We start from the raw sequence: 71,603 nt of genomic DNA on the forward strand, positions 1-71,603 counted from the left end.
AAAGTGGCTACAAAATAAGTTATTTTGTAGCCAGCTACAGAGTAATAGTTATATATATATATATATATATATATATATATATATATATATATATATATATATATATACTTCAAAAATATTGATTACATAACATTTTGCTGGATTGCTGGTCAAAAAGTAGATTTGTATGCATGGTAGATTTCTAGTAATATTTATGACTAAGAAATATTAAAAAGAGAAACATATTTTGAGTTTTATAAGGAGATGGAGTGACCTTACTCTTTGTGCTTCATTCACAAGGTACTTTAGTCACTGCAGTTCACACATTGGTACTGTTTCATTGTCTGGTTGGATTGCTTGGGCTGTATCTTCTTTGTGATCTTCAATGTCTTAAGGCTGAACTGCGTATTTTGTTGTAGGGGAAACCAAGCATATGCAGAAGGACTGTTAACTAAGGCTGAAGAATGCTATACTCATGGGATTGATTCTTTTTCTCCAAATGAAGTTTCAAGAAAAGCATTAATGCTGTGTTACAGCAATCGAGCAGCTACTCGGATGTCTCTGGGTAAGATGAGAGAGGCCCTATCTGATTGTCGAGCAGCTATTGATATTGATTCCAGCTTTCTCAAGGCACAAGCCAGAGCTGCCAAGTAAGACCAGTGCGCTAACTTCAACACAAAACTATCGGAATTTGTATTATATTCATGTTAAATCTGTTTAGACAAATTTGCAGTACTGATATTTTGTCTTATTGGAATCCAAGGAAACATCCTACTATTTTGGCGAGTTTTCTTGGGATTAGATTTTTAACTCAACCTAACTGATATAGAGTGTTGCATCCACAAATAAATAAATATTTCATGCAATTGAGTTTAAGATCTGATAATACCTTAACATGTCGAACTCCTGCTCATAATTTGTGTTTCCATGTCGCTGACTTTGGGAAGGGTGTTACTGGCCTTGAGATTTTGATATCCATAATCTAGAGAACAATTATCATGAACTATTTACAAAGGCAGAAGTGATTTATAAACTTATCTTATTTTAAGGTCCATTTAATAACTAATGTTTAATGATACATTTAGCCAGTCGCAATTGTGTAGCACCCTTACTATTACATTCTAAATTATTAATATATTAACTTTTTGTATGCTTATCTAATGAGTCTAGCTGCCTGCTTGCCCTGGGGGATGTTGAAGAAGCACAAAAGGCTTTTGAGATGTGTTTGAAGTCAAATCATCTGTCAAGCTTGGACCATAAAATTGCAGAAGAGGCTTCTGACGGTCTTCTAAAAGCTAAGGTAGCATACGGACTAAATTTCTGCTACCGTGCCAGATTTTTCACGTTAAATGTTACCCAAATTAACTATTACTTATGTTCCAAATTATTGGTTGTTTTGCCTTTTGGATACATAGCTTTTACTATGTATCTATAAACAATGTATATCTAGGTGCATAGCAAAAGCTCTGTACCTAGAAAAGCCAAAATGACCTATAATTTGGGATGGAGAGAGTACCTTTTGAACAGTTATTTCCATTGCGTACATGATAACTACCCAAAAACATTGTCAGCAAACCGTTGGCAACATTTTGCTAATGAACCATCAGCTGTTATAATGATAAGTGGGGCTTGATCCTGCACTGACACATTCAGTTTTATATTTGTCAAACTGTGTCTTTCGAGAAGTATGAAAGAAAATCTATTTATGAGGGATGTACATGGGAATTTCTTGTCTGGATTCTGTGTCCAACTTTACTGTTCTTGGAAAACATGTTATCAAAATAATTTGCTGTATGGAACTTGATAACCCAATCATCATGTTCCCGTATTTTTTGGCAGAAAATATCTGGTTTAATTATTGAATCCAAGGAGTATCTTATAAATAAGGCATTTGACAAGATACCCAGTGCCTTACAAATGATCTCTGATGCTTTGTCCATAAGTATTTATTCAGATAAGTTCATGGCGATGAAAGCAGAAGCGCTGTTACTGGTCTGTATTTACGGTAAACTTATTTTGCCTTGTGCACATCATTACTAAGTTTCATCGTTCCTCTGGTATTTTTTGGCCTAACTGTTAGTTTTGTTGGACTTCAATAGTTGCAGCGATATGAAGAAGTAATTCGGTTTTGCGAAGAAACTTTTTATGTAGCAGAAAGGAATAGTGTGTGTTTGTGTCTTGATAAGCATTCAGAAAGCAATAACTTGGACAACAATACTTGCTCTGTGAAGTTGTGGCGTTATCATCTTATTGCTAAGTCATATTTCTTCCTTGGAAAGCTTGAAGAGGCTAACCAGTTCTTAAAGAAGAATGATCAAATAAAAGTCATGGGATGCAGGTAATATTTTGTTACCAATGCAATACTAGTTTGGGTTGTTTCCAATTTCCATGTATATGATTTGCTAATTTTGAGAGAACACTAACTAGGTGTGGGAAGCAATCTCAGGACTCAATTTTATCATTCTCCATGGTTATCTCTGAACTACTGCGGCTTAAAGTACGTCATATGTTGGCCTTGGGCTACTAATCTCTCTATCCATGCATTTCAGCATTCTCTTTGCTCTGTGATGTTGTTATATATGATGTGCGTACATTATTGCAAGAATTTTACACTAATGGCATCAAATTCTTGTTTGCTACATTTCAGGCTGCTGGCAATGAAGCATTCCAATCTGGTAAATATCTGGAGGCTGTGGAACATTATACTGCTGCTTTGATGAGCAATAGTGAGTCACTACGCTATTTAGCAGTCTGCTTTTGTAACCGTGCAGCAGCATATCAAGCAATGGGTCAAATTTTAGATGCAATTGCAGATTGCTCACTGGCTATAGCCCTTGATGCAGATTATGCTAAGGTTGGTGTATTATCCTCCTGTTGTATCAAATAAAAATGCTTGTATGGCTATGTTCTCCAACTCTTTCTAGACAAAACCACCTGTTTTTGCAGTTGGAGGAAAAAAAACCCCACCTGTTTGATATTGTGCTATGATGCCCATTTGTTTTATCATGTGCTTGAGCTGGCCATGCTTTCCGTTTTGTTAGCTCATATACTGAAAATTTTCCTATATTTCCTTGCTTGTTCTGATGCATGAGAAATGAAGCCCTTTGAACTGTTGGTTGCTATTTTCAGCTTAGTTTTACCCCAGACTAGGTAGATAGTGATATATGGATAATGGTTATGACTTGTGGCTTTCTATCTCATCCATAGGCATGCTCCATATAGATTTTGTGCTCAATTCCACAGTGTAGTTTCAAAAACTTGGCCGGTAAGGGAAAGACCACCCCCACAGTATTTTACTAAGAAGAGCTCAACCGGAACCCAGCCAAGAAGAGCTCATACATGGGGATGCTGCCCCCTATGGTTTGGGCCTTAACCCATGCTCTGAGGTCCAACCCACTACCAGCCCCTTACAAGAGGGCCCACCCACTATAGGGGAACCAATTAGTCACTTTTTCTACCCAACCTGAAATTTGCTCCCACGGGGATTCTTCGCACAGTGTAGTTTCATATTTATTCTTCTATTTAATTAGTGGGTTGCATGATTTACTGGTTATTCTTCTTGAATAATCAATGGTAACAAGCAATGTAATTGAAGGTGAATATAATTGGTGGAATATTGGACATATTGCATTGGGCCTCATGGGCTGATTATATAGGGTACATAGGACTAACACCTTATGTGGGTACACAATGTGGTACTATTCCTATTTACTCTAACATCCCCCCACAGTCACAACGGGAGTGCTACAGACAGTAAGACTGGAGAAGAAGCCGATAAGTAACATCCTTCCGCAGTCATAACAGTCGATGAGCCGTGTATGTTGTGGCTGGAGAAGAAGCGGATGAGTCCTCATTCAAGGTGGTAGCTCTTTATGCCGATGTCGAGGTAGCCGAGCGTGAGGGCGCAGTAGCCATGGTCGAAGAAACCGTGCTGAAGATGGCCGAGGTCAACGTAGTTGTGGCTGGGTTGTCGTGTAGATGGAGCTGTAGGCGCACAAGGGGCGCCATGGTAATGACGGAGACGCGTTGAGGCAGTCGTTGTGGGAGGGGGCGATGCTGAAGTCGACGCAATCGGGGCCGTCGTAGATGTAGAAGAAAGGCGACGACGCAATCGAGGCAGACAGGGTAGGAATGGGAGTGTCGATGCCGAAGTCGATGTAGTCAAGCCGCCTGAGCACCGAGGCGTAGCTGGATTTGCCATATCCAGCAATGCGTCGGGGACAAAAGCACGCGTCGATGTTGCCAATACCGAGCGTACAAGGAGAGGGCCCCAACCGTGTGGTTGTGCTGGACAAAGAAGCAATGCGGGAGAAGACACGTCGGCGAGCAGGTCTCAGCGACGACGCAGGTAGTGGCAGCTCGATGACGAAGACCCAATCAGCAGGACGAAGACTTTGTGCAGAAGGATAGCGCATCAGGGATTGCGCAGCACAGTCGTCAATGCACAAGTGACGGCGATGTAGATGCAACGGCGAAGCGGACACACGGACAACGGTGCTGCGGCCCGATGAGGTGACACAGCAGCAGCCCTGTTGCTCGGAGAAGATGTGCGTAGTACTCGGAGACGGTGTCGATAAAGTCAATGCCGATGCTGAAGTAGAACACGTGAGGTCGACAGGCGGTGGGCGACTCAATCTCGATTAGTTATCGGGCAAACCAAAAAGATACAACAACAGGAGATCGGGTGTACCCAGCAAGACGACATGACGGCGGCGGTGCGTCCCGATCGGGCGACGCAAGGCGCACGACGGGTCACGAACACGCGGGGTTGAAGGCGCCAACGCGGATCAACGAGGTGGAGATAGGCATATCCGCCTGACAAAAACGACACACCAGATCTGGCTGCCTCCATGGCAGCGCAAGGTCGAGGCGTGTGGTTGCCCTGGCCGCCACCACGGCGGCACGAGACGAGGCGAGATCTATCTGCCTCCATGCGATGAAGATCAGGTGTTGATGGACGAGGCGGCGGCGGCAGCCTGACGATGACGTAGGGGAGATCCCGATCTGCTGTGCGACGACGACGATGGCAGCCGGATCAATAGGATCGGTCGCCTAAACAGGGGCGCTGCCCCCAGCGGAGATCGACCTCTCCCCGGGGGCGCGCAGTGCGGAAGCGGCGGCAACCTGGGTTAGGATCTAAACCTAGGCGAATGATACCATGAAGGAGAATATAATTGGAGTATTATTGGATATATTGCATTGGGCCTCATGTGTTGATTATATAGGGTACATAGGACTAACATCTTATGTGGGTACACAATGTGGTACTATTCCTATTTACTCTAACAGTAATGAAATGATACTACTTTTCCATCTTTTGGATTTACATTTACGCTTTATGGTTGGGGGGACTCTTTTAGTCCTTTTAATCATTTGAACTGCAGGTTTCATTATTGTGTGGCGGTCATCTTTCTTCATGTAAATTTGGTGATTGGCTAAACTAATGTTTGATATGAACCTTGAGCATTGACTTAATATTTTTCAATATGCACAGTCGTATCATTTCTGAAATTAGTTAGCTAAGGACCATGGAAAATGTGTACAGATCGGATAATTTCATCCAGTGTGAGGTTTGACACATGGTTCCTCCAACCACATGGTTGTAAATATTAGATGGTATTTTCAGTGTGTTCCCCTAGAACGGCATGACAGTAAAACATTAATCCATGAATTCAAGTTCTTCCTGTAAAAATGTAACCAATTGTGCTTGCTATGTTTTATGTTTTTAGGCTATTTCCAGAAGATCTAGTTTGTATGAACTTATAAGGGACTATGGTCAGGCAGCAAATGATCTCTGTAGGTTAATTGCTCTTCTTGAGAAACAACTGCAAGAAAATATGACCATGCCACTAGAGAAGACTGAGAGTATTCGTAACAATCTGAATCGAGCCAATCTTCGGTTTTCTTCTCTGGAGCAGGATGCCAGAAAAGGGGCTTCATTAAATATGTATTTGATATTGTAAGTATTTGTCCTTTGCAATTTGTCTATAACATACAGAATTATATTTTTAACTATTTTTTTTTCACAATTTAGTCTTGCATGTTAACTCTGAAACAACATGTTGATTTAGTATTCTTTCTTTAGATGGGTGCTTTTGATTTTTTTTTCCTTGATTGCACAGGAGAGTTGTGTATCTTTGTATGAGAGAGAAAGAATGGACCCTTACAACACAATCCCCATAATCTCAGTTAAGAGGGGATTGCAGAAAGTGAATAAAAAAACGATCACCTGATACAAAAAGATCAACCACAACCTAAACTGGACTAATCAAGTTAATCCTAAACCATGACCTATGCTCAACTCCTGAAGCTTTTTAGCTCCCGTCAGGCACCACTGCTTCAACTTCTTCCTGAAAAACTGATGGGCCTCCATGAGAGAAGGGGATGCACCCTCAAAAACACATTTGTTTCTATAGAGGCACGAATTCCAAGCACCTAAATTTACAGCACCATTAAAGCCTTAACTGGAAGGTTTCTCGACCCTTGGACTCGCTTTTCTCCACCACTTGGCAAAGTTCTGATCACTGCACCTTGGAGTAGCACGACCAAGAGGAGCGAACAAATTATGCGAGAACTGCCTTGCAAACACATAATGTTGAGTATATGTAGAGCAGATTCTTCTTCCTGATCTCAAAAGATTGCACTTCTCGCGTTCCAAGAAATTAACCAAGTTCAGGTTTGACTAAGTTTATAAAAAGTAGTATCAACATTTATGTCTCCAGATAGGTTAACTATGAACATAATATTCCATGATTAATCTAATGATACTTATTCGGTATCATAAATGTTAGTACTTTTTTTGGATAGATTTAGTTAAACTTGAAATTGGTTGACTTTTTGGAAAACGAGTGCACTCTTTTTGGGACAGCGGGAGTAGATTGATAGCACAAGATTGGCATTCATAGATTCATTATGAAAGAAGCTCAATAATATCTACCTCTTTCCATTTAAGATAACGTCTTTTTTTGATAGACATAACTAGTCAGTCTCATAATGGAGACAGTGTCAATGTTCTAATGGACTTAGATGTGATCAGAGGAAGTTAGTTTATATAAATCTTGTTTGCAGTATTGTCAACTCCAACCCCCACATTGCCACCCAGAGTTGGATAATTTCCTGCCAAAATTGACACCCATTTGTGTCCCCTATGGAAGGGAGCTGTTTTTTATGCCTGATCTTACCTCCAAGGTTGGTTATTTTACTTGGTTCATTCAGCTGATGAGTGGTGGAAATTAGTTTAGGGCATGCTAACCTGAGGAAATTCATGTGCTTTTGGTGGAAAGAAAGTTCACATGTTCATACAATCATGTGACCAATACACTTCCTTCTTTCAGAGGAATCGAGCCTTCTTCCTCTGCTGTGGATATAAAGAAGGCATACCGCAAAGCAGCACTAAGACATCATCCAGACAAAGTATTGTATTATTTTTTCTCTCTATTGTGGCTATCATTGTTCTCTTGTCTAACAGTAGTTATGCCACAGGCCAGTACATTTCTTGTCAGGAGTGAAAATATCAGCGATGCTGTATGGAGAGATATAACAAATGAAATCCGCAGGGATGCTGATTATTTATTCAAAATAATCGGAAAGGCATATGCTATGCTTTCAGACCCTACAACGGTATGCATTACTGAGATATCTTTCATATTATTTCTTTGCTCTTGTTACTGGTGTTGTATTTTTGTACTTTGTTTTTACCAGAACTTTCATGTCAAATGAGTGGGCATTATTTTGGATAAGATCTATCCTGCCTGATGTTAATTACAATAGGCCAAGTATTGCGATTATAAGTCAAATGTAGGAAATTATATAAAAAACAGTGAAAGGAACAGTAACTAAGAACATGCTTCCCCCCTAGCCTGCCTGCAGCTGTGGCACTGATTTGTGCCATGTGATCTGGTTTTGTGCCATATCACTCAAGTTGGACCCACCTGTAAGCTCTGCATAATCTGTCTGTAAGCTATCTGTCTGTCTCTATTATTTTGATCTGCACCCCAAGCAAACTGTTGCATGTGGCCACTGAGCTGTACAGCTGCTGGCTCAATGAGGCATAGGCTCAGCGCAGGAGAGGGCAGCGGCAACTGCAGGCAACAAGAGGATAGCTTCAGCATCCTTGGTAATGCAGGAAGCAACGGGCACCCATCCTCCACCACCTGAGGCACCGGTGAATGGTGGCATCAGTATTGTTGGAATATAAGTGAATTGTCCACCTCTCCCCATCAGCCTAAGTTTTTGGGTTGAATTAGTTGGTGCATGCAACTCAATATGGTATCAGAGCCAGAGGTCTCTAGTTTGAATCCTGGTTAACACAATTAAATAAAATAATTGCTGCTCGCTCCTATTCCACGTCTGAGGCCTGAGGGAGCCTCCACGTGAGGGGGAGTGTTGGAATATAAGTGAATTGCCCACCTCTCCCCATCAACTTAAGCTTTTGGGTTGAATTAGTTGGTGCATGCAACTCAATAAGTATTACCATGCGGCACGTCTTTGTGCAGGTTCGTGTGGCCATGGACGATTGAGACATGTCCATGGACCTAGATGCTGCTCACCTTGCATGACCATGCCTTCGTGGTCTTGCAGTTGCCTATGGTGGCGGCCTTGTCACCTCATTGGCTAATTGACAGCGCTGCTAGATAGGATCTGGCCTTCATCTGCGACGACACCACTGTAGTTTGTAGAAGATGACGGCATGGATGGCTTCGTGTGAGGGTGGCACTAGGAAGCAGTATGCAACAATGGGGCATACTGCTATTGCTCGTACTCATGACTTCGCTCCATTTGTTCGCTTTCCTTCTCAATGACCTTGCTGGTGCTAGCGAAAACTGAAGAGGGCAAAGAAGGGAAGAGAGCACAGAAAGCAAACACGAGAACCAAAGAATGGAAGAACAGAGTATGGACACTGGTTTCGGCACAGCTGTAGGCAGCAGGAAGCCTGGTGTGGTAATGTGGTGGTGTAGGCATGGCCAAACAGCAGTTAAAAGGATATGGAAGGGGTGGAATGGGGAGGAAGAGAACAAGAGAAGAATGTGCTAACGTGTGGTCCCATGATGTAGAAGGGATGATGTGGATCATGATGTGGATGCTAACACACCAAAACCAGTGCCACGTAGGACAGAAATCAGCTAACGTGCTTGGGGTGTGGGTGAGACGGAGGGGGCGAGGTAATTTGTCTGCTATTAAGAGTGGAGGCGTTTGTGAATTTCTATCTAATACTGCATTGGTGGGTACTGCATGACATTGAACAGCAACACACCTTAACCTGGAGTGTGGTGTGTGTTCGTTCCTTGTACGCGGGATTGGGTCCTTCTGGACTCGTGTCCTAATTTTTTTCTACCTTAATGAAATGACATGCAGCTCTCCTGCATAGTTCGAGAAAAAGAAAACACCTTAACAAAATATTATGCATGTTATTTTTTTATTTCATAGTTCAATATTTCAATAATAACATTGTATTTGTGAGAATCAACATTTCTGATATGGATGGTGGTTTTCTGTGTACATTTTTCCATCAAGGTTTGCTTTTATTTGTATTCATTTTGAAACCAGAACATCATCAGCTGTATCCTACCTGTGTCATTTGCAATGTGCTGCAGAGAAGGGAATGATAAACCTGGGAAGTGGAGTGATAGAAAAGCAGTGCACATGTAACATGAGCAGCGGGAGCAATGAAAATGATGACAGGACCTCTTAGTGAGAGCATTTAATCATGAAGTGGTCAGCACACAGCTACCATACTGGAGAGGTCCTACGTGAATATTTTTTGTGTTCTCACCAAGGATAAGATGCCACCGGTGTCGTCCTTAGGTGAATGCCAGTCGGAACATGTCTCAGAAATTCCACTCTACTGACTGAATGCTAATACCATTACCCCGAGGAGCAGTTGATCTTTGTGTTCATGCTTGATCACTGTTTGGTGTTCTCTGATGTTCCATTTTGATATGCAGACTGCAGATTACATGAGCATCAGCACCCGTGCAAAAGGCTAGGTGTTGTTTGTAAAGCTGATGTCAATATATCTGATGTTGTGCATAGTATATTGGAGTAGTCCGAGTGGAAACAACACGAGTGAATAGTGTGTAAATAGAGGTATACGTTTCTTGTACACCCCTTCACCCCACATTTGCAGAGCATGGTAGAAAGAAGCATGCTTTGTCCTTTTTGAAATACTTATATCACCTCATAAGTGGTGGAAGCAAATGTTTTGTGGTATGTTGTTTGTACATTATAGTTTGTATAGGAAGCAACAGGAATTGTTTTTTACCTCCCTTTTCTTCTTCCTGCTGACTTCAAAATTGTGTATGTATCTTTGGAATTTGTGTAATTCTGAAGCAAAGAGAAGGTTGATTGATTCGTTCGTTGTAAGTAATAACAAATGAAATTGCATGAATGAACGGTGTATTTTGCTGATTTGTCTGTGCATATCTTTTGAGTTTTCACTGTTTCACTTCGTGTCCGTGTCCGAGTTAGGCTTGCAGGCGCCCACAATACCTTCGCGGCTCATCAGAAACAGCTACAATTGGTTCGTGGGTCAGCCTGTCGAGGACTCGAGGTACACGACAAACAATAAACTGCCGACGGTATATTTCATAATCAACAAGTAATGCTAATCTTTGTTAAATTAATCAGTATATGAACTTTTTTTATCTTATCCTAATATTAAACCATCAAACAATTTCTAGATTTTGTTTTTTTTCATTTTTCTTTTATCTGTTTCTTTTGTTCGTTCAATTTTGTTTTTGTTTTTTTCTCCCTTGCGGACTCACGAGACGTTTTGTTTCCTCCTGTTGTGCACGTGCGGACTTAGCGGGTGTTTGAGACTGCTAAAAAAATAAGCTCTATAAATTCCACCTTGGAGCAGTTCTACAAATAACTGGAGTTTGTGGAGACTTTACTTTTTTTCTCGAACTGAGTGTGTGGAGCTGAAACTGTTTGTCTAAAAAAACGTGAAGCGGAGCTGGAAATTGGAGTAGAGCAGTTCTAAACACCCCTAGAGGACGTTTTCTTTTTTTCTTTTTTTTATCCCCTCACTTTTGTTTTTATTTATCTTTTTTTACACCTCTTGTTTTTATTTTTCTATTCTCGTTCACCTTTATTTCTGTTTTTTGTTTGCCCGTGCAAACTCACGGGCCGTTTTTTTGGCCGTCCGGACTAAGAGAGCGTTTTTTGTTTTCTTTTTTTTTGGCTGTCAGTTTTATTTCGCCATTAGTTTACACGTCGATTTTTTCATTTTATTTTTTTTCCTTCTACACGTGCCTAGAGTTCTTATTTCTTTTTTTTGTTGCTAAAAATATAGAGCATAAAAACGAAAATCATAGGTCTTTAAACCCTTATCCTTCCCTACAAAAAATAATAATTCCACAACCAAGTTGTTATGCAATTTTGATTAGGAACAAAAACTTATCTTATTTAGAACCTAGTTTAGCCGATGGTTTGATTAATCAAATCTTGAACTAAAACCTTGAGTGATTTCATGCCCATTACTGTCTACACAAATGCAACTAGGATGTACACATTCACTAGTGCAATCGTTGACCAGGGCTACAACGTGCAGAAAAGAGAGTTGTACCGTCATAATCATCAGCGGACGAACGAGCACTTGACTTATCAATTAACATTTTGTCAACTTGAATAAAAATCAGAATTATGAATTTTGTTGGGTCTTCAATGCAAGTTATGAAACTTGATATTTAACTATAACAATGTATGGATGGTATGGAAATTGAAGTTATGAAATATTTATGAGTAAACAAATATTTTTGGGCTTTACACGGGAGAAAAAAATCTATCAAAGTTGTATTTTAGTTTGATACAGGTTTAGTACATTATCATATGATTGCTAATATTAATTAACTTATATAACAGATGTCATAATCAAAAAAAATAAATTATAGTTCAAAAATTTTATAGAAAGATAAAATATAAATAGTTACTCCCTCCATTTCAAATTATAAGTCATTCTAAGAATCTTAGAGAGTTAAAACACTTCAAGTTTGACCAACTTTATATCATAAGATAATAATATTTATGATACTAAGTAATTAGATTTTTCGTTAATTATATTTTTATATTATATCTATTTAATGTTATAAGTTTTTGTAATTTTTTTATAATTTTAGTCAAACTTAAAATATTTTTAATCTCCAAAATTCTTGGAATGACTTATAACTTGGAATGACTTATAGTTTGGAATGAAGGGACTATATAGCATTCATGTTCTTGTTTACAATAAATACTCGATATATTATTTTGCGAATGCACGGATATGTTATTTGCTAATAAATATTAAAAGTCAAAGGTAAAAGGGTGAGATGACAACTTATGCGAACTTGTTCCTTCGTGTATGTGAGCAAACGATGCAATATTTTCAAATATTCATTGTCGAAAAGGTAAAATAATTTTCACATGACAAACTATTTATAGGTGAACTAGTATTGTACCTTTTTAGATGCACTCAAAAAACTAAAAGTTTACAATATTTTCCGTCAAATTGAATCTTGCAATATATGCAAAGAGCATTAAATATAGATAAAAAAATAACTAATTATACAGTTCATCTGTAAATCACGAGACGAATCTTTTAAGCTTAGTTAGTCTATAATTAAACAATATTTGTCAAATACAAACAAAAATACTATAGTATTAAAATCTAAAAAATTAGATCTAAACAAAACCTAAAAGAGACACTTGGTTATTGTTTTTGTTTTTGCAAAGAGGCTACAGAGCCACTGGAATTCTGGGTACACATGGGGCACCCACCGGAGTTTAGGGTGCCGTACAGAATAGTATGCAGAAGCTTCTTGTGGGCACCGGAATTGTCTGGTCACTGGAGGAAGGGCCCACCAATGGTCGGAAATGGCGCCCTAGCGGGTATCAGAATTCCCTGGTGACTCCACCGGAGCTTTTCCGTAGAAGCTGCAGCAAATGTATTATTTGGATTTCTATATATACTCTCCATCTTATTCTTTTGGATCAGTCTTTAATGGGAGTTTTATCTGAGTTTCATTCATATTAAATAGGCTGCCACATAGACATTTTAGATGATATGGCAGCGTATTTAAGAAGAGAGAGAAGAAATGGGTTTCATCTAGATGAAACTCTCTTGGCACGATTACCAACTCTCTATGAGTCTTGAAATTAAATGTTTATGAAACTATGGAATGAAACTCTCCATTGAGAGTGGATATTTCATTCAAGTTTCATTTTATTTCATATGACATGGCAACCTTGGAAACAACGCTATGAAATTCTCTACTGAGACTGGCCTAAGACTACTTAGGGCACTCCCAATGTAGAAATCACCATAGTTTCTATAGACATTAATTATGGTGCCATCTAAGCATTTTGATGATATGGCAAGGTAGTTATTGAAGAGAGAGAGCAAAAATCATAGAAACTGGGTCTAACTTAGAAACCTACGCGAAATCCAAGACATAAAGTGATATGATTGGTTGAGAATGAAGAAAGAATAAATATGATTGGATAACAAATTATTGTATAGAAACTATCTATTGGAAACATAGTTTCTATACATAGTGTTTATAGAAATTAATAGGTATAGAAACTACATGTAGTTTCTAGCATTGGGAGTGCCCTTACAATGTAGAACCCATGGCGAAACATGTAAAAATGACTTTTGGCATCGGCAGGGGCGAATCTATGTGTCTTCATTGGGGTCAGCTGACCCCGATAATTTGCCAGAAATTCACTTAAAGCTCTTTAATTGACCTGCAAATTATTCTTTTAAATAGAGAATTAACATGTATTTGATCTCGTTGTTTAGTCCTTGACCCCAGTGACATCATATCCTGGATTCGCCGGCATCGGGTAATGCCATTGTGTGAAGTGATCGATACTGAGTTCAAAAACATTAGTATCCAGGAACCTACTTGCGTCGATGCTAATGAAAAAAAGTATTTCTTAGCTGGTGTTTGCTGCTTGCTCATGCGCAGGAAATGAAGATGGTGCTCTAGCGTTGGTCCCTAGCTACACAAGCACATGCATGTAGATGCTGACATGGTGATGTTGGAGTGTTTTTTCAACATCGTGTGATAGCTTTCTCAGCCTGGACTACGATGTGAGGAGTTAAGAGAAATCTTTGGTCTATTAGTTTTTTTGAGTTTGCTAATTCAATATTAAAGACTCTATTAGTGCTTAGAGAGTAGCAAGTAATGTGCATCCACTCTTCTCATTTGTCTTGGTTAGGCCAAGTGAGACTTGTGCTTGTTACTCTTGGTGATAAATTGACATTACCTAGACAACTTGGTGGTGATTGGAAGCTTGGTGATCTCTCGGTGGAGCTTATGAGAGATCCAACTCATGTTGTGAGTGGTAGTGGGTGATTAACTATGCTGGAGTGGCAGCCTATAGAGAGCACTTGATCCTTGCGCGGATCAAGGAGAGCTATACCCTTGCGTGGGTGCAGGGGCGTCCCGAGCAAATATGAGGTCCGGTTCAAAATAAGTGGAGGCTTACCATCTATTGTCAAATATAAAAAAGATAATATCAAATATCAATATATTATAAAGACAATGTATAAAAAATTAACTAAATAAAATAGAGATTGCGCATGGAATTTATACTAGGCAATGATCTTCGTCTGGCGTCCTAATCTAGGTCCGGTCGTCTAGGAGTGCTACTAAGTCTTGACTCTTGAGCGACGAACAACACCAAGAGTGAGGAACAAGTCCAAAAGATGAAGCCACAAACTCACGAAAGGTTACAAACTTATGTGAAGAAGAATTACTAGCCATCGACTTTTTTAACTCACGATCATGGACTCAATGTGCTTTCTTTCGAAGGAACTAGCAAGCCACGTTTATTAAGTCTCTGTGACTATTTTACTAATTAAAATAAACCTAAAATTATTATATAAACTTAGAACACTTAGTAAATGTTGGGGCCCATAATTTTTAGGGGCCCAGTTCGGTCGCACGGCCCGCACGGGCTTTGGGACGCCCCTGGTGGATGCTACAACGAGGACTATTAGAAAGTACCAACTCTTCGATACCTAGAGAAAATAATGTCATGTGTCTTTCTCTTCATATTGAGAATTTACTTTGTCCAATTACTTTCTTGTACTTTACATTGGTAGTGCTATTTTAAGACTTGGCTGAACTGGTTCGTACCATAATAATTTCTGCTATAAACCTATTTAGTGCTATCCTTATGTGGTAAATGTGTTATTTGGAATTTGTAAGCTTACTAATGGATGTGAGAATATTTATTTATCTTTTAGAATGTGATTCTAGATGATTTGATGAATATGTATGGGTTGTGATTGATGCATGTACCAATTATATATGTGAATGAGGCCGTGGATGATTTGATGAATGTTGTATGGGCTGTGATGTACAAATTATATATGTGAGATTTTGGAACTTGTAAGCTTATTGATGGATGTGTCAATTTTACTTATATAAATGAGCTTGGCATATTATAAATTTGGCCCATTAATAGCTTGCTTAATACATGGGCCTAGCTAGACCTTAAAATATTTAGTTATGACTTTTTAATCGGGTTATTATAAAATTTATGATGAAAAAACATGTGGTCGTCATTAAACAAGATTTACTACGCATGATCTACGACGGATGGTTCTTCGATCATGCAATCGTCATAAATACAATTGCTATGACAAAAATACCAAAATTTACAATGATAACATGTCATCATAGATCCTCAGATTTATTTTTTTAGGAGAGATCCTAAGATTTCTTGTAGTACTGCTAGAATTGTCATGCTAGTGTAGGATTAGAACTAGATTGCAAAACTCTTGTGCTTAGGCTAGAAACAAGGCACAAGGAGTGAAATAATGAGCTAAGTGATAGGTTTTAATTTTGAAAGAATTTTAGATTAGCCCAATTCACCCTCTCTCTATTGGGCATCGTGATCCTTTCACAATGCTAGGCTCTATTTCGATCTACACAACTAGTAGTTAGTTACTAAAATTAACTCTAGTGGATCAAAACAACTAGAATATATATAACCCAACTAATAGAAATAAATTGAATATCCAGCTAATAGAAAGTTATTGGTTGGTACGCTCTCCTAAGTAAATGCAGCTAACAATATATTATTAGCTAGAGGATCCAAATTGTCTAATAAAAAAAGCTATTAGAGCACCTCCTAAGACCCCCTCTTAAATCTACTCTCTCAATTAACTTTTGGAGAGCCATTTAAATAAAATTGCAGTATCTTTCCACCCTCCAATAGATTTTCTATCGTATCTTATCGCACGGTGAGCCAACCCTAGTCTTCATGTTTGACTAGCAAGAAATCTGAAATAGAGGACGTCTATATTTAGAGATCCGATTAAAGAGGTTGTTTCACCAAAATTTGTAATCCTATGAAGTAGAAAGGATATAAAGAGGCTCTTAAAGTTACTCTTAGTTAGCTCTTCTCATCTATAACAATCTAGGAGGTAATTATTGGCGAAAGGATCCAAATAGGTCTAGTTAGTAGCCTAGCTAATAAAAAGCTATTAGCTGGCACAATTAAAATACCTCATATTTGTTGAGGATATTTGTAGGTGTCCCTTTTCTTTACTATCTTTGCAATGCGTTTTTCAAACTCTGACAGGCAGTGGACGTTTGAAGGAGGAAGACGACCGAATTGATCTTTGATGTACTCATATTTTTAGAGATTTGTACTGGCCTTTATTCTCGTTGAGATATGTCAAAAGTGAAGCACTCTCTTCCGTGTCGTATTTTATAAAAAGAACACCCCATTATTAGTCATAATAAAAGGATGTTTTGTGCTTAAGGGTATATCATTGGCTGGGAGTGCTGCGTCCCAGCAACACCTGCCTCAGTCCGCCCTTACTATATAGAACGTGCAATTATATTTGATAAAAAACAATAAAAGCAACTTTTCCTCGAGGATATCATTATTCTTTTAACTGGAGGCAGACATTATTATGGGTAATGCTATTTATCACTTTTTTCTAAAAAAAAGATCCATGACAGAAAATATGTTATTACAACAATATATTGAACAAATTGGACATATCACGTGTCACTGATAAAAGGTTGCATATTCTCTTGGGGCCACGAACGGACCGTGATATATTATTACTACCGGCTCCAAAGGAACTAGTAGTGATAGCGCTAACAGTGACTTGTGTTTTTGGAGTAGATTACTAGAACAGAACACTCTCTTATATAGTTAAGGTAGTACTATGGTTCTTGTTGGTTCCATATACTAACGTCTAGTACCTAAAACAGTCTTTGTTTATCCATACAGAAAGACTACCGTGTGAATTAATTTTGGTCTAGCTTCAAAAGTGATGGTCTACTAGTTGGTCAAACCCAAGTAATTTTGACCAATGGGACACTTTAGTATATTTTTAGCTATGTACTCCCTCCGTTCACGAAAGAATCAATTTCTAAAGTTGTCCTATAAACTTTGACCAAATTTCTAGAAAAAAAATACTAAGATTTATAGTATTAAATTAGTATCATTAGATTCATCATAGAATATATTTTCATATGATGCGTATTTTATGTCATAGATGTTGTTACTCTTTTCTATACAATTAGTCAAAATTTGACTGACATGGATTTTAGGAATTGATTCTTCTGTGAACGGAGGGAGTATATTAAACTTTTAGTTGGGGAGCCAAACAACCTACAACTTAATTCCTAGCTAGCTAAACTTTAGTTGACTATTTCTTAGGCCTTGCTTGCTTACACCCAACGAATAGTTAACTGTTAAAAACTAGCTGGGATGGATCCAAATTAACCGAGCTAATTGTTAGTTGGATACATAGCTAACAGCTATCTAACTAGCTATATTAACCCAGCTAATAGCAGTTCATAATTTGCAAACAACTTAGTTACCCAGCTAATATTTAGGTAGCTAAGTACTACTCCATCAGCTCCAAATTATAAACATTTTCAATTTTGTAGATATATTATTTTAATAGGTATGTAGTTACTGTATATATATAAGTGTATACAAGCAAAAATATATGTATCTAAAAAATTAATTAAAAAAATCTTATAATTTAGAATTGAGGCGTACTAAATTATAAGATGGTACTAGTATGTATTAGCTAAACAGGGTCTTAGTTGAGCTAACAGATAGTTATAGATCATCATGTACGAAACTACCAATTTTGGCACCATATTTAGGCCTTGTTTCTTCCACACCAAATATCAAAAATTTTCAAGACTTCCCGTCACATCGAATCTTTAGGCGCATGCATGGAATATTAAATATAAATGAAAATAAAAACTAGTTGCACAGTTTGGTCAAAATTTACGAGACGAATCTTTTGAGCTTAGTTAGACCATGATTGGACGATAATTAGCACAAACAAACGAAAATGCTACAGTGTCGCGAAATTTTTTTCTTCACAAACTAAACGAAAATACTAGTACCATCTTTGCCAATTTACTACCTCTTCATCTTAAATTATAAAACATTCTTAGAATCAGAGTTAAAACATTTTAAATTTGATCAAAATTATAGAAATTTTTTTAAAGATTTGTGACATCCAATAAGTATAATATAAAAATATAATTAATAAAGAATTTAATAACACTTAATTAATATTATAATTATTTTATTTTAACTCTTTAATATTCGTGAAATATATTATAAAATTTTGAACGGAGGGAGCAGTACCAATGCAGATGTAGGCATTCGATACTGCAGCAGGCATGACAGATTGACAAGTATGCCAGAAAATCCAAACTCCAAAGCACCGCCAAAATCCCAGGACCAGCCACCACACGACGCAACACATTTCTTGGGAAGGCCATGCGGGGCCCACCGCCGCGGCACGGAGAGGACCCATCCACAGTTCCACGCCACCCCTCCCCTGACCGGAACCCGCCCGCGGCCGCGGCTCCACCAACCTCCGCGCGTCCTCCCCACCCCACCTCCCTATAAAATCCAATTGAAAATGGCCAGAGGAGGGGCCCTTCGCTTGCCTACTACTCCTACTCCCCTCTCTTCACGTGCACACAACGCCTCCCTTGGCGGCCGCGCGTCGGCAATGGCTGCGGCGGCGGCGGTGACGACGGAGGAGGACGTGATCATCGTCGGCGCGGGGCAGTCGGGGCTGGCGGTGGCGGCGTGCCTGTCCCTGCGCGGCGTGCGCGCCCTGGTCCTGGAGCGCGACGACTGCGTGGGCTCGCTGTGGCGGAAGCGCGCCTACGACCGGCTCCACCTCCACCTGGCCAAGAAGTACAGCGCGCTCCCGCACGCGCCGCACCCGGACTCAGCGCCGACGTACCTCCACCGCGACGAGTACGCGGCGTACCTGGACGGGTACGCGGCGCGCTTCGGCGTCCGCACCCGCCTCCGCCGCGAGGTCCGGTGCGCGCGCTACGACCCCGGCGCCGCGCGGTGGGAGGTGGAGGCCGCCGCCGCCGCCGCCGGCGGCGCGGGCGAGGTCGTCGTCGAGCGGTACGCGGCGAGGTTCCTGGTGGTGGCGTCCGGGGAGAACGCCGAGAAGTTCGTTCCCGAGGTGCCCGGGCTCGAGGCGTTCCCCGGCAAGGTGATGCACGCCGCCGAGTACCGGTCGGCGGAGGGCATGCAAGGGAAGGCCGTGCTCGTCGTCGGCTCGGGCAACTCCGGCATGGAGATCGCGTATGACCTCGCGGCCGCCGGCGCCATCACCTCCATCGTCGTCCGCAGCGAGGTCAGTACAGTATACTGCATGCCCTGGCCCGTCTCTAGCTTGTTGCATGCGTGGCTCCGCTGGACAGACAGTCGTCGTCGGTTCGTAGATGCCAGGATTGCCAGCAGTGCCAAGTGTATGACCTGGTGCGACCGTGGCGTCATGCATGGCGCTGGCAACTTTTTTTGTGGTACGGTGGGTGGCTAGCTCTAGCTGATCGATGCTGCATCATGCACCCGAATCCTATGTTGCTGTGCTCGTCTACTCCCGTGTACAGTAGTGTTTGTAGCCGTTGGATCCCCCGATGGAGGGTCCTGATCGATCGAGTCCTAATTACTTCTTACTAGTTACTACTGCTAGTAGAATCAGATTGTATCTCGTCGTATCAACAAGGACTATAGCTGGTGCCCTTAACTAGAACAGAATCAGACGCTCGATCTACTTAGATATTAGAAACAGTATATGATATTTTAGGATCGCGTCTTCATGGATCGATTGACTGTTCCTCTGCCAGTACATAATTTAGGTAACATTATTATTGTCACCTCTTACCTGGAACGCTACAGAAACGTGTGACAGTGTCGAATCCGCGAGCAGGCCGGGCCCCGCGGTAGCTAGCAGCCGACAGACACTACGTAACCAAAAACGCAGCTACTGCTAACGGCTCGACGATCAGATTGTTTATAACTAATAATAATCACTCATATATATATATATATACTACTACTACTTGTTTTACTGTGTGTGGATTATTGGATGCATGTGCACGTACCGACGCATGCAGCTTCATCTGGTGACCAAGGAGATCTGGAACGTGGCGATGGCGCTGTCCGCGTACCTGCCGGTGTGGGTCATCGACAAGCTGGTGCTGCTCATGTGCGCCGTCGTGTTCGGCGACACGTCCAGGCACGGCCTCCGCCGCCCCGCCGTGGGGCCCTTCACCATGAAGCTCACCACCCCGGCCTACCCCGTCGTCGACGTCGGCACCTACGCCAAGATCAGGACCGGCGAGATCCGCGTGCTCCCCGCCGCCGTCAAGAGCGTCCGCGGCAACGTCGTCGAGTTCGGGGACGGCAAGCGACACCCCTTCGACGCCATCGTCTTCGCCACCGGCTACCGCAGCACCGTCACGCACTGGCTCAAGGTATCCTTTGCTTTGCTTTCTTCAGTACGTCATATATATATCCACGGCAACTGTGTGCGTTGTACTGCACTGCATCATGATGATCTGTCTATATATATATCTGCACTGCCAAAAGCTAGCATATGCGTTGCACATTTGCGCCGGCCCATGATGTCAGCTGTGTGTTCCGGGCGTGAGTGCATGAACATGTGTCCTGGTGCGTGAGACTTTGCCGCGAAGCAAAGCTCATGAGATCGCAGGCGGTCTCATCTTCGCAATTGCACGCATCATGCTCCATCTCTCTAGCTAGCTATAGCAACTCGCAACAATATACTCATGCCCTCATAATGTAGATAACAAGATTCGCTATAAGATTAGTGCACAGCAAGAGAGAGACAATTTTCTATTGTCTCTCTTCTACTGGGATACGAATATTAGTGCGATATGGTCTACGTGATGAGGACATGTGCCCTTAGAAGTAGATAAACTGCGTTCATACTCAATAATCTAATACAAGCATGCATGTGCATTTTTGTTTTGTTCAGAGCGAGGACGGGCTGATCGGAGACGACGGGATGGCGGCGCGGAGCTACCCGGAGCACTGGAAGGGGGACAACGGGCTGTACTGCGCCGGGATGGTGCGGAGGGGCATCTACGGCAGCTGCGAGGACGCGGAGCTCATCGCCGGCGACATCAGCAAGCTGCTGCTGCTGCGCCCCCAGCAGGAGCAGGAGCAGGAGCAGGGCAACGGCTTCTAGTGGAATGTGATTGTGATTGCTACTGTGCCGCCGACTATCATATATATATTTATATTAAACATATAAATATATGTTTATGATGCTTTGTGGAATGTGATTGCTGAAAGAGATGGGCAGGGCAGGAGAGAGACACCATGCAAGCAAGACGCTTCTTTGTTGGTTGCAATGGAAACAAGCTCAATATTGTTTGATTGGTAACTATAATAATGGTTGCGTGAATAAACTAAACGCGCGTGCTTGAGATAGCCACGCCACCACCGCTCGTTACCCTGTCTGTATCTGATATTGAAGTGCACCTACCGCCGCTAGAAAACCGAATTTCCCTGCATGCAGCTTTCCATCACGGCATGATATAGAATATAGAGCATCTCCAAGAGTTCCTAAACCACATTACTATCCTTCAGTTTTTTGGAAAACATAAAAATTTGGCCTCCAATGGTTTGAGAAAGTGACTTGCCAAATCTCTGAGCTTGGGAAAACTCCCGTCCGCGCGCGGAAAGATACACGCGCGTACTCGCACTCCGCGCGGCCTCCGACTCCGTCTCGCGCGTTGCCGCTGAATCTTCATCACAATCCACGCGCCAATTTCTTTCCCCGGTCTATTCTCCGAGTCGCAGCGCCCCCTCATCCCCCATTCGCGTGCCGCCCCCCATCCCACGAGGCTTCGGTGCTGGTTCTCCTCAAGGACGCCGGGGGCTTCAGGCTGAGAGCATCCGAGGTACGGTACTCTGCTGAATTCATCTTCTCCCCATCCATGTCAATCCAATCTTTAATCTGGGATGCTCGCAGATCAGCAGTAGGAAGTTAGGGTTTATGTTCTTCATTGGCTGATCTTTAGTCATTGTGTCTTATGTTGCGTTTAATTTTGTGTAGACTGAACTAGATGGAAGAAGATTTCTTATCGGACATTCTTTTCAATGGAGATTATGAGCATGTTGCTGGTCTAGATGAGATGAACTATGCGATGACACAAAACTCCTAGGGTAATCATGGTAGTCCTTCTGAACTTGAACCACCTAGTGATGTGGATGTACAGGTTAGTCTGAGTACAAAGGGAACAAAGAGGCAAAAAAATTTTGACTGGAAGGAAGATGAAGTAGTATGCTCAGGTTGGTTAAATGTTAGTAAAGATCCAATTCATGGTGCTAACCAAACCAAATCCACCTTTTGGGGTAGAGTTCATGCCTTTTTTGAGAAGAACAACAAAACTGGATCTGTTAGGACAGAGAGCTCCATCATGCACAGGTGGCTCACAATTCAGCATCAAGTTAACAAGTTTCATGCTTGCTATGAGGCTATTGAGCGTAAGAATCAAAGTGGATGCACTGTCCAAGACATGGTACGTTCTATTTGCTATACGTATATTTTGGTTTCAATATATGTGTATATGCTGAACAATTATATTTGCTATACAGGTTTCAGATGCTTTGAAGATGTATGCGAAAGTGGAGAAGGAAAAAAAGGATTTACGCTTATGCCTTGCTGGAATATACTCAAGGGAGAAGACAAATGGGCATTAAAGAGAACAGAGCTTGCTGAGTTGGAGAAACTTGCAAAGTAGAAAAAGAACAAGAACACCAAGGCGTCCAGGCCGAGGGAAGAAGAAGGTACCACTAATGATGAAGCTATGGTGGCTGCTGATCAACAAACCCAAGCACAGGAACCAAGGAAAAGACCAGACGATGTAAAGAAAGCAAAAGAAGCCCTTAGGCGTGGTTTTGCCAAAAGAAGACCCAACTAGTTTTGCCAACTTGTTGGAGGCTTAATTTTGTGATTTTGACAAAAATCCTAGGATACCAAGTTCTTCTGCCAAGCCCAAATAGCAAAGTGTTGGAGAGGATCTCTTTTTTCACTTGGCATTTGGTTTTGAGACTTGGAAAAACTATAGATTTGCCAAGTGAGTTTTAGCAAACTGCTGGAGTTGCTTAGTGCCTCATGTGCCGCAAGATTCGATGTGACATGGAGTCTGAAAAAATTTGCAAATTTTTTGAACTAAACAAGGCGCAACTTATCCGCCAAATTTGTCAGCAGTGTTTTTCTCTTACAACAAATCAGCAAAACTATGGCTTATCAGCCAAGCAAACATAGCGCGCCTATCTTGTCAGGATTAACAATTTTAACTATCTATTGTGGAAATTGTGCGCTATCCGTAACTTAATTACTTTTGCTTTACTATTACGGTTTTGGAAGTGGGCAAGCCAGCATGGCTTCTTAAGATCACTCTTGCCGGATCTGCTCATTATTGCTTAGCTTAAAATTAAGAGCTTTTTACGTATATGGCCTTGAAAAAAATACTTCTTCCTTCTATGGTCTTTTTTTTAATTTGTCTGTATGGCCTCAAAACAAAATTTTCTTCCTTTTAATACCTTCCATCCGTTTTTGACACTTGACCGTGTTAAGTCAAAGGTAATATGACCATTCTACCCCTGACAGAAAAAATACAAAGTTTTTTTAAAATAACAGTATTTTGTTTTGAAAAAATAATTTATTTTTGAAAACAAAAATAATATATTTTTGAAAATAATATTTTGCTTTCAAAGCAAAAAAAAAATTATTCTGTGTTTTTTTTCTATTAGGAGTAAAATGGTTATTTTACTCTTAACTTAGCATCGTCAAGTGTCAAAAATAGATGGAAGGCCACATAAATAAGGAAATTTTATTTTAAGGCCATACAAGTAAGTTAAAAAAAGAGGCTATAAAAAAGATGTTTTTTTGAAGGCCATATATATGTAAAAGCTCTAAAATTAAAGGATTGGAGAAGTCCAAATAGAGGCTGCGTAAAAGTCAATTCTATCATTTTCTGAAAGTTCAAGAAAGGTCATGCGCAATGCAAAACTAGTAGAAAAATAAGAAATATCAATAGAAAAATTGGAAAAAAAACCATTTTCCTATCGATATACCAACAGAAAAATTCGGGCCAGGTAAATCATTCGGGTGATCAAAGGCCACATATCACCCGAGTTCTATGTAGACGGATCATCCTCCTAAAATGTCCTTTCAGTTTCTATTTTTCTAATATAAAATAAAACGCCTGAGGCCTGCCGGGTCTTTGTTTAGTTGGAGAGGAAAAATTTTTGGATGTCCTATTGAATATTTCGTAAGATGTTAGAAGAGGTATTTAAATATTAATAAAAAAACTAATTACAAGCTAGAAACTGCGAGGCAAATTTATTAAACTAATTAATCTATCTTTAACACATGTAGGCTACTATAGCACTTAAGGCTAATTATGGACATAAGCTTAAAATATTCGTCTCGTGATTTTTAACTAAATTATATAATCAATTTATTTTTTATTTGTATTTAATATTTTATACATGCGTCTAAACATTCAATGTGATGAGTGAATTTTTTTTTTGGCTATAAACTGAACAAGGCCTCAGTTTCAGAGCATCTCCAAGAGTTTGCCAAAACTCACTTGGCAAAACTTGTATTTTGGCAAGTGAATAAAACATTTGGCAAGTGAAAAATTGTTGTCTCTCCAATAGTTTGCCATATGGGCTTGGCAAAAAATTAAAAAGTAGGCCCACCCAAACCACCGTCAACTAACTTGGACGCTTCACCTGCTGGCCGCCTGCGACACCTATTCCATCGCGCCTCCCCCCGCCCTCCCGCAACCGCGACTCTTGGCCTGGCTGCGCCGCACGCCGCAACACACCTTCGCCTCCCTGATCTTGCCGGCGAGATCATCCTACCGGCAGATGAGCCAGCGCCAGGCGGTCCGCGAGGCCCTGCACGAAGCACGACGCGACGCGCTGGAACGCCGTCCCGTGCACTGGCGCGCCGGCCTGGAGCTCCCGCAGCAGCGCCGCGGCCTGAGCGCGGTCGCGGCACGCCACGGCCTCGGCGCACGCCACCAGCAGCTGCACGAGCCGCATCCCATCCGCGCCGCCTCCGCTCCCTCCGCCGGCGCCGGCGCCACCGCCAGCGGCGGCGCCGGCACCGCTACCATCCCCGACGGCAAGCCCGTCCTCACCTTCCTGGAACGCCACAGGGGACTCCATCGCCTCCATGGCCTTGACCTTCTGCTTGCAGCTCTCAAGAACGTCCCGGAACCTCTGCTTCCTGACGCGCGACGATTCGGTGGCCGCGGCGCGAGCCAGCAGCCACGACGGCTGGTAAGGCGAGCTGTAGTCAGGAACTTTCACTTTGTGCGCGGGGGAGGAAAGCCGCGTCGAAAATATCACGATGGCAAGACGATCGGTGCTCGCAAATATGCGCCAAAACACTAGGTGGATGGCAAGTTGTCAAATTTTGCCAAGTGCTTTGCCAAACTGTTGGAGCATGTATTTTTCAAGTTTTGCCAAAATTACAAGGATGGCAAGTGCTTTTGGCAAACTCTTTGAGATGCTCTTAGCCCATGGGCTTGTTAAATGAAAAGCTAAGAGCTTTTTAGCCCAAACGGGTTAAACAAGCTCGCCCGAATAACCAACGGATGTTGCCCGCCGCGGCACCCTTCCAGTTCCAGCCTTCCACTTCCGTAGTGTTACATTCCATGGCTCATGGCTGATGGCTCTCTCTCTCTCTCACTAAAAAAACCCTCCTCTTATCCTTTCAACGCCGGATTTCTCTCCGCCCCCGCCGCCCCCAAGGTCCGTCAGCAGGCGGCCTCGCCACTCGGGAGGATCCGGGTCGCCTCCGCGGGCTGTTCGACGCAAACTCTCGGGGGACGGCCGGGTCTCCCCAGCGTCTTTTTTTTTTTTTGAAACAGTCTCCCCAGCATCACACTCGCCATGGTTGCCTCGTCAGCATGATGGGGGCCAAAATGTGGCTTTATCCTTGCGTTGTGGCTTGTGCGGCGCGGAGATTGGAGATTCTAGCCCAGGCAGAAGGTTCTCATTCGGTAACATGCTGGCAGTTGGAGTTGGGTGCTCGGCTACTCGCCGAACATTGTGACGTGTATAGTATTTTTTTTCCTTCCCCTTTTTTGAGGCAGACATGTACAGCTTCGGGTGAGAGGGTTTCAGACAAAATTCACAGTGCAAGAAGCCTGATGGGAGGCAATGGTCGATCTGGGCCCTCTGGGGGCACTCATGTCTGGTCTCTGCAAGGGTGGTCAGATGAAGCTGTGGACTCCTAGGAGAGATGCTAAGACCAAGGAAATGAGTTCTCTGACAGATTGTTTGCATACACTTCTTATAACTTGGTTCTGCAAAATGGGGGACATGGAGAAAGCTCTCGAAGTACTTTTGTGACCTGAGTGAAAAGGGTTTGGTGCCTGATGTTTTCACATGTAACACATTGATGGATGGTTATACTCTAATAAGTTCGATCAGATTGAAACGGCAAAGGGATTGCTGATTGGCATGGATAGTTGCAGCATGTTAGTTTCTAGTCTAGTGACTATAGGAGATGTCAAAGTTGACGGTTTGACAAAAGAGATCCTTACAAAAGGAATCTTCATCCCTGTATAATTTCAGGGGAAACAGAAATAGAGGTTTAAATTTCCTGCTGGCAGTGCACAGGTTGTCAGTTATTCCTTTCTGGAGCAATAAGTTGAACTTGCATTGAAACAATTGATTTTATGTTATGCTGCAAATGCTTCAAGGGGAGCAAGGAGTCCTCATCCATGTGAGGTTTGTTTACCCATTTCTTATTCAGTATTTCCACTCCTTGAAATTTTATGCTGCCCCTCCATATAATCAACTATGTAATCTGGAAATCAATGAAACAGAGTGGTTTGGTGTTGGTCTGCATGCTGACATATGCCTTTCTCCTTATTTAACTGCCTAACTAAACCATATTATTGAACTCAGGAACATCTGAATGCCGCTGTTGTCTAAAAGGACATCTGCAAGTGCCAACACTGCTGTTTCTCTTTTGAGATTTTAGCAGATGACCAGGTCTCTTAATGGTACTTTCTTATATTTCACACATTCCTTTTAGGTGTCATCTTACCATACAACATATATATATTTACTAGCTAGGTCATACTAAATCCCAAATTATTCCAAAGGCAGAATGAGTTTGGCATTGGGAGAAGGTTCTGAGCAATATCTTGAAGTACAACAGATACAAAGGAACTTTGGGTTCACTGATTGCAGTTAGACGAGTGATTCCTAATAAATGCTTTCTGTCCAAAACTGTCACACAGATGGTGGATGGTGCTTAAGTTAGTTCAGTTCAGTAACATACCTTTTTGTCAGGTGCTTCTTATAAGCAACTATATTGAACATTTTGTTGCATTTTTGTTGCTTTATGCTTTCTATAAAAGCAGGGTTTACCTCCGTAAAAAAAAAGTCAGTTGCAATTTCATCTGTTCAAGTTCTAGCAAAATGAGCAAAGGTTTCAAAAACTGTTGCTAAATCTGTACATCGCTTAAGATAACATTATCTGTTATTCTGCTGTTAGCATTTAGCAAGGTTTCACCTTGCTACGACGTTGTAAAGAATCAATATTCATCACAGGATGTCTCGAATAATGGAAGAAACATGTATTTAGCAACAGCAAGTGCCTGTTACGATAGCACCGTTATTATAAACATGTGCATCAAGCCATCAATTGCTCCTGTTGGTCTGGTTTTATTTTCTTTGAGGAATCGTGATCTGGTTTTATTGGCAGATGCAATTTCGACGATTATGAAATTGGATTATTGGTGTTAATTTGGAGGCATAGTTTGATGACAGTATGATAGTTCAGTTATTGGCTGCAACCATGCAGGAACCCACCAAGTAAACTGAAAATAATCTTTTACTAGATAATTGATAGCAGGTGGAGCTAGTCGAACTATACTGTTCGTAATGTTCAGTATATTGAAATTAGTGACCATAATAAATGTGGATACTAATTACTGAATTTTTTCCCTATATGAATGAAGGGCACGTTTGGTTGTTGAGCAAGCCTTGAACCCTGCCTTGCCAGGCAAGCCAAACCTGGCCCACGGTGGTGAACTGTTTCTGCTCGCACACTTCATGGGGAAATGATGGAAACCACAAGCCCCGAGGCAAGCCGGCAAGAGAACAAACACGATTTTTTGCACCTGTTTCTGGCTTGGCAAGGTGAGGTGTGTGTTACTGACGCAACCAAACTTGGCCGAAGTCTTCAGCCATATTGATAATCCATAAGTTTCTTAATCTAATATATAATAGCTGCTTGCTACTGCAGGGCATGGTAAAATTGTCTAGTAAGTAGTGGCTCATGCTTTGCACTGACGCCTAAGATGAGCTTTATAATCTTTTGAAAGTCATGCCTATAAGTAATTTGCATTTGTACATAATCTACAATATAGAGGATCTTTGTCTATTTCTGGAGAGTCTTTTGCAGATTTACTTAAATTTAAATTGCAATATGTTTATTCTTTTGAGGCTAATTTTGACTAACTAATTTTGGTTTTCTATACTCAAATTGTGTGACTAGTGAAGATCATCAACCAAAATTTATCTGCAAAGCTATAATTTAGAATATTATTTATGAATACATATATGAATACCTTTACCGTAAACTTGTTTACTAGTTTCAATATCAGAAAAATATAAATGTCATGCTACTCAGGGTACATGTATATTATGAAATTTAATTATTCTTTTTTTCGTAAAGGAAACTGAAAATTCTGTTGCTTAAAATCTGGATTATTTAGAGTCTAAATGTTCGTGGTGGCAATATCAAGTCGTTTTAGTGATTCATAAAATAACTCTAAAATACTAGATATTTGTATGAAGCCTTGTTTCAGCAAACAAGCAATAATTGAAAGATATGTCTTTGTCTGAGTATTTATATACACTTAATTTTTCAAGCGAGGCTAATTTTCATAGCTTTCTGATTAAAAAACATACATTTCTGGTCTGATTTTACATGAACCACAAACTTATTATTATACCAAGCATTGAAGGCTTTTATCTGCTAAGTTTTGCTAAAATCTGCATTGTCACACTGGAAGGGCTTTGCACCAATACTGAATGCTGAATTTGCATTATTATATACTCTTGGTATATGGCATATTGAAAATACTTTGCAAATTTTTACATACAGGGTCTCTGGAAATAAAAGCAAGAAGCTTATGAAGTTGCATGTGAGAACAGTGCTGACACTTTAATTTTCGGACCATAGAGTTGGTGCAAATGCTAGTGCCCTGAAGCTTTGGTACATAATCAATATAGGTGGAAATGTGGAATGTAAAACAAAAACCAGCGGAGTTTTTAGTGAAGTCTCAGTGTTCAAGGGACATGATTTGTAACTGGCAGAGTAGATTTATATCAGCAGCAAAAATGTATATGGTTATCAAGACCCTCCAATCATTGAGACTGTTATATCTGGATGGTCTACGGACTACAGTGAACCAGGCCTCTGGAGCTTAGTAGAATCACATAAGTGATGGCTTAAACTTCGTGCAGTTCTGGTGGCAAACTGGTGCAAGTCTGCAGACTCAGCATTTGATGAACAGATCTGCTTTGTACTTAAATATCCAGCACCATTGCTGAGGCTTGTCAGCTTGTAGCTGAGCCGGTATCTTCTAAGGTTTTCACATCTTAATAATGGATGCGTCCAGTGCTTTTGAGTTTCAACTTCCATTAGGGGTCCCAGGTTAGATACTTTTCCTGAATTTCTGTCACCTGTCTACTTACCAATTGCTCATTACTTATTCTTCTGACTACACATTAGTATGATATAAACACTAAACAAGCTTGGTGTTTGGTTTGAAGATATAGTTTATCATGTTTGAATGGTAACTGGCACATACTCTAGGAAAAAAAACTGAGTTTAGCTTGCATAGTTCATACAACTTCTGGGTAGTAGAGTCCTATTTTGATGTCTTCTGTCACTTGGCTTAGCGAGTTGGCCTTTCTTATCTCCTATTGTAAACTGGTAACCCCCAGTTTGGATCGGGGTCTGTTTAAGCTTTCTAATAAAGCTGGGTGGGGTCTTTGATCTAAAAAAAAGATAAGGTATTCTGCATTCATAAGCAGCTAAACAAATCATTAGTAATCTCTAGCTTTCATCTCTATTTGCAGGTGTGGCACATGTAGTCTTGTATCATACCTGATCTTGCTGATCTTGTGATCTGCTCATATTGATTACTTTAGCATGAGAAGAGTAAGATCCGAAAGAGTTCAATAGTCATGCTACTTGTAGCATCAGCTTCAATTGTCAAAATCCACCAGTGCTAAATTAACATCAGTAGGTGAATTTTAGCTGTTAATAGCAAGGGTACTGTACTCTGTGTAATGGTGAATATCTAGTGCAAATATTTATTGAAATGCAGTCATGCAAATTCCATGTTTGAATTATACATATAATGACTAATTAGAAAAACATTTTCAGAGTACACGATCCCAATTTCATTCTACAAGTCTAGATCACAGTTCACATGTGTTCCGTGTTCGCCTCATTGGTTTAATAAGAATTTACCAGACAAATTTAAAGTAAAAAATTTCCAAAATGAGGCCTTTAATTTAGTCTAGAGTCAAATCAGGAGGAACCCGTAGCCATGTGCCAGAGCATCTGATCCGCATCTCGCAGGCTGTGCAGTATTGCTAAACAAGTGTTCTTTTTTGGAACCAGTAAACAAGTGCCTTCTTGAATCTTGAACACTGATTCGGCACCCTAGAATACCAAGCTCCTCCTGTGAGTTTCGTGTACGTTTACGTTCTGGTTATTGTTTTTATGTAGGGTACTTTTTGTTTGTTTAATATTTTTTTTCCCTTTTGGGGATAGGGGACAAATTATTATCAAAGGAACACATTATTACACAGGAAAAAGGGGGTTGAGTTGTGTAGGCTCCTTACTTCCAAACAACTGCTATGCTACCACGAGTTCACTGCAAGAAGCTACTCCATTTTTTTGTGAGGTATCAGGAATCAGGATATTGAATCAAATAGGTGAGAAAAATACCATGTTGCTTCATGTGGATTAAAGGACTGACTTTTCTTAGCTCACATATTTAATTGAGGAGTGTTTTCTTTATCCTTTCAGCGTAGCTAGCTAGTGATCCAACTAATAGCTCTGTTTCTCTGCATTAATTTTGCATCTTTGTTTTGTCTATTTTTCTTCTCTTTAGATCAGGATATGCATATTTATTGTGATCTCTGTCATGTGCTTATAGTTGTAGGCCTCTTAATCGTTGCCATTGACACCAGAACAATATTATACATATCCTTAAACTCTATATAGTATCAGCCCAATAAGACAATGCAAAATATAAGCAATAGGCTTTTCATCCATGTTCCACGGTTTAATGTGAATCTGTTACTAGCTGTTTACCTTGCAGACATGCCGTTCTTAACGGCAGCCGACATATTATATCGTCTAATAATAAAATGGCTAATGGCCTCGTGACAATCAAAATCACCACATGAAACACTGGCTTCAAATCCAAGCGAGTTCAAAGTCAAAGCGAACTTGGAATTTGCACCCATGGGCAAAGTAAAAGGACTTATTTTTTTTTCTAATCATGTTAGGTTCAGTCTGATTGCACATTAACCATCTGATCTCGTCTTCTTGATAGATGTGAAGTCAAGGTCTACTCACAGTTTGTTATGGATGCAGTATAGGTGCCCCCAGACCCCAACTGGGCAATTTGCCCATGTTACCAGTTAAACTCTGATCCCAACTATCTCCCACTGAAAACAGGCGAATCTTTTGTATGTTCAGTGTTAACAGCGACAAGTGGGCCTTCCTCCCACTGCTCTATATATGTATGTCCATAATAAGGAAAAAAAAGAGATTCCTTCATACACGTGGCGCTTGCCTTCAGACGACTTTGCATGCAGTGAGCGCCTATATATGTCCACCCCATCTTCCTCCTACCATCCTGTGTAGTCAAACCACAGCAAGTTGAACTAGCAACAGCAAGCCTAGTGGTGCTCATCTGAGCTGCAAGTACGTGACTGCAAATTCCTAACTAGATCTAGCTATCTTAGTTTGTTTCCTTTACTAACGCTCTTTTTTACTATGCTTTTTAGAAGGATATACTATACATGGGGTCCTTAGGCTTGCTGGTTCTAGCGATCGCTGCCTTTCTGGAGCTCACCAGAGCCGACTCCTGGCATGGTGGCCGCGCCACGTTCTACGGCGGCGGTGACGCCTCTGGTACTATGGGTGAGCATCTTCTATCTATAAATTGAGCAGTTGAAGGTATCGATCGATCGCTCGTTAGCTACTGGCTGCATTACGTGAGTGCATGACATGTTCTTCGCGTCTGACGTGCAGGAGGAGCGTGTGGGTATGGCAACTTGTACAATGCCGGGTACGGGAAGAACACCGCGGCGCTGAGCACCGCGCTGTTCAACAACGGGCAGAGCTGCGGCGCGTGCTTTGAGATCCGGTGCACGGGCAGTGGCAGCTGCCGGTCTGGTTCCGCCACTGTGACGGCCACCAACTTCTGCCCGCCCAACTATGCGCTCGCCAACAACAATGGTGGATGGTGCAACCCACCACAGCCGCACTTCGACCTCTCCGAGCCGGTCTTCACCCAGATCGCCATTGCCGGTGCCGGCGTCGTGCCTGTCCAATACAGGAGGTACGTGACGCCATCCAACCAGCTAGCTGTAGCTGTAGCATGCTCAAAAGCTGGTGGCCCGTGCGTATATATATATGATCACACCACCACGCCTGACTGATGATGCCTATGCGATGGTGATTTGTGCTTTTGTGCAGGGTGGCGTGCGTCAAGCAGGGTGGCATCCGGTTCACCATCAACGGCCACTCCTACTTCGTCCTGGTGCTCATCACAAACGTGGGCGGCGCTGGCGACTTGACGGCGGTGTCGGTGAAGGGATCGGGGACGGGCTGGCAGACGATGAGCCACAACTGGGGCGCCAACTGGCAGAACGGCGCCCTGCTCGACGGCCAGGCGCTGTCGTTCCAGGTCACCGGCAGCGATGGCCGCACCCTCACGTGCGACAACGCCGCACCAGTTGGCTGGAGCTACGGCCAGACCTACACCGGCAAACAGTTTTAACCGGCCGGCCGTCTGTGCTCGGCGGCCGGTCACGATTAGCATCGTGTGTGTGTGTGTGTGTACGTGTGCGTCGCCGGAGGAGGGGCTCTGTTTTGAAGCAACTCGCTCGAGAGCGGCAAGGTCTCTATGGTTAGGGGCTTGTGACTTAACGTTGTTGCGACTGAAGCAAGGCATGTGCGTCGTCGCCAGACACCGAAGATGGGGGCTCTGGGCGCTTTTCACTTTTCAGCAGGCGTATGCTTTGCAGGGACGCTTAATTTGTTATTAGGGTCAGGGTGTTGACTTTCGAGGCATGGAAATTGATCAATGGATGGCTGTGGTGATGAGCAGAAATTAGCAGCTCGTCACCCACGCCGTGTACCACGTAATTGCAGCTTTGCTGGCTTGAATCAATGGAATTTAGCCTAGTTGTTCTCGTCTCGTTTCTTTTCAATTCCACCAGAATTGTTAAGAACAGTTAAAAGAATGAAACCGGTACGGGAAAAATCTCATACGGGCCGGCACCGTATAAACCGACCGAATGCCGTAAATTCGGGAAAAACAGAAACGGGAAATTATACAGAAAAAATTCGTTAGTAACGGAAACGAATTCGGGTGAGGTGTTTCCCCCGTTCGGCCGTTGTTTCGAGGGAAGGTTCCCGTGGTACATTGCCGTATTTGAGTTCCCAGGCTCCTAGCGGCCCAGCAATCCAGCGGCCAGCGCACAGGAGCTCAAGCCCACCCGGCCAGCCCACTGGTGTTCTGAACAGTGTCATACTTTGGCTGTTCATCGTTACAACGTTTCCTCTGTTTCAGTTGAATGTGCTGCTAAGGCCTTGTTTAGTCGGAGAAAAAAATTAGACGTCATACCGGATAAGTCGGCACACATTTAAAATATTAAACATAAACTAATAAGAATAAATTACACAACTTAATTAAAATTGCGAGACGAATTTATTAAGACTAATTAATTCATCATTAGCACATGTGGTGTAGCAGTTATGACTAATCATAGACTAATTAGTCTTAAAAATGCATCTCGCGATTTACAACCAAACAATATAATTAGTTTTTTTGTCAACATTTACTGCTCCATACATGTATCCAAAGATTCGATATAGTGGGTAAAAAGTTTTTGGGAGGGGAACTAAACAAAGCCTAAGAAAGCAAAGCTAGTCATGACGCCCAAAAATTCTTCCTACAATGCTATATTTGAACTTTTGGTTAAGCTATTTGCTTCTAAAATGGCTTCCAAAAATTCAATAAAAACATATAAATTGATGGTTAAAGAATTATTAATTTTTCATAAACTTTCTCAGTTTTATGTACACAAGTGAAATCCAAAGTTTTTTGACAAAGCACATGGTTAAATTTAGATGGCATATACTACCTATATTCTAAATTATAAGGTGTTTTAGCTTGTCAAGATACATAGTTTTTGTACATTACTCCCTCCATACTCACAAGGAAATCGTTTTGACAAGATTTAGGTCAAACATTGAGAATATAAATCATTAATAACTTTTAAGTTGTTGAGTTTAGAAATGTGAAAACCATATGAATAGATTTGTCTTGAAAAATACTTTCACAAAAATATACATATACCACTTTCTGATAAATATTTTTTATAAAAAGGAATCAAAGTTAGGCTTTAGAAACCGTGTCACTGTCCTAAACGACTTCTTTGTGAGTATGCAGAGAGTATGTCGGATACATAGTATAAATAATGTATTTAGAAAAATCGAAATATTTTATAATTTCAAATTGAGGAAGTACTAAATTAAATAACAAAGTTTCATGACAAACCATTTATGCTAAAAAAATTACATGCAAAAATTCTATTGATTTTAGATGAGTTTTTAAGTTTTGGGAGGCCATGTTAGGGCCAAACAGCTTGATAGAAGGACAAAAAAAAGATAATTTTAATTAAAAATACAAAATTTATGATACCAAATCTAAGAAAAAAAATATTATTTGCTTGAAAAATTACATGATTTTTTTTAAGAAGCAAAAGGTCTTGCGTTCTGGATGGATAGCTGACATAGGACCCACTCTTGTCAGTGAATAAAACAACTGATATATGTACCAATCGGTGCATAGCTCACTTGTTGGCTACCCTAAGCCGACAGGCTACTAGATCTATAGTTTTTAAAATTTACTATTTTTCAATTTTATTAAAATAATATTGTTTAAAAAAACGAGTTGTATAGTGCCAAATCCATACTAGGACCTGAAGTGATACTAGTCAGTGTCTTCATGTTTGCCATCAAATCAAAAGGCAGTAACGATTGACGGTACCTTCCTTTTGCATTGCATTTCATATGTTCTGTTGTAGCAGAATTGTACCGCGTATGAAGACACAGTACATTACTATTTTCTTCGCAACAAACAAATAGCAATGAACCATGTAGAAATATATTCTCAAAACTATGAAAATGATCGCTCAAGGACAAGCTTATCTCTAAATCTAATTGTTGCATTCGAGCTCTTAGCCATTGGATCTTGCATGGCAGTTGGAGGATCATCGTGTGCATCCAAAAGAGTGATGCGCTCATCGTCAGTTCCCACAAAAATTTGGTTTCTTAGAAAAGCAGGTACCAATTGGTTCCTTCAAAAAATCAGTGCCGAGGAAATTTGGTTTCACCACTTTTGGTTCGGTTTTTAGTATTAACTGGAAAATGCCGAAGTGATTACAGAGACATGTAATAGCACATTCAAAAGCTAATTTTGACATGATTTTCTAGAGAATAAAAGTGCCAAATACATACATATAAAATTCAACAAGACTATAGGAGTAAAGTACCACAAATACATAATACAATAGTAAAATTAACAATAAAACAACACTCATACTCAACACATTTCACATAGTTCACATAGTTCGGTAAATTCGGTATATTTGGTTTACCGGGGTAAAGAACTGAACGTACTTGGGTAAATTCGCTTCCTAGAAAAATTTGGAATCGAATAGGCCGAAAAATTTGGTTCCAGTATTTTTGGTTAGATTCTCAGTAATTTTGATTCAGTTGTCGATATTTTATGCTTAGGGCTAACAGTGGTGGCAAGGCCAAGGGTAGACCGAAGAGGTATGTGAAGAATTGCTTTGCCATTAAGTTCATGCTCGGTCAAGAAGTGTGGATCCAACTGCTTTGGCATGTGGCATCATGACATAGGGGACTTGATACACACTAAGATAAATCCAGATAGTATTTTAAAAGTTGAGGACCTAGATGATGCACGAAGACAAATTCATAGATCTAAAAACGTATTTTTAAGAGCTTATGGATCTAAGAAATACCCCAAGACAAGTTAAAAACACCCATGTATTTTAGTGTTTATTTATAGGATGCAAGATATAAAACCTATTTGGGTATGTTTGGTTGGCCTCCAAACATGGCATTTTGCTTGAAAGGGCCAGGTTTGGACTGTTTGGTTGCCTGGCCAGTCCCTGGAGCTGAGCTCTATCCGGCTTATTGTATAGTCCAGGCTAAGCCCAAGTAGAAACACCAGGTTGGTGTTTCTTCTAGAGCCAGGCTCCGGCTAGCTCCGTAGAGCGCGTCTTGGAGGGCCCGATTGGCCTTTGCTGGCCATGGGAAAAAGGGGGGAGTGTCATCGCTCGACTAGCGTTTCGGGCACACTATTCATTCCTCATCTCTCCCACTGAGCCGCCACTCTCTCTTGCTCTCTTGCCTTCGCAACGCTCTCGCTTGCTCGACTCCTACCCCGCCCCCCTCCTCCTCGTCGCACCGTCGTCGGTAGTCAAGCTTGTTAGAGATCTTGGTAATGCCTGAAAGTCATTGGTATGAGGCCGCACTCCAAGCCACAACGCACCTCATCGGCGGCGGTGGGGAGATGGTCACTCATCACGGCTTAGGGGGATGAGTCATCGGTGATATGATTGAGAGGGACGGAGAAGGCGAGAGGGCAGTGAGTGGGAGACAAGGGGACTGGGAGGGGGTGAGCGAGTGGGTCAAGGAGGAGGGTTTCGTATTTATGCTCATAGATCAGGGAGGGGGTAACGCTACCACTTAAAGAAATTGGTGAATGCACCCAACAGTGAACAACAAACCAAGCACACCCCACCTTGGCTCCACTAATCCTACTACTAAAAAGCCTGAAAGTAAATCATCGACCCGGCCAATCGCTCGCCCGCATGATGCGTCACTCGCCCAGTAAATTTCCCACACGCCCTCGTTCCAAGACCGCATTTTCTACACGCCCTCGCTCCAAGGCCGCTAGGCTCCTCCAGAGAGAGAAGGAGAGCAATCAAACATGCATCGTGCTCCACACCAAGGAGAGAGAGGAAGAGCACTCAAGCATAAGCTGGCGTTCATGCTCCACGCACAGCAAGCCATGCCTGCAAGCTACTTTGAGAGGCTAGCCTTAGGCAGAGAAATCTGACAGCTTAAGGAGAGAGTGGCTTGTCTATTTCTAATATTTTTTTTTGCAAAATAGACACTATAATACTTTCGTATATATTTAAGAAATATTGTCTAATCCTAGACTAACTAGACTCAAAAGATTCATCTCGTAAATTACAGGTAAATTATACAATTAGTTATTTCTTTTTATTTATATTTAATACTCTATACATGTACCGTAAGATTCGATGTAATAAGGACTTTGAAAAAATTTTACAAATTTTTTGAACTAAAACAAGGTCATAGAGAAATATGAGATAGCTGCGAGGGCATGCTAGCCTATGGAGTGGGCGGCAAAGTCATGTAGGCTATGCATTGCCGGTCAGCATGTGCCTAGGCTAGGCCATCGCTAGGGACTAGGGAGTGAAGTGGATAGTGCATGTAGGGAGTGCATTGAAAATATGACTATAATGTAATCAAGCGTGCTCATTGTCCTGAGGCCTTGTTCAGTTGGTAAAAATTTTAGATTTTGAGTCTTTAGGTACTGATGTATTATATACATTTAAATTTCACATAATAATAGACAAAGTCGGAAAGAAATGAGAGACAAGTAGCTATGACTTACTCACGTGTTATTGATGTTTCAGTTTCGCAATTAAATTTAGAGTTATATTTTTGTTTTTGTCACACCCATATTTTAAGAACAAAATAGAATGCATAAAAGACTCATATGTGCCCCAGAAACAGTCGCACACATAAGTAGACAAATCTCAAATGTATCATTGTAGTGTTTATTACATAGCGGAACATAATAAATCACATAGTCTTATACAAATATGATAGCAAGAAATAAACAACGCTCTCGACGGAAGCTCCACACAGGGACAACATTGACTGGTTGACTTCAAACCTAATACTCATAGCGATAGTTCTCATTCCAATCATCATTATTAGCATAACCTGGGGTGTTGGGAAATTGCAAGAGTGAGCACATATCGTACTCATCAAGTATAACCAGGGGTTCATGAGGCTCAAAAAGCTGACACTGGTTTGACTGCATTTAGCTTTTATTTGTAGTTAGCATGTTTATATTTAGATAGCCAATATCAAGGTAGCATAGTAAATCCCTGGTTATGATCAATGTATACAAGAATTAAGAATAACACATATAAACAACATAATAAACCATCATTTATCATCATTAATCACGTTCATCAGTGTCCATCTATTCCGTCAGTTTTCCGGGCCGCCCGTATCCGTGGGCACGGCTAGTATACCAGATTTAACACTCTGCAGAGGTTGTACATCTTTACCCATGAGTCATGATTTACCCTTTCGTCCGAGGTAGCTAGTCTCTTAACCCCCTTACAAGGGAGGTCAGCAGGGATCACTATGAAGCCTTTCAAAAGTTCGTCTAACATGTTAGGGCCGCAAGGTTTCCTTCGCGAGTAGATACCCCCTTCCGAATGGCACAACGACGCGCAGCCTATACACATAGGGACAGGGGCTCGCACTATACCTGTGTCGCTTCAGCCCCTCTAGCGCCCTTTCGGGTAACCTCTAACAAGTTAGAAAAGGTCTTCATACTGAGCTAAAGCTAGAGCCATATAGCCCTCATGGTTGTACGAGTTGTCCCAGCTTTTGCCAAGGGATAAGTCCTTATGGAGGGTCAAGATCAATCTAGCAAAAGCCAGAGTTCTTTCCACCCTTTATGTCCAAGTTGCTAGAAAGCTTATTTTATTGTTTATTGTGTATCCAAATATTCATGTCACAAGATCATGGATTAAATAATTAAGCACCAGCAAGAACTATCCCAAATGCATATCCAAATAGGTAATAAGGAATTCAAGATAACAATCATCTATGATTTTGCTAAGGTCATCAAGGTGGACACATGCATATGATATATGTATTAAAAGTGTGTAGGTAACAAGGATGATCCCAAGTTATACTTGCCTTCATCAAAGCTCTCCTGAGCTTGCCGGTCTTCAAAAGATTGACCTTGATCACCAACGTACGGCTACCGTCTATTCCCAAACATCAATCAACAACACGCAATCCAATGTAGACAATCCTACACAAAGCAAACAAACTATAATTAGAACATTACACCAAACAGTGGTAAAACAAATATAAAAGTTTATCAAAATATTCTACGCAGCGCTACGATCACACAAACATAAAGTTCACGAAAATCGGAATTAAAACGTAGAAGATATGAATTTTCCAAGATTTCCTATAGATAAATAATTAATTAAATGCTACTGCAAGATTAAAAAGTTTCAAAATAGTGAACTAATATTTCCAACATGTAGAGCTCGTAAAAACGAATCTAAAGAAATTTGAATGGACTAAAACAGAGTTAAAACGATTATTTTATGAGCAAAATACTTTCAGTGGCAAAACTGTAAATAGCTGAAAACGTAAACTGACTCAAACCGACAGGAATACGCCTTCGGAATTGAAAAGCGTAAACCAGTGGGTACGCCTTGGACCGCAGGTTAAACTATGAAAGAATGCATGGACTCTTTAACAAAAAGGGGAACAAAACGGTATCTTGTGTTTTGAACCCTAGATCTCGATCAGACGGTTCTCAGGCCACCAGGGAGGGACCAGGCGGTCGGCCGGCCGGTTTCATGTTCCCGGCGCGGTGGTGCGCCATAGCAGCCGCCGCCAAGCTCGTCGGAGCTCGCGGCTTTGGCGATATAGACCACGGTTCGTCAAATTAAAAACATAGGAGCGAAGAGAAACTCCCCGCGAGCTCACCTAGACGCTCGGTTTGCGTTGGGAAGGAGGAGGGAGCGCTCGGCGCGGAGAAGAGCGAGAACGGCCACAATGAGATCCAAAAGCGCGCGGGCTTGGGCGGCTAGGGCTTGGTTTCGCGATTTAGATGCAAAGGGGAGTTCGCTGCGGTGTTAGGGAGTCTTATAGGACGCGATTGAGCAAGAAATCCCGGGTTCGAATTGGAAGGTGCGGCTCCCCAACCGAGTCCTTGCCGGTTATGGCTGAAGGTAGGGGACGAGTTGCGGATGACGTGTGGGCATTGGCCGTCAGCGGAAGGGAGAAGGAGGGAGGAGCGCCTGCGTGGCAGAGCTGGGCCGCAGGGCTGCTGGGCCTCGGGAGAGTTCTAGGCCGCGCGCAGGGGGAAAAGAGCAGGCCGGGGAGAGGGGCGCTGGGCCTCGGCCTGGTTCCCAGGAAGGAGGTTTCTTCTTTTCTTTTTATTCTTTTTCCAAAAGAGTTTTGAGCAAAATAGATAATATAAAATCAAAACAATCAGCACAAAAACACTATGCTCCAGCATGAATGCATAACCATGTTTCTAATCCTATGATGAATTTTAATCACCATAAAATTATTTATTTGCTAGATTCAAAATGCTCACCAAAAATACTTAAATAAATCAATTTAATTCCTATTAATTGAAATCAAAATTTTGGGTGTTACAGTTTTCTACCTTTCTTGAAGATTTATGTAATATGGTTGGTATCAACATTGTAAATAAAACACTTTGATATACATGTTATTGTGGTATTTAGTATTGCCGTTGCGGGCACTTATCTAGTATATCTAAAAGCTTATGCAACCAACCAAACAAGATGTAAGGAAAACCAGTATAAGTAAAGCCATGCAACCAAACAAACACACAATGTCTGCATAGAACAAGGCCAAGTCCAATCTAGTTCCAATCCTAGCCAGGGTACGATTTAACGAGGCAACCAAACACGCCCTTTGTTTATACTTAGGCTTCATCTAAAAAACCAAAAACTTTTCAAGATTCTCTGTCACATCAAATCTTGCGGCACATGCATGGAGCACTAAATATAGATAAAAATAAAAATCAATTTCACAGTTTACCTGTAAATCGCGAGATGAATCTTTTAAGCCTAGTTACTTTATAATTGGACAATGTTTGTTAAATAAAAACAAAATTGCTACAGTTTTGAAAACCAAAATAGTTTTCTGAACTAAACGAGGCCTTAAAGCCAGGTATTAGGGTCACTGCAAGAAGAAGCAGCGATGAGAAAAGACAGCCGAACACGTGTGGAGCAAAAAAAAAAAATGATGGACTAAAGCCTGCATTTGGTTCGCTATTTGAATGCTAAACACCCCCTTGGTAGTAGTACTAGTACCGATGTCAATCAAGGGCAGCAATTTGAATTTCAAAACCTTGCCGTTGGTGTGGACCAACCAACGGCCTAATGTCCTCCGTGGCGACATAAACAGACCTGGCCTTCTACCCCTCGCCGCTGCTGCCTGCCGGGTCGGGACCCAAACCTCCCGCTCCTCCGCTCCCCCCAAACCGTATCTCTAGCCCGAGGAGGGGGATTCATTCGGCCAGCGGACCTCCTCCACCGCCGACGAGATCCACGATGTCGACCATCGCCGCCTCCCGCCGCTCGTCCTCGTCCTCGTCCGCGGCCGCCAAGCGCCCCGCGATTTCGGAGGGCGCCGGGGGACCCAAGGTGGCCGCCGCGCAGGCCAAGAAGCGCGTGGCGCTCGGCAACATCACCAACGTTGCCGCGCGAGGAGGGAGGGCCGTCGTTGGCGGCGGCCTTGGGAATGCCGCGCCACCCACCACCAGCGCGGTATGTACGATACGACTACTCTACCCGTCAAGGATCGTTGCGGGATTGGGGAATTTCTTGCGGAACTCGTAGTGCTTTCCTCGGACCCAGGACCCCTCGATGGGCATGGACTAATGTTTCTATTTCTGATTTCTGAATGGTTCGCGAATCGGGCGTGCCTTTCTTGCCTTCAGAGATGGATCGATGGCACTTGCAGTCTATTGTTTGGGGATTTCTTGATTTAGAAATGCAGTCTTCGTTTTGCTAAGAGATCTTTGCAATATGCAAGGTTTGAGTTTTTGTGCCACTCTAGGAGATACGCTGCGATTTGGTTTCTTTAGCCATTCGCCACTGTTCGTTGCGTTCCCGTTCTTGAGAGGCTGTCACCTCTACAACATTCCCTGAATACGTTCTTATCCTGTTTGTATTGGGGGTTTAGTTTATGAGCGACGTCGCCTCTTCAACATTCCCTGAATCCTAGTACAAATTTTGTGATTTCCTACTGTTACTCACAGTCAGTATTGCAACTTTACTTGAGCCCTTGCTTTTTTTTTTGTCATCATAAAAAGCAGAGAAACCTGCAACGTTTCTTTCTCTCGCTGCGCTGCCCATGGACGTTCACAGGGGCGAATGCGTGCACTGTATGTACGAGTACAAATAATAGGATTTTTATGAGATGGACAGTAGCTTTCCACCGGGGCGCAGTTCCGGTTCGAATTTCGAAACGATTTGAACCCAAACCATCCGCGGCCGCGAGGCTGAGCTGATGGGCGGCCCCGCAGCTCCGGGATGAGACGGGGACGTGCGGCTTGGATCCCTCCGCGTTTCAAATGGGTGTTTCCCTCCCTTCACTGCCTGCAGACCAGGCGGCTGCACTTGAATTTGGCGTGAACAAAAAAGGCAAGGACACTCAGGCACGAGGATTTGGTCTTTCCAAAGCCGTTGCCGCGCCCTAGATGGCTAGATTGTTGCACTTGCACTGTCACAAACGAGTCCGGAGTCCCCACCACCACGTCCACGTGTGCATACTGTTTATTGGTTTAAATCTTGGATTCTGGTCATGGTCAAAAGCCAAAGGCTAGACCTTCCATGTCATTTTCGAAAGAAAGTTCCTTGGTTTTCGCAGTCGTGGCAATCTTTTGTTTTTGTTTGCTTTGCAGTCTTCTCTTGGAGTATTATATTATACTTCTGCAGTCCTGCTATTATTTTTGAGCTTATCCGTTTTGTTCAAATCTCATGCAGAAATTGAATCCAGCGGTACCCTTGAAGAAGCCATCTTTGGCAAGTGCTCGGAGTGTGAGCTCCATTCGGGGTCAAGCTGTCAAGTCGGCTTCCATCAAGCCAGCTCCACCAGTGTCACGCCATGGCAGTGCAATTCAAAAACATAATGTTCCTCCTCCTAAAGTGCCTACCATTGCCGATGTGCCAAGTCACGCTCCTGCCTTGGTACCCTGCACCGGCTTGGTGTCTCCTGGACGCTCAGGAGATTTTGTTTCGATTGATGATACGATGTCGACTTGCGACTCCATGAAGAGCCCGGACTTTGAGTACATAGACAATCAGGATTCCTCGATGCTGGCTTCATTGCAGCGACGGACAAATGAACATCTGCGAATAACAGAGGATAGAGATGTTGAAGGTCTGCTGAAATGCATATTAAGATTAGCATTTTTAAGTGTAATTTGTTATGCTTTTTTGTTGACCCAGTTGCGTATGGCCTGCTTTCTTTTGCAGAAAATAAGTGGAAGAAAAATGCCATTGCCCCAATGGAAATTGACCGCATTTGTGATGTTGACAACGAATATGAGGACCCACAGTTGTGTGCTACTCTGGCTTCTGACATTTACATGCACCTGCGGGAGGCTGAGGTGACACATTCTTTTCTGAACTCTGGTGCCGAAATGGTTTCACTTAAGCACTAAACATAAGGAATTTTTGGTTGACTGCCAAATAGCTACATTGATGCAGCTAAATAAGCTAGGCTGTAATATGATTACATTAAGTGTGTTAGGTCATATATAATTGCAGTTCACCAGTGTGGGTGCAATTTCTGATAATTTTTATGTGAAGTTTTATAATTAGCACATTAATTAAACTCGATTTGATTGAAGGAATGTCTATGTTTTGTTCCGAAGAAATTTGGGCTACACTTGATCTGTACATACGTTAAAGAGTCCTAGAAAACTTTGCTTCTTCCTTGATTGCCACTAATAGTGCTTTACTTTTTGGCAGACGAAGAAAAGACCATCAACTGATTTCATGGAAACAATTCAAAAAGACATCAACCCAAGCATGAGGGCAATTTTGATCGACTGGCTTGTGGAAGTATGCTTTTTCTGCTATAAATAAGAAAAGCCTAAAGAGCAATCTTGTCAACTTTCTGTTTTATTCATTATTTTTCCCTCATGCAGGTTTCTGAAGAATATCGTCTTGTTCCTGATACTTTGTACCTGACAGTTAACTACATTGACCGTTATCTTTCTGGTAACGAAATTAACCGCCAACGGTTGCAATTACTTGGTGTTGCTTGCATGCTTATAGCTGCGTAAGATTCTGCTTCTCATTCCATTTATTTTTCTTTGAGTTATTATCTTCAGTTATCATTACAACGTTGGCATACTGATTTTGACATGTTGGAAACTTCAAATTCAGAAAATATGAGGAGATATGTGCACCCCAAGTAGAAGAATTCTGCTACATAACAGACAATACATACTTCAGAGATGAGGTTTGTGATTTGTTTACGTCCTATCATTCTTAAAAAAAAAATACAGCAGACCATATCAAATGGTCCCTTGTTTGTCATTGTCACTAACTAACTTGTACGTTAACAGGTTCTAGATATGGAAACTTCTGTACTGAAATACTTGAAGTTTGAAATGACAGCACCTACAGCAAAGTGCTTTTTGAGGTGCTTTCCTGTTCTATTTCACTTTAGTAAAATTTATGATGATTATACTAATCTAACCTACCACTAACTCTTCAATTTTTCCTTACAATAGGAGGTTTGCTCGTGCTGCACAAGCGTGTGACGAGGTACTGCTATATAGTCAGCTTCTGGTTACTGGAAGGAATTCCTATTAAGTTACAAACATGACAACAATTCACTGACAATTTCTCATTGTACAGGATCCTGCTTTGCATCTCGAGTTCCTTGCCAATTACATCGCTGAGCTATCACTACTGGAGTACAATCTACTCTCTTACCCTCCATCACTAATAGCTGCATCGGCTATTTTCTTGGCGAGGTTTATACTACAGCCAACAAAGTATCCTTGGGTAGGTGGAATAATCATGTTGCTGTTCCATCTCTATAGCACTTGCCTAGTGAAATGTCTCGCGAGCTAACTTACACATCTCATTGTCAATTGGAAGCAGAATTCCACACTTGCTCATTATACACAGTACAAGCCGTCCGAGTTGAGTGACTGTGTAAAGGCATTGCATCGCCTGTGCAGTGTTGGTTCTGGGACCAACCTTCCAGCAATCAGAGAAAAGTACAGTCAACATAAGGTAATTGGACCTGGTCACAAATTTCTTCAGTTAACAGCCCTTTTGATAGTACTAATGGGATCCTCTCCCTTTCCTTCCTCAGTACAAATTTGTTGCAAAGAAGCAGTGTCCACCACAGATACCTACTGAATTCTTTCGGGATGCCACATGCTAGACTAGAATCCCAGAAGGCCAGAAGTAATTCCAGTTGCTTACTGGAATTTCCTTGATGTGGCTCAAATGCCCAGTGTAGCACAGCACAACTGTGCAGGTGATTAGTTGATGCAAGTGCTGATGACCCAGGTTATTTTAGGTGATTACAAGTGTGTAGATTCTAGATCAATGTTTGTGGTCATGTTAGGGCATTGGTGTGATTTTCCTTTCCTGCTTCCAATCTTTCTGTATCTAGACCAATGTTTCCAAGCGCTTTATAAATCGGAGTTGTGTATTAGAGCATAATATCTCGTACGTTAACTGAAGAAATTTGGGACCAGGTTGGTAGAGTTTGTATATATGAAGATGAGAGCCCAAATTCATAGTTGGCTGCAATGAGGTCTGAGCTGCCTCTTGACAGTAAGACCTAGAAAACAGATGAATCTTTCATCTTAAGCCTGCTGCTGCTTGTTCCTTTCTAACCTACTACTACTGTCTTTTAGTGTATTTTCTTTAAGCTGTTTAAGCTTGAAGTTTCAAGTTATTGTGATCAATCGTGCTTGTCTTGTTGAGTTATCCTAATCATGTCATCGGTAAACTTGTATCCGAGTTTAATATGATCAAAATTGTACATGAAGTTAAAATTATGTGAAATATCTTCTGTTTTCCTTCCAAGAAAAAAATATATATATGGTTTCAGGTCTTCAAAGATGGTTAAGTAGCACTTTCAGATATTTTGGGCGTACAATTGGGAACACACAAAGATCCTCTAATAGACGGGTAAGAATCCTAGGAATGAATCCTGACGTGTTATAGAAAAACTTGAAAAAAAAAACATGGCTGAGTATTACAGGAGCTGCATCATAACCTGCATCAAGGTTATGCTGTTGTATGAAGCACTTGTTTCTCCTGTAGTTATTCAATCATTTAACGCTCACTCATGTCTGGTTTTCCTTCTGCCTGAATCCCACATTGGTCCTGCTATCTGTAATGCCCCCCTTTGGAAACAGCCTTTCATCAGCTGAAGCTGGTTAATTCTCAACTCAGTTCCATGTCGAACTATTTTGTTTGTATAATTATGCATACTGTAATCATTTAATCCCTATTTTCATATATGTATAGATTGCCAGAATACTGATTTGTTCCTAAGGCCTTGTTTAGTTTGGGAAAAATTTTGGATTTCGCTACTGTAGCACTTTCGTTTGTTTGTGGCAAATATTATCCAATCATAGACTAACTAGGATCAAAAGATTCGTCTCGCGATTTACAAGTAAACTGCGTAATTAGTTTTTATTTTCGTCTATATTTAATGCTTCATGCATGTGCCGCAAGATTCGATGTGACGGGGAATCTTGAAAATTTTTGGGAACTAAACAAGGCCTAAATGATCACAGAGCCTACCTATTCACAGTATGCCTAAACATTTAAACTTTTGGGTTCCGTACAGTATATAGCTAATCAAAGTGCAAACAGTGATTCAAGCAATTGGTTCTTCAACAAAGCCTAAAGCCAATCACGATGGCATGATGGATGTGCAAGAGGAAAATTATCATGTTTTTATTGAAAACTCGGTATATTGAAATAACCTGAATATGAAAATACTTCGTGTTCTAGTGTTCAAACATTCATGTCAATGAGAATATTGTGCTAAGTGGTTGGGCCGTTGAACACAGTTTTTTTTTTCATTTTTTGAGGGGAGTTGAACACAGATAAAGTCGCTGTCCTATTTAACGATGGGCCCATTACGTCTCGTTATCTCGTGGGCTCATTACACGCAAATCCAAAATGCTTCTTACGTATGGGCCAGGAAAGCAGGTTCCTGCTTGGTTGCCCATGTAGTAGTAGATGGGCCGAGTATGTATATAGTATAGTTCTCTTAAAAATGTTCTCGGAAGCTAGATGATGCTCCTCGGAGAGGGACACGCCGCCCGGGCCGCCGGCCGTCATGGTGACACGATCTGCGAGAAACTGCCCTCGCCAACGATTATTTGACACATGTATAAAGCATTAAATATAAATATAAATAAAAATTATTTGTATAATTTATTTATAATTTACGAGATAAATCTTTTAAATTTAGTTAATTTTTGAATGGACAATAATTACGCAATACAAACGAAAGTATTACTGTAACAAAATCCAAAATTTTCCACCAACTAAACAAGGCCTATCACTATTTTTTTTTTGAAGAAAACTACTATATCACTATCAATAAGAGTATCAGTGTATGTGAAACACACCATATATACGCCAGATAGTCCAAGAGAGTGCGTCGATGTGCTCCACTTTTTCCAGCCAGTCACTAGTAAGTTGCTGACAAAATTAAATCACTCATGACCTATCTGATAGAAATTTAGACATTTTAATATTTGATTTAATTTAGAAAAATACACATAAAAAAGTAGTGGCATATATATGCACGTGTGCAATTTTATCGCTACTCAGATTAGAGATAAACATTGCAAATACTGTAGACATACTAAAAATAAAATACAACCGTTTAGAATTGTACCCAGAGGAAGGACCAGTGCTGAAGGCACCGACGGCTCCATTCGCACTAGTCGACATAGTGCGTTGCTTGAAGTAGCGGACCACAGTCAATGAAGGAAGATGTTCGCAGTGCAGTCCCACGAACGTTCACTAGGAAGAAGACGATGTAGTAGGAAGTAGCTGATCTCGCCGATCCGATGTAGCAGGAAGTAGCCGATCTCGCCGATCCGAGGTAGCGAGCAGTCGCGGAAGACGCTCTCCAAAAACTTGATTGCCCGCACACCCAAGCAGGTGTCTGGATGTAAGGCGTCGGGTTCCGGAGGCCTGCTCTCCCGATCTCTGTGCGCGCAGTGGTTCGGGACAGAGATGAACCTAAGCAACTTGACAGGAAAGAGATGAGAGGAGAGGACTGAGCAACTTGACAGGAAAGAGATGAGAGGAGAGGACTAATGTGTTGTGTCTCATAGAGGGAAAGAATGATATGGGAAAGGAATATATAGGCCAGAGAGAAAACGTTTGATTTAATTGTAATCAATCGCAGTTAATTGCCTTTAATCAGACAACGGTCAGATTCCGATTCTCCTCCCTTTCCTTATTCAGCAGGCAAAACGTACTCACGCGCGCGTCTCGTCTTGACACGCACGCATGCTCGCCTCACCTCGCCTCGCCACGGCTCGGCTCGGCTCGACAGTGGCGCGCGCACGCATGTGGCACCCTATTTTCCTACCTCAACTTCTCTATAGGAGCTATCAAAGACCGCCATTTAAGTTGAGTTAACACATGATCAACAATCAATCCGGTATTAAACTGTTTTCATTATAGCATTTATTATGGGCCCTTGAATTAATCATTAAATAGAATATGGGCTAAAAGGCCACATAATATTCAACAATACCCACCTACTTCTAGGGCACATAAGAAAAGCTCTCAAATTTCCATGTCGTTTTATATACCGGTTGTTTCGGTGGAGACTGTTAAGTTGAACTTCCACCTAGAATAAAGATTACACTTAGTCATAATTTGAACAATGGACTATGCCTTGAATTGCAAGTTTTGTGTGAAATAAGTTTCATCTAAACTCATAACTGATACCAGATTGCATGAACATCCCCTCTGGTTGAAGCATATAAGTCATACTTCGGGCCCATTCATGAGTATCTAGCGACCACCCAAATCTCATAGACTGTGACTAACAGTCAAACTCATATAGGTGTATTCCGTAAAAATGTTCTGTAGGACAATATCTATCGCTTCACAAGCCGCTTTGGAATACATTAAGGTATATAACCAGCCTTCCTTACAGACTTAGGAAAGAAGTACAATTGAGATGAGTTAAATAAAGGGTCTTTCCTCACAATCTACTTCTAGCTTGTTTCACCATTCTACTTCACGGGATCTCCGATCATATAGAACAGGTTGCTACCATGGTAGACCTTATGTGGGTCTCAAACCCATCTCACTCGATGCACTATCGATCACATTACGTGATAGTTCCTTTGTGAATTGATCTGCCAGATTCGTAGACGTATGGACATAGTCCAACGCTATAACTCCGAAGTTTCTCAGTTTTCTGACAGTCTTTAATCGCCGTTTGACATGCCTTGTGGACTTCATGTTGTCCTTAGAACTATTGACTTTTGTGATCACAGTTTGATTGTCACAGTTCATAGAAATAGCCGGCACAGGTTTATCAACCACCGGTAGATCCATTAGAAGTTTACGAAGCCACTCGGCCTTAGCGCCGGTGGTGTCTAATGCTGTGAGTTCTGCTTCCATAGTTGACTTCGTTAAGATAGTTTGCTTGCAAGACTTCCATGAAACAACGCCACCTCCAAGCAGAAACACATATCCACTTGTGGCCTTTAAAACATCAGCATCAGATATTCAATTGGCATCACAATAACCCTCTATTACCTTAGGGTATCTAGTATAGTGAATACCATAGCTCACAGTACCTTTCAAATAGCGCATTACTCTCTCAAGAGTTTGCCAGTGAATATCTCCCGGATTTGATACAAACCGGCTAAGTTTGCTAACTGCAAACGAGATATCAGGTCTCATGGCACTAGAAAGGTACATCAGTGAACCTATAATTTGAGAGAATCTTAATTGATCCCTTGCTATTCTTCGATTTTTCCTCAATAGCACACTAGGATCATAAGGCGTAGGAGCAGATTGACAGTCACTATAACCAAAGTGACTTAAAATCTTTTCCACATAGTGGGATTGCACAATTGTAACCCCACCATTGCCTTCTCTTAAAAGCTTAATGTTTAGAATAACATCAGCTTCTCTCAAATCTTTCATCTCAAAGTTTTTAGACAGAAAGTCTTTAACTTCCTTGATCGCATCAAGGCTTGTCCCAAAGATCAGTATGTCATCCACGTACAGACAAAGGATCACACCTCACCCCACCAAACCGATAGTACATACATTTATCAGCTTCATTAACAACAAAGCTGACAGAAGTTAAAGTTCTTTCAAACTTCTCATGCCATTGTTTTAGAGCTTTTTTTAGGCTATATAAGGATTTTAATAACTTACACACCTTGCCTTTTTGACCACTTGTTACAAATCCATCAGGCTGATCCATATAGATCTCTTCCTCTAACTCTCCATTTAGGAAAGCTATCTTTACATCCATCTAATGAATGAGAAGACCATGAGAGGCAGCCAAGGATAGTAACACTCGAATTATCGTCAAATGGGCAACCGGTGAGTAAGTATCAAAGAAATCTTCTCCTTCTCTTTGGGTATAACCCTTAACCACAAGCCTAGCCTTGTACCTCTCAATTGTACCATCAGGCCTAAGCTTTTTCTTGAACACCCATTTACAACCTATAGGTTTACACCCATAAGGCCATTCAACCTATTCCCAAGTTCCATTAGACATTATTGAATCCATCTCATTTCTTATTGCTTCCTTCCACAGGTCAGCATCAGGCGAGGAAAATGCCTCTTTAATGATAGTTGGGGTATCATCCACGAGGTACACAATATAGCCATCTCTAAAAGACTTCAGCTTCTTTTGTCTTTTGCTCTTTTTAGTGACTATATTTAGAGATGTCAACGGGGCCCCGTTCCCCGATTCCCCGCAGGGAATTCACCCATTAGGGGACGGGGATGGTATAGATTTTTCCCCCACGGGGAATTAAACGGGGAGAAAGTTGTCCCCGTCGGGGTTCACGGGGACGGGGATGGTATGGATGCCCCCGTCCCCGCTCCCCGTGGGGACCCGACTCTGAAGGCCCATATACTTGCAAGGTCCAATAATTGTGATATATAAGCAAAGATGAAACTCTAATCCTTTACTTTCTCAGTCTCAAATGTGAATCTTTATACAAGAGATTTATTTGCATACAATTAATATGAATTTGTGAATATGTGAATAGTTGACATCACATAAACTAATATGAACTAACACGGAAACGGGGAACCCCACGGGGATTATTCCCCGCACGGGGACGGGGATCGGGAGAAAATCTCCCCTGTGACATTTCGTGGGGACGGGGATGAGGCGAGTTTCTTTTCCATGGGGACGGGGATGGGGAAGCACTTCCTGACGGGGAATTCCCCGTTGACATCTCTAACTATATTATCATTCTACACGATAGTGAACATGAGGTTCTTCAGATTGTTCTATCAGAATAAATTGCTGATGGGAATTTATAGATTTATGATTAAAAATATTAGGAGTACTTTTCATAGGAAATTCACTTTCAAAGAATGTTACATCTCTAGATTCCATTATAGTACCAACATGCACATCTGATACTCCAGAATTTATAATTTAAAACCTATACCCTACGCTATGAGCAGCATAACCAAGGAAAATACAATCAACTGTCTTAGGTCCAAGTTTGTGTTTCTTGTTTATTGGCACATTCACTTTAGCCAAACAACCCCCAAATAGGAGATATTTATTCTCTTCTTTTCCCATTGCTCAAATGATGTGATTTCTTTATTCTTTGTAGGAACTCTATTCTATTCAGGACATGACATGCTGTCACTATCGCCTCACCCCACCATTCCTTAGATAGTCCCGATGTCTCTAACATGGTGTTAACCATCTCTGTTAGAGTACGGTTCTTTCTTTCGGCAATCCCATTAGACTGTGGTGAGTATAGTGGTTTCCTCTCATGAATAATTCTATGTTCTACGCAGAAATCAAAAAATCACTTTAAAAATATTCTCCACCATGATCGGACCTTAAGCATTTAATTTTCCTCTCAAGTTGATTTTCTACTTCAGCTTTATAGGTTTTAAAATAATGTAATGCTTCATCCTTTGATTTAAGCAAATACACATGACAAAATCTAGTACATTCGTCTATAAATATAATAAAGTATCGTCTGCCACCTTTAGTCAATTCACCATTCATCTCGCATAGATCGGAATGGATTAGTTCTAATGGTGCCAAGTTTCTGGCATCTGCAGCCTTGTGAGGCTTGCGAGGTTGCTTGGATTGCACGCATACATGGCACTTAGAACCTTTGACTAAATTAAATTTTGGAATTAAATTCATATTTGTCAGCCGCGTTAAACAACCAAAATTAACATGACAAAATCGCGAACGCCAAATATTTGACTCATTCAAAATTATAGTATGGTTCACAAATTTATTACACACATCAAGCATGGAGAAGCGAAACAAGCCTCCGCAGTCATAACCTTTACCAACAAAAGTTTCAAACTTAGAAAGTATAACTTTATTAGCTTCAAAGATAATTTTGTAGCCATCTCTGTAAAGTTGTGAGCCGCTAACTAGATTCTTTTTGATAGAGGGGACATGCTGCACGTTCTTCATCAGCACCATCTTTCCTAAAGTGAACTTTAAAATGACCGTACCAACACCAAGAACACGCGCATGAGAGCCGTTCCCCAACAGTAAGGCTCCAGTGTTGCCTTTCTGATAAGAAGAAAACAAAGAGATGTCAGCACATACATGTACATTAGCCCAAGTATCCATCAGACTGAAAAAACAGTGGGTAAATAATTACCATACCCAGATGTTCCTCCTTCAGCCTCGCTAACAACCATGTTCATTGACTTTTTCTCTTCTCGCTTGAATTTGCGGTCTAGGCAAAAACTTAATCAATGATCATCACTGCCACAAACAAAGCAGCCCCTTCTGGTTTTTTTTCTTAAAAGTTGTTGTTTGTTTTGGTTTCGGAATGCATATTGCTTTTTTCTTCTGCACCACAATGGCATAGAAGACTCACGCCTTTTCCATGTATGTCTTTTGCTCTCGTCTTCTTCTCAACATCAAGAGTTTCCATGAGTTCGGCAAGACCAAACTCTTTCCTTTGATGTTTTAGAGAAGTAGCCAAATCCTTCTAAGTAGGTGGCAGCTTAGCGATATACCGCCAGCCACAAACTTTTCAGGCAACCTACAAGGGAATTATTCGAGTTCCTTTGCTAGTGCCTGTATCTCATGTGTTTGTTCAATCACAGAATGGTTATCCACCATTTTTTAATCAAAATTATTGCTCTATGAGGTACAACTCACTACCAGCATCAGAAACCCCAAACTTGGCATCAAGCGCATCCCGTAATTCCTTAACAGTGGTGCAAATGATATAGTTGTCCACATACTTTTTATCGAGTCCATTTATCATGATGCCACTAAAGAGGTTATCAGCTGCCAGGAACTTTTGCTCCTCCTCAGGAGTAAATTGTTCCGGCTTCCCCTCTGCAGCGTAATAGCAACTCATAACAGTCAACCACAGTATCATTCTCGCGCGCCACCACTTATAGTTTGAACTAACGTTGGACAAAAAACTCGTAACTCGCTAGCTCGCTCGACTCGCTCGTTAATAGCTCGGCTCGAGCTCGACTCGTTTTATAATGAGGCAGCTCATTTTAGAATGAGCCAGCTTGTTTGGTAACGAGCCAGCTCGTGAGCCATAATGAGCCAGTGAATTATCATGTTAGCAACTAAAAATGGCTTGGCTATATATCTAAATATTTCTTAGTAGCTCGGCCTAGCCCATTCGTGAATCCCTAACTTTATCTGTCACTGAATGATGCTTAAACTGTATGAGTATAACTATCATATAGTTATGGTCATGATCGTAGTGGGCTAGCTGGAAAAACTTTAGTTTGTTTGTTGAATTGTTAAAGCTATAAGTACTTTATTTAGTTTATTTTAAGTGTACATATGATATATTTGTTGTTCAATTGCTTTTATAAATTTATAGTCTCTTTGTACTATATTTTTATGATTTGGCACGCAAGCCAAACGAGCTGCTCGAGCTCACTAACGAGCCGACCCGAGCCAACCTTCTAGCTCGTTTGTATAACGAGCCATAACGAGCTGAGCTATAACGAGCCGAGCCACTAACGAGCCGAGCTGGCTCGATATCCAGTCCTAGTTTGAACCATCAAAATTATCCGGTTTTAACGCATCAACAAAACCAAGAGAAAAATGCCTAATATTAGGTTTTTGGATCGTTAGAAATTTAGACATTTTAATGTTTGATTTAATCCAAAAAAATACACATAAGAAAGTGGTGGCATATATGTGCACGTGTGCAATTTTATCGCTACTCAGATTAGAGATAAACATTGCAAATACTGTAGACATACCGAAAATAAAATACAATCATTTAGAATTGTACCCAGAGGAGGGACCAGTGCCGAAGGCTCCATTCGCACTAGTCGACATAGTGCGTTGCTTGAAGTAGCAGACCACAGTCGATGCAGGAAGATGTTCGTAGTACAGTCTCGCGAACGTCCACCAGGAAGAAGACGATGTAGCAGGAAGTAGCCGATCTGATGTAGCAGGAAGTAGCCAATCTCGCCGATCCGAGGTAGCGAGCAGTCGCGGAAGACGCTCCCTAAAAACCTGATTGCCCGCACACCTGAGCAGGTGTCTCGATACAAGGCACCGGGTTCCGGAGGCCTGCTCTCCCGATCTCTATGCGCGCAGAGGTTCGGGACGAAGATGAACCAGAGCAACTCGACAGGGAAGAGATGAGAGGAGAGGACTGATGTGTTGTGTCTCGAAGAGGGAAAGAATGATACAGAAAAGGAATATATAGGGAGAGGAAACATCTAATTTAATTGCAATCAATCGCAGTTAATTGCCTTTGACCACACAACGGTCAGATCCTGATTATCCATGTATAGGCTAGAAAGAAAACGTCTTGCAATCAATCGCAGTTAATTGTCTTTAACGCTGATTCTCCTCCCCTTCCTTATTCACCAGGCAATTAGCCAGACAACGGTCAGATTATGATTCTCCTCCCTTTACTTATTCACCAGGCAATTAGCCAGACAACGGTCAGATCCTGATTCTCCTCCCTTTACTTATTCACCAGGCAAAACATACTCATGCGCGCATCACGGTCAGATCCTGATTCTCATCCCTTTCCTTATTCACCAGGCAATACTCATGCGCGCATCATGGTCAGATCCTGATTCTCCTCCCTTTCAGGCAAAACATACTCATGCGCGCATCACGTCTCGACACGCTCACTAACCTCGGTGGCAGCGGCGCGCGCTCGTGTGGCACCCTATTTCCCTTTCTCAACTTCTCTATAGGAGCTATCAAAGTCCGCCTATTTAAGTTGAGTTAACACATGGTCAACAATCAATCCGGTATTAAACCGTTTTTATTATAGCATTTATTATGGACTCTTGAATTAATCATTAAATAGAATATGGGCTAAAAAGCCCACATAATATTCAACACTATCATTTTTATTTTTATTTTGTTTTATCAGTGCAGTGGCGAAGTTTTTGAGCCTATAGATCGTAATGGACTTGTCTTTGAGTTCGCCATGCATGCATGTTGTGAGACTGAGACCCCATAATCAACTCAGGTCAGTGTCTAGATGATATTGTTGTGACTAGCACCATCGATTCATGCATAACTTGTTCTAAAAAATCTTTGATGCTTTAGAACTAGCTAGCTTAGGTACGTAGCCACTAGATAGATCATATAGGCGTAATAATGTATATAATTTGGTCTCGGAACTGAAGGAGGACCCACTTGCATGCACCGTTAGAATCTGATCCTCAAGGCACTGCGTACTAACGACAAGCGTTTGCGTTAACCATGCGCCTAATCGCCACTAGCTAGTATTTTTCTAAAGTGGATCGGCGCATTACCTAGCGTGAAGAACATTTGGGGCCATCCTACATTGATATAGACATACATATTAGGTAGAGGGCATACATGATTATTAGGTTTTTTTCTGTGTGCTTCCACTAGATCATGACAAAACTCCATCGTTGTTTCAGGACGGCATGTATAGTTGGCATATGGTTTCATCCCGCTCGATCTACAGTGGGTGAAGGAGCCAAAGCCAGTAAAGCAAAAAATAATGATTTTATTGGCTCTTAGTTTATTTTTAGAGAAATATAAAAATGATTTTATATATTATTACATATCAAGGAGGAGCCGGAGTAGAGCCGGGCAGAGCTCCATCAAATAGGGGCCTACAACTTTGGGAGTTTGGGTGCACCTACAACATTAGTAAACTCAAACACACATCTAAATAGGTGGATAATATGCTTTGTATTCAGATGCACAATTTGACCACCACACCGGCCAATGGCTTTTTTCCCCCATAATTAAATCCGCACACACCATGTTTGTTTTAGATGTACACTAAAGAAAGAAGCTCGTAGATTTAAAAGCTGGTGGAACCAGATTGCTATATTGTTACTATACTACGATCTATTGACTAGTACTATAGATAGTTGTAATTGGTATTAGTCGGTAGGAATTAATCAAACAGTCGACATGTTCTTGTTCAACCAATGCAAAAATCAAATCATTGTTGGATTACTTATGTTATGTTGATATTCATTTTTTATGCATGTATATCATAATAGAATAATACTGCAGTTAGTTAGATTGTCTTACAAGTGTCAAACATAATAAGGAAATAAAAAGTGATGAAGATACAAGTATCGATCGAGAGACACTTTAGTGCACGACATGCCAAACTTTGCGTCGACACATGGCTGGTCCGAGTTCCAAGCCTTTGTTTTTTTGGTTGCTTTTAACTAATTTAAGACCATAAACAAGGAATGTGCCGTTTAGCCTTTATTAGGTCAACAATTGCTGCGTTTCATCTCCTCACACTGGTGAGCTCTCTAGTGCATGCTTGATCATGACAGATAAGCTAGCGCCCAAAGAAAGGAGCAAATGATGATACGGCTTGGGGAAAATGAATGAGTGTGCATCTATTGTGTTACCCAAAATGCGCACCAGTGGACACACTACTTATTCCTGTAATACAAATATGAGCACATTTGCACTTACTGAATTTTGTAAAGAACTGATGAGAGCTAAAACATAATTTGCAGAAATATAATTTAAATCATCCCCGGCATGCTATTTTGAAGTTTCTAAAAAAATATTTCTTGAGGAGCTCTGGCGGCGGCAGAAATTAGGAGGACAAGCAACGGTGCTGAGCCCTCAGTACGTAGTCTAGGCTTGACCTCTGATGTCAAGTGGCATTGCTTCTCGATTCCACAATAAATAATTTGTTTATAACTTTTACATTGTATATATATTCTTGTCATGTGTATCACTTAACAAAATTATTCAACTGTATAATGTTATTGGAGCAACTCCAACAGACTAGGTAAATATATTCGTAAAGCCATTTATATCCATTATGCTCCAAAAACAGCATTACAATAGCTTGTCTATATTATTTTCTATTTTTTCTAGCTGGGTACCCCATCATTTTCGCTGGCCATATTTCCGTAGCGAGGTTCTGCTTGCTATCTGTGTTTTTCAATTTAGCTACGCTGTTGTAAAACTCTATATTTTAGATGAGCTTTCTATATGTAATTAATAAAGTATATAAATTAGGGATATAAGCAAACATCATCAAATTAATCTCAAACTTTTTGTGAAGGTCTATCTTAGTATAAAACAGTTATGCAAAAAGTTTCATGATCATAGGATATATATATTATCCTACAAAAATCGTAGAACATGTATTTATTAATTAAAAGAGCTAAATTTTTAGCATCTAAAAATACTTACTTTCATAGTTTCACATTTTTTCTGCATAGAGAACATCATGACAAGGCTACTCAAAAAATTTGATGAATTTAACATGCTCAAACAATTCATTATGAAATTCACAGTTTTAACCATAGAAAAGAAAAAGGAAAAACCGCTCAAAGTGGCTCAAAACCGCTCTGTCCACTCTCCGGGTGCTAAAAGTGACCGGTTTTGATAGTTGAGGGTGAAAAACAGATGGTTTTATAGTTGAGGGCTAAAATTAAACTCGGCCAATAGTTGAGGGGCTAAAAGTGGACTTAATCCTAAAATTTATCAAAGAACTTAGCAATTTGTTTGTGCATTCATGCTTGTGCATTTATTTTATTGAGATGAGTGATTCTGACTAAAATTCAAAATATTTTCAAACTGATTTTGTTTAAATAGATTTGAAAAGGCTTTGAAATAAAAAAAGAGAGATTCCCTCTCTCTCTCTTCATTTCGGCCTGGCCAGCTCCTCTCAGCCCACGCCTCCCTATCCTTTCTCTTGGGCTGGCCCGGCCAGGGACAACTGCCAGCCCACCCCCTCTCTCCCTTCTCACTCGCCGACAGCCTGGCCCTACCTGCCATCCTCTACCTCCATCCAACTCCTCCCTCCCACTCTCTATGCGCGGACGTCAGGGCCGCGACCGCAACCCCCACTCCCCACTTCCCCATAATTTCGCCGCGTCTCGACCTCTATTGGACGCATTCGAGCTCGTGCCTCTACCTGTGTCCATTTAGCCTCCTCCCCAACTCCGCTCTCCCTCGCAAAAACTATCGCCAAGACCGCCAGAGCCGCCGGATCTGTTGAGCTTGGGAAGCACCGCTCCGCTGTTTTGGCAACGTTTTCATTCGTCTGGGTGAGCTCACAGCCACTCCCGCTCTCTCCCTGACTCACTCCCATGCGAAATGTGCCTTAGTCGCATGCACCGATGAGGTCCATGGCCGCCGACCATGGCACAAGCCGAGCGAGCCTCTCCACGACCGCGCAAAGGGCAGGAACATGCTCGCTATCTCCTCCTCTTTCTCCCGATTCTTTCGGGTTGGAAAAACTGTGTGCCATCGACCTCAAACGAGTCACGCCGGCAAGCTCCTCGCCGCCGGCCATGGAGCGCCACCGCCTCCTTCCTCAGTTCTGGCGGCCGCGTCCTTCCCCTCCTCTCTCTTCACCTTTCATTTAATCTTGGCCGCCTATCGCCGATCCAATGGCTAAGATCGTCCCTTACCCCTTCGTGGGTCATTTTGCTAAAGAGACCTCCAATTTTCTTTGATTCCCGCGTGCAGTCCTCAGTCAGGGAATTCCATGAATTTCTTGATTTATTTAAATTTGTTTATTTGTAGTATTTACAGAACTGCCACTGTATAGTTCTGTTTACAAAATCGACGTCTTAGCTCTGATTTGATCCATTCAACTTGCGTTAGTTTCGTATTTACGCAAGCTTCACCATGGTACCACTTTTGTATAGGTTTTATACTGTTAGATTCCCTAGAAAAATACAAGTCCGTAGATTACTTTTGAGGTCTAGTTTAACTCGTAACTTTCGCGTCGTAATTTCATTTTCTTTGAATTTTGCGTTTACGTGAACATAGCAGTGCGTAGATGATTATGGTAAACCTTTTATTTAAATTTATTTACTGTTGGTGTACTATTCTAACTTTAGGAATGTTTGCTTGCATGTCTGTCATTGGAATGCGTGGTGTTGTGACGTGTTGATCGAGTCCAAACGATGAAGAGTTCTATGGAAACGCGGAGTTCTTTGAAGACCAGCAGGACCAGCAAGACTTTGTGAACTAAGGCAAGTATAGCATGGGCTTACCTTGATGTCCTACTCACTTTAAACATTTCAGACTGCATGTGTCTAATATTGTCAACTATAAGAACATCCTAGTTGTTGATGACATAATACCTTGATACCTAAGGGTTTTATTGCATATGGGTAGAAATGCTAGCGCTCTAACTCTACATATATATGATCCAGGCCCGGTCCTGAAGGCTGACAAGCGGGGCGGCCGCCCTGGGCCCCCAATTAGCCAGGGCCCCACCCCAAGTATACAAACCATGCAATGATTTTTAAGGTATTTATACATTTGTATGAATTGTTGCACATAAATATTGCTTTTGTATATAGAGTTAAGTATTTATGAGTATATATATACAAGTACTATTCTTGTCTCCGAACTGTTATACTGAACAGAATTCAGTATCGTTTAATATTTGCAGTTTAGTGTTGTTCAGTTTTTTGTGGTCTTGAGTGTAGTATTGAGTGATATTTAGCGTTGTTCAGTACTATTTAGCATTTTTTCTGCTTAGTTTTGACTTACGATATAGAATATTTAGGCCCGATTTGGTTCCTCCTGCTAAATTTTAGCTAAAACTATATTAGCTACTCTTGGGTGACTAGTGTAACTAAACTATTTTAGCTCTTTTTTAGTCAGTGTGTTTGGAAGTTTAGCTACTAAAGTGACTAAAATTTAGCAAGGGGAACCAATCAGGCCCTTATTCTAGAATAACAACAACTACAACCTTGTTAGTTCCTAAATATTTTTAAGATTTCTCGTCACATTGAATTTTTAGACGTATACATGGAGCATTAAATATAGATAAAAGAAATAACTAATTACCCAGTTTACTTGTAATTTGCGAGATGAAACAAATAACGAATTATAGGCAAACTGTATAATTAGTTTTGGTTTTAACTACATTTAGTGCTTTATGCATGTGCCGTAAGATTTGATGAAACGTAAAATCTTAAAAAAATTTGGTTTTGGGGTGAACTAAACAAGGCCTAAACTAGATCTACATATATGTATAAAAGGCTCCGGATTTTTGTTTAGCCCCGGGCCTCTAAAACTCAGGGCCGACAGTTATATGATCTGTACTCTATGGAACTATGGATTAATTGATTAAACATGATTATGATAAATGGAACTTCGGGCTATGGTACAAATGACTGTTGGTCATGCTGTTCTAGACCCTCCATAAAGACTTATCTGTCGGTAAAAGCTGAGATCTATAGTGCAACCGGGAGAGTCATATGACTCTAACTTTGGCTCAGTAATAGGATCTTTTCTAACTCGTTAACTCGTTAGAGGTTACCCGAAAGGGCGCAAGAGGGGCTTGCCACTTTGGGTGTAGGGTTGCCTCTGTTTTTATGAGTATAGCCACGATGGATATGTGCCGTAGAAAAGGAGAGTTTTCTACATCTGCCTGCCAAGGAAACTTCGCGGCGATTAGAATAGGCCTATGGAAGGCTTTATAGTGTACCCTGCCCACCCACCCTAAAAGTGTTTGGGGGTCGACGGACCTTGGGCATATGGGCAACAAGACTCATGGTGAAAGTGCACTACCTCTATAGAGTGTAAAACTATTATAATAACCGTGCTCATGGTCACGAGCGGCTCGGAAAACTCATAGAATAACTGGTTACCGATAACGATGTTGTACTTGATAATCCATAATTATGTTATAATGTGACTTAATCATTCACTATGGTTCTGACAATTGATGATATGGGTTAGTTGGAGCTTAAGCATATCTTAACATTAATTAATGCTAAAATATTGACTTAGTAAAATGCTGATGTAGTAAACCGAGTCTAACCTTTTGAGTCTATGAATCCTTATGCTATGCTTATGGAGTATGAGATGCACTCACGCTTATTTATATATTTTTTTGAATAAAAATTCTAGATGGGTAACAGATGAAGGTAGCTATGAGGACTACCCGAAAGACTTTTAGGCTTGTGATTCACGAGTCAACCTTCCCTGTGCAAGGCCCGAGAGAGTTATCTTATTTTATTCCGCTGTTGTACCACACGATGTGATATTATGACTACGTTTGTTTTAAACACTGCAATGACGATATGTAATTTGTGGCTTATGTGTGTGATTGATTCCTGGACACACATGAGTTTATGCATTCAATTTCGTCCTTAAAATTAGGTGTGTCTACCATGAAACCCCCGTTAAGATTAGCTTAGGGGAAACTATTTTGCCCTGAACCTAAACAATAATTTAAACGTGTAGCTACTCCATGGTAATAGTACTTTATATGATTTAGGGATTCTTTTTGAGTGAAATTAAAAAGCGTAGAGTTGTGCTGATTCCGATGCGAGATGCAATCGAGCTTAAGCATGCATGAAAGGTAATGGCATCTGATGGCATTATTCCATCCTTTTGACCATCTTTGTTATGTTGTTCTTGTTGATGTGTAGGAGTGCTATAACCAAGGTTTTTAATTTCGTTATCGCAAAAATTTCGGCCACCACCGAATTTCGCGAAATTTGGGCGAAATTTCGCCGAAATTTTTTTTAGAGACTAGCACATGAAGTATGCTTTTAATTTTAAAAAAATTAGATCTAAACAAGTATCAATATGATTTATAATTACACATCTATTGAATAGAAGAATATGCAATATAAACAATAGAAAATATGAGTCTAAAGTTATATGGCACATGTATTAGTATATAATAAAATTTTGGATTTTTCTTTCGGTCACCACCGAAATTACCGAAATTCGCGAAATTTCGCCGAAATTTTGAACCCTGGCTATAACTACCATTACGTTCGGCTCAATCAATTGCCATTACTTAATGAGCCTACTGCTACTTTCTACTTTTTTTTTATTCGTTGAACGATCATGTGTGCATATTATCAAGGAAAGCGTGGAGATGTAATGAAAACTATGTATATAGACATATATATGTATGCTCCTAATATATTATTTTTCTAGTGATGTGATAATGAACATAATAATGCACTATACCAATGGATGTGATTGTCTAGCTAGCTAGCTAGCTTCCATCACTATATAGGTAATATCATGGCAAAGTTTCATATATAGTTGTTACGCAATTTCGAATGTAGCATGCCAGGCCCCAAGCTAGCAATAAAACTGTCCTAGTCTGAAAGAAATGTTAACTAAATTGTCGGGAGTACTCAACTTTTCGTACATGCAGAAATGACAAGCAAAGAACATCATAGTGAGTCGTAGCTAGGATTGTCAGCAGAATATGATGATAAGACTGAGTCCTTAATTTTTGTTGCTTCAATCAGTTCATGCCGTACAGACTAGAATGAATCCCATAATTGCTAATTAATTTACTATAGTGCCGAAATTAAACATGTTTGCGTGAAAAATAAAGGGTCTATATGTTGGAACAAGGGGGAATTTATATATGGTGCCATGCATGCGCGACGATCAAACAAGCGATAGCATTGATGTGTGCCTGTGTTCCTCCTACAAATTTCAAGCAACAAGCATGAACGTACGAAGAATGAATTGAATCCCTTCCTGTGATCCCTCCTCGATCGGGTGCAGCCGTTCCATGTGCGCCCGTCAATCTTGCGCCGAGCCAACACCGTCATGGCAGGATATATGATCCACCAAATCTCCTTGGCTGTCGATCGGGCAGGACTGCGGGAGTTTATCTAATGTTCCGTTGTCTCCCATAAATATGTGTTCTACACACTATCCGAGACGGATTTTTTTCCGATGCCCCACAAGGTTGCCGATGGCCGAGGAATCTGCCATCGGCAAAAACCAAGGTTTGCCGATGGCCGGGCCATCGGCGACAAAAGCCCATCGGCAACCGTCCAGTTTGCCGATGGCCCGGCCATCGACGACTAAAAGCCATCGGCCAATAATTTTTTTGCCGATGGCTGGGCCATCGGCAGACCTCCCCCATCGGCAAAACTTGCCAGGAGCGGATGGCGGCAGACGCCGTCACGTTTGCCGATGGCTGTCGCCATTAGGCCATCGGCAAACAAAGCTTTTTGCTGATGGCCGCGGCTAACGGCAGACCATGGCCACGTGGCAGCCTGGGGAGCGCCCAGACCCACCTTGTTTGCCGATGGCCGGCCATCGGCAAAGCTTATTTGCCGATGGCTTTCCAAGGCCATCGGCAAACAATCAATTTTTTTTTTGTTTTTTCCTTCCCAATTTTTTCTGGTGTCTTCCTACCTCACATACAAGCCACCTCCAAAGTTTGGGACAATTTTAAACTTTTTAGCTATATTTCGTTGATTATTTCTGTTTCTTTTAATTTTTCCTGCACCTCAAGATTTGAACTGCAGGTACATGAAATAATGCAGACTTTTGATTTGAAAAATGATATTCATGATTCTCGGAGTATGTTGAGGCCATATCCAGGAGCTCGCATGGAATTACGACCCTGTTGGCCTCGTAACATGGGTAGTGACGTGCCGGGAAAGTGTTTTAAAATTCTATAAAATCCAAACGGAGTCTGAAATTGACGAAACTTGACAAGTTGTGTTGGCATGGCATGTGTAGTGTGTGGTAAAAATTTCAAAAAGTTTCGAGCAAGTTGTGACGTCGGATGGTTAAAACCCAGACATCTCCACATGTGATCATGCAAAAAGTTTCGAGCAAGTTTTTGAAATTTTTACCACACACTACACATGTGATGGCGAGACAACTCGTCAAGTTTCGTCAATTTTGGACTTCGTTTGGAGTTTATAGAATTTTAAAACACTTTCCCGACACGTCACTACCCATGTTACGAGGCCAACACGGTCGTAATTTCATGCAAGCTCCTGGATATGGCCTCAACATACTCCGAGAATCATGAATATCATTTTTCGAATCAAAAGTCTGCATTATTTCATGTACCTGCAGTTCAAATCTTGAGGTGCGGGAAACATTAAAAGAAACAGAAATAATCAACGAAATATAGCTAAAAAGTTCAAAATTGTCCCAAACTTTGGAGGTGGCTTGTATTTGGGGTGGGAAGACACCAGAAAAAAATTGAGAAGGAAAAAACAAAAAAAAAGATTTTTTTGCCGATGGCCGGCCAATGGCGAAGTTTGTGGCCCAGGCCACGTGGCACGGCTTTGCCGATGGCCACGGCCATCGGCAAAGCTCGTAACCCTAGCTACAACGGGCCGGCCCATCTCCTCTCTCTCACCAGTCACCACTCCTCTCTCTCTCTCTCTCACCCTCCTCTCTCCCACACCGCCGCCGCCGCCCGACTCGCGCCGCCCGCCTCGCCCTCGCGCCCTCCGGCGAGCCCGACTCGCGCCGCCCGCCTCGCCCTCGCGCCGCCGCCCCCTCGCGCCGCCGCCCCCGCGCACGCCGCCGCTCCCTCACGCTCCGTCTCCCCCTCGCGCCGTGGCCCTCTCGCACCGCCGGTCCGTCCTGCGCCCCCCCCCGCCCCGTCCCGCGCCCTCCAGCGCCGCTGCCGCCCTGCTCCTCGCCGGCGCGGTCGCCGCCCGTGCCTCACCGCCGCGGCCGTCGGGTCCTGCAGGAAGGGAAGGGAAGGGGAGGAGAAGAGAAGGGGAGGAGGAAGAAAAGAAGGAGGTGAAGGAGGAGAAGAGAAGGGGAGGAGGAAGAAGGAGGAGGAGAGGAAGGAGAAGGGAGGAGGAAGGAGAAGGGGAGGAGAGGAAGCAGAAGGGGAGGAGGAAGAGAGGAGGAGGAGGTGGAGAAGGTCCGCTTCGTTCGTCCACCGTCCGTCCACGTCGTCCGACGCCGTTCGTCCACGTCGTCCGACGCCGCGCGTCGCCGTAGGAGAAGGTAAAGCTCTAGGGTTGTCGGCCATCGCGCCGTTTTCTGTGTTGACGGCCTTCGTGCCGGGTTTGTGGTTGTGTGGGCCATCGTGCCGCAAATGTGGACACCGGCCTTCGAGCCGGCAGTTTTTCTTGCAGGTCTTGGAACCTCCCCGTACAGGGGAGGTTCTGCCGAAATTTTCCACAAATATTGATATCTTTATTGCTTTGCAGAGCAGGACTTGTCGGAGGGGACCTTGACCGTGTTCGTGCACCTACCCGCCTCTGCGCCGCCACCCTAGGTATAAACCACCTCTGTGTCTTATAGTTGTTGTAAGTACATTGCGTAACCGAGTTAGGCGTCTCCCGTCCGAAAGAGATTCGCGGTCGTTGGTATGCGGATCAGTGCATATCTGCGACTGTTTCTCTTTCGGATTGTCCACGTTTTTTGGACAGCCCGAGGAAGCGTAGATGAGTTAGCTTCCATGTTCCGCCCCCGTCCGAGTCGGAGTTTCGTAAGCCTCTCCCCGTTGTTCTCCGGATACACACTCTCCCTGTCGGGACGTGTATCGGGAGAACAGCGGGGAGGTGCTGTCGAAATTCCGTCTCGGATGGGAGCGGAGCATGGAAGCTAACCTCATCTACGCATCCTCGGGTGGGATTAGGACCTATCCTTCACCTAGTAGATGGTAGGAACGCCTTGTAGATGCAGATGTTGGTCTTATTACTCGCTTACGTTGGCGCATGACAGACGATGGTTGACCGTGAGTGGATGTACACGGGATTCAAAGACAAGACCAATGAATGGGTTAATGGGACCAGGGAGTTCCTGGAGAAGGCATTTGGCCTAGCTTCTAAAGGGGCGATTCGGGTGTTTTGTCCCTGTAGCAAGTGTAAGAACCAGACAAGGAAAGAGCAACGACAGATGAGGAATCATATTTGGGCAAATGGGTATGTTCCAAACTATACCCGCTGGATCCTCCATGGGGAACCCCAACGGGTTACGGAGGCGGTGGTGAGACCGGACCTCGAGGGGTTTGATCAAGATGCCGGAATGGCAGACTTGCTTGAGGACGTTGGAGCCGTTGAAGGATTGGGGGTGGTGGAAGAAGATCCAGAGTCGACCGCAAAGGCGTACTACGACATGATGGAGGCGGCAAAGGAGCACCTTCACGAGAAGACCCGCATTTCTAAACTGGATGCCATTTCACGCCTAATAGGGCTGAAGTCGTCACTGGGCATCAGTCGGGAAGGTTTTGATCTCGTGTTGGCAACCGTTGGCGGGCTGCTTCCGGAGGAGCACTGCCTACCGAAAAACACGACCGAGTCACAGAAGCTCCTTCGTGCACTCAAGATGCCTTATAACCCGATCCAAGCTTGTAAGAACGGGTGTGTCCTGTTCCGGGGAGACCACGAGGCAGCAACACATTGTCCGGAGTGCAAAGCCTCTAGGTACATGGAGGTAGAAGGCAGTGATGGCACTAAGAAACAGTCTAAGATCCCTGAGATGGTCATACGACACCTTCCAGTACTACCGAGGCTGCAACGACTGTACATGACGGAGGAGTCCGCGAAACAAATGACTTGGCACAAGAATGGCAAAAGATACAATGAAAAGATGCATCACCCAGCGGATGGTGATGCATGGAAGCACTTCGATGTCAAGAATCCTCGCATGGCCGAGGAGGCTCGAAATGTACGCGTAGCGCTGGCAACAGATGGGTTCAACCCGTTTGGAATGATGGCGGCTCTGTACACTTGTTGGCCTGTGTTTGCGATCCCCCTCAATCTTCCCCCTAGCGTCATGTTCGACCCCAAGAACGTGTTCTTGACGCTGATAATACCTGGACACCCGAGCAACAAAATGGGTGTGTTCATGCAGCCAGTGTGAGATGAATTGCAGAAAGCTTGGGATGAGGGGGTGCTGACGTATGACCGAGCTACGAAGACGAACTTCACGATGCATGTGTGGTACCAGTACTCAATGCATGACTTCCTGGCGTATGGCTTGTTCAGTGCGTGGTGTGTTCACGGGAAGTTCCCTTGCCCAACATGCAAGGCAGATGTGATGTTCACCTGGCTGGCCAAGGGTGGGAAGTATTCTTATTTCGACAAACATCGTCAATTCCTAAAGGAGGACGATCCACTGAGACAAGATAAAAAGCACTTCACGAAAGGTGTTCAAGTCACCAGCCCCATCCCTAAAGAAAAGAGCCCAGCTGACATCCTTGCACAGATAGCGGCTCTTGAAATTGATGACAATGGTGGTTTCAAAGGATATGGTACCGACCACATGTGGACTCATATATTGGGCTTGACTAGGCTCCCCTACTACAAGGACCTTCTTCTTCCACACAACATCGATGTAATGCACACAGAAAAGAATATCGCCGAGGCACTTTGGGCAACACTCCTGGACATTGGCAAGAAGTCAAAGGACAATGTTAAGGCTAGACTGGACATTGAAACGATCTGCGATAGACCAAATCTAGTGATGAAGACCCCTGCGCCAGGCAAGAGATGGAAGAAGGGCCCGGCCGATTACATCATGAAGAGGCCGCATAGGAAGGAAGCGCTGGAGTGGTTGTCAAAGCTAAGGTTCCCTGATGGGTATGCGGCGAATCTGAGCAGGGGAGTGAACTTGTTGAGTGGCAAAGTCTTAGGGATGAAGAGTCATGACTTCCACATCTGGATTGAGCGGCTCCTTCCCGCGATGACCCGGGGATACCTACCCGAGCCGGTGTGGCGCGTCCTGGCAGATTTGAGCTTTTTCTTCCGCCAGCTTTGTTCCAAGGAGTTGTCTCGAGACACCTGTCTAGAACTGGAGGATGCTGCACCTAAGTTGCTCTGCAAGTTGGAGATGATATTTCCACCGGGCTTCTTCCTGTCCATGCAGCATATGATTTTGCACCTACCCAGGGAGGCATGGTTGGGGGGGCCCGTGCAGCACCGTTCGTGCTATCCAATCGAGAGGTGTCTAAAGCTTCTTCGGAAAAAGTGTAAAAATAAAGCCAAAATTGAGTCTTCTGTGGTAGAGGCATTCATTCTGGAGGAGGTGTCCACATGCACACAGGCGTACTATACCGAGAAACTTACGAGGCCACGAGATCCAATCCCTCGTTACAACATCGACGAGAATTCATGCCCTCTCAGCCTTTTCAGAGGGGATCTTGGAAGAGCAGGAGCAGGGACCCCTCGTTACTTGCGGCATGATGAGTGGCACACTATCATGATGTACTTGTTGTTGAACCTTGAAGAAACGATTGATTATCAAGAGTAAGTTCTCGATGAGCTTGTTCCATACATCGCCACTATCCTCCACCTATTGATCCGACCCCTCTTGTCTATTGTTTCTCCAGGGAGTTCATTAATGAACACTGGAGCTGCAGTAGGGCTCCTACCGAGGATGAAAAAGACCATCTTCTCAGGCAAAATATGCCCGATTTCGTCAATTGGTTCAGCAAAAAGGTAACTATCTACCTAACCTCGATTCCACTTTGCTCCTATAAGCGAGTAACTTAACTATCCACCTGTCCTGACCGTCCAGGCTAATTGTGATGCGGAAATGAGTGATGCATTGAGATGTGTGGGCCAAACCTTCGATCGACATATCAAGTCATTCGACGTTTATGACGTGAATGGCTATCGCTTTCGCACGAGAAGCTACGAGGAGAAACAGGGCAACCTAAAAACCACGTGCACCAGAGTTCGGACTCCCGGCACGGATGGGCTGGACTATTATGGCATAGTCGAATAAATATTGGAGCTTGACTTTGGCAAGTTCCTAGGTTGTAAGCCTGTGATGTTCAAATGCCATTGGTTCGATCCCGAGAAAACGAAAAAGGACCTTAAGATCGGGCTAATCGAAATCCGACAGGATTCCACATATGCAGGAGACGATGTCTATATTGTGGCTAACCGAGACGCCAAGCAAGTTTATTACCTCCCATGGGCAAACCAGAATGACAAGCGCCTTGCGGGTTGGAGCCTTGTGCAGTTCGTATCGCCACGCGGTAAACCGGCGGTCCCGAACGATGATGATTACAACTTTGACCCAAGGGCAGATGAGTTCTATCAATCTGAGGGGCTAGAAGGTAAGTTGGAGATAGACATTGATTCGTTGATGAGTATGGAAGTACACAACGACATCGATGAGGACGAGGGCGATGAGGTGAACGATGCCGAGGACTTAAGAATCCTTGAAGCCTGGCAGCAGCGACGCGATGTAGAAGTTGGGGAACATGTAGCGCCTAATGCTGAGGACTTAAGAGAGCTCGACAATATTGATAGTGATGACGACAGCACTGATGACGAGGACGAGCGCTCGTCGGCAATATTGCCGTTTGCGGAGATAGTTTCTAATCCATGTAATATTGATACTTTTATTTATATTGCCTTACACTTATGTTTTCTTTACAAGTACTTGCAATCTACTAATACTAACTGTTTCATTCTTTGTCATTGTAGGCACTCGACAAAATGCCAGGCGGAGGACGGTCGCGCCGTAGGAACGTCAGGTCTAGGTACAACTTTCTCGCGCCCCAGCAGGACGACGTAGAGGCCGGCCACCACGAGGAGCGCATGGAGGCCGGCAACCACGAGGAGGACGACAAGGAGCTTGAGGTCGAGCCGTCGACCAGCAGGGGTGCTGGTAGGCACAGGAGTTCCAGGTTGAGGCTGTTCGACGATGAGGCTATTTGTGCCAACCGCGGTGGCGACGAGGACGACGAGGAGGAGGACGGCGGCGGCGGTGGCTGTGGCGACGACGAGGAGGAGGACGGCGGCGACGGTGGCTGTGGCGACGATGACGACGACGAGGAGACCGCAGGCACCTTGGCAGGCACCTCGGCTTCCACGAGGACCGGGAAGAAGCCCTTCTAGCGCGGGCCCACTAAGCTCCCTGAGCACTTGCCGCGCCCTAAGGACCGCCCGCAGATCGTGATCTCTGGGCCGTCGTAAGTAACCATTGTTGATTTCTGTACTTGTTCTTATTTCATTTTCGAATTAAAACTGCATACTAACAATTGTTGTGCTTGTGAAGTGGATGGAGAAAGGTGTCGGTCAGGACGGCTTCGCCCCATGTCATGAGCATCCAGGGGCGAATTATTAAGGCAAACTTCCCTGGCTTGGTCACCATCGAGGGGAGGACGATCGTGCCCGACAAATGACAATACTACTGGCTAATCAGGGACGCACGTGGGGAAGTCCTCGCTGAGAAGATCAAGAGGGAGTTCTGGGTGAGTCTTTCAATCACAACGCATATCTCAATACTACGCATTTGTTGGACTTTTCTCAAACAATGGAATGATGTTTGATGCCTGTGTACAGTTGTACTATAGGTTGGCGGAGGGGCAGGACCCCGAGGTGGCGGACAAGCATCAGGACAAGGTGTGCGAGTCGCGGATCAAGGACATGTTCTACGAGGCGCACACCCAGGCCGTCATCTCCTACTACGCCAACTACAAGGGGATGAAGGTGGATAAGACCACGGCCAGGGAGCTGATTTGTGAGCCGGAGACCGACCTCACCGAGGAGCAGTACATGCAGGTAAATAAGTAGGAAACCATCCGCTGTGATTCCTTATGTGATACATTCAACTCATTATCTGGAAGATCTAACACTTGAATGTCATGCAGTCACCTCCGGGCTGGTGCAGCAAGTAC

General features: G+C 42.4%; 4 protein-coding genes across 15 annotated transcripts in view; all 4 read left to right on the plus strand.

Moving 5' to 3' along the window:
- The window catches only part of LOC8054651, a 12,498-nt gene extending 2,132 nt beyond the window's left edge, over positions 1-10,366 (plus strand). The window contains exons 3-12 of one of the 2 annotated variants that reach the window (XR_002451418.1): positions 399-629; positions 1,150-1,279; positions 1,819-1,971; positions 2,079-2,317; positions 2,407-2,476; positions 2,627-2,833; positions 5,709-5,938; positions 7,048-7,167; positions 7,314-7,392; positions 7,462-7,524. Coding sequence is in view for 1 of the 2 variants with exons in the window: in XM_021457234.1 (XP_021312909.1) it covers positions 399-629; positions 1,150-1,279; positions 1,819-1,971; positions 2,079-2,317; positions 2,407-2,476; positions 2,627-2,833; positions 5,709-5,938; positions 7,314-7,392; positions 7,462-7,599; positions 9,573-9,584 (1,489 nt within the window). In the remaining variant the exon portion in view is untranslated. Of the gene's footprint in view, positions 1-398; positions 630-1,149; positions 1,280-1,818; positions 1,972-2,078; positions 2,318-2,406; positions 2,477-2,626; positions 2,834-5,708; positions 5,939-7,047; positions 7,168-7,313; positions 7,393-7,461; positions 7,600-9,572 lie in introns of those variants that run through there. The other variant, XM_021457234.1, reaches the window with a different exon arrangement.
- Positions 18,886-21,754, plus strand: LOC8054652 (probable indole-3-pyruvate monooxygenase YUCCA10). Its single transcript, XM_002455400.2, has 3 exons — positions 18,886-19,627; positions 20,391-20,750; positions 21,275-21,754. Exons 1-3 carry the CDS (start codon positions 18,887-18,889, stop codon positions 21,485-21,487), a joined length of 1,314 nt encoding a protein of 437 aa, XP_002455445.1. The 5' UTR covers position 18,886; the 3' UTR covers positions 21,488-21,754.
- On the plus strand, positions 25,975-33,798 carry LOC8074527 (expansin-A11). Of its 11 annotated transcripts, XM_021458049.1 has the most exons (9): positions 25,975-27,063; positions 27,244-27,341; positions 28,305-28,485; positions 29,456-30,007; positions 30,986-31,048; positions 31,139-32,302; positions 32,386-32,521; positions 32,633-32,942; positions 33,080-33,798. In XM_021458049.1, exons 7-9 carry the CDS (start codon positions 32,401-32,403, stop codon positions 33,381-33,383), a joined length of 735 nt encoding a protein of 244 aa, XP_021313724.1. In that variant the 5' UTR covers positions 25,975-27,063; positions 27,244-27,341; positions 28,305-28,485; positions 29,456-30,007; positions 30,986-31,048; positions 31,139-32,302; positions 32,386-32,400; the 3' UTR covers positions 33,384-33,798. The 11 variants fall into 11 exon arrangements, with proteins under 11 accessions (XP_021313724.1, XP_021313718.1, XP_021313719.1 ...); XM_021458043.1 differs by adding an exon at positions 28,049-28,198 and having other exon boundaries at positions 29,456-32,302; XM_021458044.1 differs by having other exon boundaries at positions 29,456-31,302; positions 31,970-32,302.
- LOC8054654 (cyclin-A1-1) lies at positions 41,897-46,484 on the plus strand. Its single transcript, XM_002455402.2, has 11 exons — positions 41,897-42,309; positions 43,531-43,927; positions 44,023-44,156; positions 44,521-44,613; positions 44,700-44,833; positions 44,941-45,016; positions 45,123-45,199; positions 45,291-45,324; positions 45,418-45,567; positions 45,667-45,801; positions 45,884-46,484. Exons 1-11 carry the CDS (start codon positions 42,094-42,096, stop codon positions 45,953-45,955), a joined length of 1,518 nt encoding a protein of 505 aa, XP_002455447.1. The 5' UTR covers positions 41,897-42,093; the 3' UTR covers positions 45,956-46,484.

The sequence above is a fragment of the Sorghum bicolor genome, chromosome 3 (assembly GCF_000003195.3).
Source record: "Sorghum bicolor cultivar BTx623 chromosome 3, Sorghum_bicolor_NCBIv3, whole genome shotgun sequence".
In the NCBI taxonomy this organism is placed as follows: Eukaryota; Viridiplantae; Streptophyta; class Magnoliopsida; order Poales; family Poaceae; genus Sorghum; species Sorghum bicolor.

Coding starts and splice junctions, on each gene's coding strand:
- LOC8054652 (XM_002455400.2), top strand. CDS start 18,887: ATGGCCAGAGGAGGGGCCCTTCGCTTGCCTACTACTCCTACTCCCCTC. Junction 19,628..20,390: donor CCATCGTCGTCCGCAGCGAG/GTCAGTACAGTA, acceptor CGACGCATGCAG/CTTCATCTGGTGACCAAGGA. Junction 20,751..21,274: donor CCGTCACGCACTGGCTCAAG/GTATCCTTTGCT, acceptor TGTTTTGTTCAG/AGCGAGGACGGGCTGATCGG.
- LOC8074527 (XM_021458043.1), top strand. CDS start 32,401: ATGGGGTCCTTAGGCTTGCTGGTTCTAGCGATCGCTGCCTTTCTGGAG. Junction 32,522..32,632: donor TGACGCCTCTGGTACTATGG/GTGAGCATCTTC, acceptor TCTGACGTGCAG/GAGGAGCGTGTGGGTATGGC. Junction 32,943..33,079: donor GTGCCTGTCCAATACAGGAG/GTACGTGACGCC, acceptor GCTTTTGTGCAG/GGTGGCGTGCGTCAAGCAGG.
- LOC8054654 (XM_002455402.2), top strand. CDS start 42,094: ATGTCGACCATCGCCGCCTCCCGCCGCTCGTCCTCGTCCTCGTCCGCG. Junction 43,928..44,022: donor AGAGGATAGAGATGTTGAAG/GTCTGCTGAAAT, acceptor TTTCTTTTGCAG/AAAATAAGTGGAAGAAAAAT. Junction 45,802..45,883: donor AAAAGTACAGTCAACATAAG/GTAATTGGACCT, acceptor TTCCTTCCTCAG/TACAAATTTGTTGCAAAGAA.